The 72,089-nt window shown below is 45.3% G+C and overlaps 1 protein-coding gene across 1 annotated transcript; it reads right to left on the bottom strand.

The window, feature by feature from the left end:
• Positions 1-32,756: 32,756 nt before the first annotated feature.
• LOC105913981 (splicing factor, proline- and glutamine-rich-like) lies at positions 32,757-50,465 on the bottom strand. The gene is made up of 5 exons (XM_012844524.1): positions 50,131-50,465; positions 41,816-41,990; positions 40,808-40,820; positions 33,738-33,874; positions 32,757-33,077 (listed from the first exon to the last, which is right to left on the bottom strand). The coding sequence occupies exons 1-5, from the start codon at positions 50,463-50,465 to the stop codon at positions 32,757-32,759; spliced, it is 981 nt and encodes a 326-aa protein (XP_012699978.1).
• Positions 50,466-72,089: the final 21,624 nt, after the last annotated feature.

The following is a 72,089-nucleotide window of genomic DNA, read 5'->3' as shown; positions in this document are numbered from 1 at the left end:
ACATGTATGTGCAGCTATGACTATGATCTTGTTGCATTTGAACCCCGTTTGACTCATTTTCAAGTTTGAGTTCATGAAGTGTTTTTGAGCTCTTTGTGTCCTTCTCCAAATCCTTTGAACCTTGTGACCAAGTCTTGTTTTTTTTTGAATTGAGCCTTTGGGAATTGCTTTGGTATGTTGTTGAGAGTCTATGGTTCAAATTTCGTGATTTTTGGAGGTTGTTTGATTGACTTTCGGATTTTTCCAACCTCCTCACAAGGTTGTATTTGGACCTGCGGAATATTCTGAAGAATATTCTAGAAATTTCCGAAGGTGCGGAGTTTTTGAAGGTTTTTTTGGAAAATTCTGTAGGTGTGGAATATTTCAAAGGATTTTTTAAAAAATTCCGTAGGTGTGGATTCTATGAAGGTTTGTGCGGATTCTTTGGAAGTTGTGGAATTTTCCGAAGACTTTTCCGGAGTTTTCCGTACTTTTGTGTTGGTTTTCAAATTTATTCTTCCGACACCTGTTTAGGTTCTTTTTTGCTTCCGCTAGTCTCAAATTTGGTTCCTAGCAGCATTCCTGAGTCCATTAGCTCCTGCATAGCTAAGGGGACTTGATATTGCTACAAGGGAGGTTTGGGGATTGGTTTGGGATTTTAGCGAGGTTCATTGAGAAAATTTGAATCGGCTCCCATTCACCCCCCTCTGGTTGCCTGCCCCAGTCCTTCATAATAACATGATGAAAGTTAAAAGATGTAAAATAACTACAGTTAAAAGAATGATAAAAGAATATTCCATACCATGTCATGTTGATTAAACTGACAAAGCTAGTCAGTAGTTACAATCACATTGCTTTCTCCATCCTTGAGCTGCTTTATTCAAAAATATGACAAATCTGGCACAAAGTACCCATAATCCTTAAGCTGCTATAGGCAGGCCTCCACGATGGTCCTATCAAAAGTTACCCTACTTGGTGCTACTTGATCCAATGCGGCAATTGAAATCATCGGGATGGCCTCTCCTGGTGACATCGAGGTGAAATATGTTTCTCGAACAGGTACTTGAAAAGAGATATGTACTCTTTTAGAATAAGGTTCACCAACAACCTCGGTTTGCACTAAAGAAGAAGTACCACCTATAGATTCGACAACATCTTTGATCCATCTAATAGGGTCGATAAGCTAAATTGTATGTAAGTAAATTTAGAAATTATTCATGTGTTGTAAAAAAATCAATTACAAAAAGGAAAAAATATTACTACGTTGGGAACTGATCCTTTTGCTTCGATCGCCTTGTGGCAAGTCAAAGACGGCATTAGTGAAGTAAAATCCTGGACGACAAGACAACGGTGGCTCCTTGGGCATGCAGTGTCCCCTGCCACCTCCACGGCCACCACCACCATAGTTGCCACCTCCACGGCCGCCATCACCACGGGGAAGAGAACTTCCACTTGCCATAGTGTGGCGGATCCACTTCGGATCTACTGGGTTAAACATGATTTAGCCGCCTGATATGCGACGCTCATGCCTAAGCTGAGTAAACACGAAGTGCCGTCGGATTTTCCTCCGATTTAACCACTTTGAACAGGACCGAATTAGCAGACCCACACGAAGGTGAGCGGTTCCAGAGAGTACAACAAGTCCACCAAGTTATCAAATTTACTACTGGATTTAGTTGCAAAAAGAACATCAGAGTTTTACAAGATTTCAGAAAACAACAGAAGATAAAACACTAGCGGAAGCAATCGTCGGGGTCGGATGTCCTGGTCAGGCCAGCCGGGACATCACTGATCCCTCTCCTCGCCGTCCGAGGAGGGATCCCACTCGACCGTCCAGCCCGGCGGGAGCTGGGGCAGCCAAGCGCCAGCAAGAGAGGGGTCGGGAGCAGCAACTTCACCTGAAAAACAGGAGCCACAACAAGGCTGAGCTACTAAGCTCAACAAGACTTAACCGATAGGAGTAAAACTACTCCACGCTTCTAGACATGCAGGGCTTTCTGGCTGAGGGGTTTGCTTGCCAAAAGCACTAAGTAAAAACCCTATTTTCAAGTTTTAGCTCCGGTTCTAGGTTCATTTACCAGGTCTAGGTTTGCAACCTATTCTAAGCAATCATAGAGCCAAACAAGATGTGTAGATATATCAACAAACATGTCATCATCAGATTCCTCATATACTCAGGGTGACATAGTGATCAAGCAATCTCAAACTGTGAGAGGCAGACGAATCGATTCGAGTTCTTTAACCATGCATGGTGAACCTAACCTCACGACATCCGCGCACCCGGAGGTCGCTTCCTGTGTCGGCCTTCCCCATCAATCCCCTAACCCGTGTCGGGCCCATTTCCTTTGGTGCAAGGTTCCACAGACCCGGCCTCTGCCGTTCTGGGGCCACGCATGCCACCACGTGCGACATCTAGCAGGGGAAACTCCGTTCCAAGAACAATGGGGCGACCGCTCACGTCTAGGTTCAATCCGGTACTAGGCTTCCTTATCCCATACTAAGTATGAGGTTAGTACTTTCAAACACTTGATCACGAACACCACCACTGTCGGGCCTTAGCAAGTTTTTCATAGACAGACGGGGCAACCATCCGACCACCAAAGAGTTACCAAAACCCTGCCCCGTCCATCGTCCTTATAGTTGTAACAGAAAGGTAGACATGCAACTCCTACAACTCGCGAGTGACAGGAGATCACTCGGCTTTTACCGTCTCCTAGTTAAGCAAGGCATCTACTCGGTCCAACAGCTAGTGCTCAGATCATGGGGATAACTAAGTCATGCATCTAGGGTTTCAAACAACTCCTATACGTAAATGCACAAGCATGTTACAGAAGGCATGCGCAAGTCTGGTAAAACACGCAGGGTTTTCATGCAACCGGGGCTTGCCTTCGAGCAAAGAGGAAGGGAACTGCTCGACTTCAGGGGCGACTTCGGCTTCAGCGGGCAGGAGCTCAGCTACAGCTTCGTCTTCTAGCGTCGGGTGTAGCTCGTAGAAGCCGTCGGTGAGGTGCAGCTCTACATGAACGCAATGCAAGAGTTAGCATAGACGGTTATTTCAACAGCAACACTTGCTCGCCTGAGCCCAGAAACTTGCGACAAAGAGCAGGAGGGTGGGGAGGTTCAAGAGAGCTGGTGAAGATCGAAAGGCAAGGGTCGGAAAGGAACTTATGATCTGTTCCTTGAACTAGACGATGTGGCATACTAGGGATCCTCAGACGCAAGCGCTGAAGGGTTCCTAAGTTTTACACATACACCCTCGATTTGAAGGAAAAGATCACAGCTGAGCCCTCGGGCGAGGCGGATAAGGGTCGGCGAGACAGATAGGGTCGGGCGAGACGGAACCGGGGTCGGGCGGATAAGAGGGGTCGGCAGCTTACCTTCTTCCTGAAAGGAAGGCTTGGGGTCGGAAAGAGGCAGACTTGGGCGGAGGGACTAAAGCTTTGGACAGCGACTAAGACCGGCAATGCTCCGGCGGCGGCGATGCTTCTTGCGGATCAGAAGTAAGCCTTTACGCAGCACGGAGGAGCAAGTGGCTGGGTGTCTTGGGGAAAACTGAGGGAGCTGAGGGGGGGTTTCCTCAAGAACTTGGCGGGTGGCACTAGGAGCTTGAGCAGGGAGCAAGAGAATGGCTGAAGGCAACAATGGCGGAGGGAACTCCGGCGGGCTTGTGCATTCCTTTTTATAGTTGCTGGAACGGCAAGGGAAGCGGCGCGGGAGAGAGAGAAGGGGAGCGGCGCGAAGGCAGGGGAGAAGCAATGGAGTGCTCTGCCGGGGCGGCGATTGAGCGACAAGGGCGGTGGTGTAGGACTCGGGGATGACGCCAGCGGTCATCGGGTTCTGCCGTCAGGGCGGCGCAGGAACGGGTATGCCGGTGGTTGAGATTTGGCGGAGGCGGGTGTCGTCGTGCGGAAGATTTGATAGAAGCGACCGGTTTAACGGCGCTAGAATCGAGAGCGCACATGTGAGAAGACAGGCAGCTGCGGGCCCGCGGGCGAGCGTGGAGCAACAGATTGTCGGGCGGCTTCTAACAAGGCGGGGAAAGGAGCTGTCGCTGCCGTGGTCGAGGTTGGCGATGGAGGAATCATCGTGTAGCGGAGACCAGGCGGCGCGACTGAGATCGAAGTGACGGAAAAGACGGGCGACCTCGGGCTCTGCGGCCGGGATCTGGCGGTGTGATGATGGGCGTGGGAGGCAAGGCGCTGCAGAAAGGTTGCAGAGGGGCTTCCGCCGCCATTGGGGAAGGGGGCGCGAAAATCCATTCGGTCGCGAGCCAGAGACAAAACTGAGCGGCGGGCGTCGAAGAAGAGGAGCCACATGGCAGGGAGACTCTAAAGCGGGCATGCAACTCGAGTGCGCCGGTCGCGAAAGATCTGGGGAAAAGATCTCAAGGGTCCACTGGTCAGACAGAACGGCGTTTGCGAAGGACGTAGAAGGATCCGACGGTGGGCTGGGTTCGCCGGGGTCGGGATCGAAGCGAAGCGGGGAGGGGTCGGGACCGGGCGGGAGGCTGAGCACTCAGGCGCGGTAAAACAAGACAGATGATCAGGGCTAGGATCTAAGGTTAACCCGGAGGATTAGGGGCCGGTCATCACACATAGTTAGCCCAAACTATTCCAATAGTATTGTAATAAGATAGATTATTCAATAAACATCAACTTCAATTCACAAAATGCTCAGAATAAAAGATTGTCCAAAATAATGCAAGAAATTTACAATTGTTGGTATAGATCTCATGTACATTGTTATAACTAATCATAACATATTTATTATCATATTGCAATTGCATGGAATAGAAATGGAAAAAGGTAAAAAAAAAATTAATTCCTACAACAATCCTTATCCTATAAAAAATTTAATGTGATATGCATCAAATTTAATAATCCAATACATTTTTAAGCTTTGTCTAGTCAATGTTGTCGGTGTTTTAGACCGGCAACCTGCCTAGGGGGTACCCTAGGTGGTCTTTTATGCGGTAAGGGTCGTCGAGAATCAAGGAGTCGATGGTGACGCAGGGAACACGATTTAGACAGGTTCGGGTCGCTAGATCGTGTAATACCCTACATCCTGTGAGTTGGTTGTATTGATCTTAGATAATCTGTAGTTGATGTCTTTGAGGGGGTCCCTACCTGCCCTTATATACTTGAGAGGGTAGGGTTACAAGTCTGAATCCTATTTGGGTACAATTACAGAGTTTTACTCGGTATGGTCTGAGTAGTTTCCATATGCACACTGAACTAGTCCGAGTGGGATACGCCAATTGCTGCATAGCCCCCTTGTCTTGATCGTGTCCGAGTATGTCCCTTAGTGGGCCATTTAGGACCTACTCGTGGGCCTGGGGTCCATGCCCGACAAGCCCCCAAGTACCTTGTAGTTGTGCGTCACAGTCACGAGTACTGCGGACACCATCCGAGTAGTTTCTTCATAGTGGTTGTAGTGTCCAAAGTGCTTGAGTACTGTCGCATGGCTGGAAGGTACTCTTCTTGTTCCTTTGAGTTGCTTCTGTTCCAAGAATTTTATATGGTAGTGCGATGACAATCGCACTCCATATGGAGTAGCCCCCGAGCCTTAGTTTGAGTCGAAGAGTCAGACTTAGGGTCAATTATGTTTCTTGGCTGTCTCACTCTAGCAGTCTAAAAAAGAAAATTGTGACCATCGGCTACGGTACCCGCAGCCCTTGAGCACTTAGGCGATTTTTTTGTCGATGAAGTGGTCAAAACCTGTTGATTGGAGTAGCCATTGGGTGTTATGGAAATAAATTTGTTTTATACCTGACCGTTGCGTAACTGACGCTTGGAATCCGGAGGTGGAGGAACTATAACAGGAAGGCTTCCTTTCAGTTAGGGTTACGTTCCATTGTAACAGATCTGTTTTTCTTCTTCTCCCCGTTTTTCTGTTCCTCTTTTGCGCCGTCGCGATTTTCTAGCGCCACCGCCACCATTGCTGCTGTTCTTTGAGAGAGATCCAAGGTTGACTTCTTTTTGCCTTGCGGCGGCTGAGATCGTCTGATGCGCACCAAGAAAATGGGGAAGAAACCCGAAAAAACTCAGGAAAAAGCTCCGGCGGCGGATAAGTTGAGATCCAAATCAAAGAAGGGAAAGGAGCTGGTGTTGCCGGCACCGAAGATTGGTCCGACGAACCAGACTGCACCACCACCGCCTGGAATCACGTGGCAGAATTCCGTGATGAAGGAGGCGGCCGTTCAGGCGCTTGTTGATGCCAAGCTTCTGCAGCCGAAGGAGGTACTCGAGTGGAGGCCTGCCTTTGCTAACGCGTGGCAGTTCGAGGAGCATCCGAACGAGACTGTCATGCTCGCACACTTTGTGGAGAGGGGACTGGTAGTGCCTACATCTGACTTCTTCAGAGGTATCCTTGAGTATTAGAAGCTTCAGCTGGTTCACTTGACCCCCAATGGTGTGCTTCATATATCCATTTTTGTACACCTGTGTGAGGTTTACCTGGGCGTTCCTCCTAGCCTTGAGCTATTTAGGAAATTGTTTCATTGCAAGCCTCAGCCCAGTGCCATTAGGATAGAGGTTTTTGGAGGCGTTGGGTTCCAACTTAGGAACTCGGGCACTTATCTTGACTATAACTTGACGGATTCCCATGGTGAGTGGAAGAGGAAGTGGTTCTACATCGGAAACCATAGCCCTCGCTTGCTGGTAGTCACTGGTCATGCCCCAAAGCATGTGGAGAACTGGGTGAGCGAGCCTGAAGATTCTCCTAAGATCGACAACTTGCTGACCCAGATTGCTAAGTTGAAGACCCTGGGTTTGACTGCAATTAATGTGGCAGCCAGCTTTCTTAAGAGAAGAGTGCAGCCTTTGCAGAAACGGGCTCACTTGGGTGGGGAGTACTCGGGATTTGATGACCCGTCACGTATGTCTCCTGAGGATATATCTGGCGATGATGTGGAGGCGCTGCTGACCAAGTTCTTCAGGAACTATCAAGGAGTACCCATTATTCCTTCAGCTCTTCGTCAGTTTGATGCTTGGTATGGGTCACAAGAGGTATGTTTTTTGCTTGACTTGTATTTTTTGAGATGTTGGGACACTGTTTGAGTAACAACTTGTTTTGTAGTCCCGGGTTCTCTCCAGCTATCTGGCGCATCCAGAGGAAGAGTTGGTTCTTGAAGAATCAGAAGATGAGCCTTCTCCTCCTACGAAGAAATGCCGAGTAGTTCGCAAGAGGCCTGCTGCTAAGTCTGCCTCGACTTCGACTCCTGAGAAGTCACAGAGTACCAAGGTATGTAGTCGTGTATTTATTGGTAGTCTGGTAGACTTTATCCTGTAGTCTCTTGATGATTTTATTTGTCTGAAAAGGTTGTCGACGCGACCCTTGGTGGAGATGAGGCTACTTCTGATGAGGTAGTCACGACCGCCAAGGACGTTGATGTTGCGTATGTTGAAGAAATGCCAGCGGAGGTGCCGCCAGCGGATGCTGGAGTAGCCCTCGAGCCAACAGTCCAGACCCCGTTGGCTACCGTGTTGCCGGCCCCTGACCAGGCAATTTTGGGTTTGCCTGCTGGAGTTTCGGATGTTGCGAACCGAGGATCGCCAGTACTTGCTGCTGGCGCTTTATTATCCAATGTGATCACTAGTGGTGAGCTTTCTCTCCGAATATTTTTGTTAGTCTGAATCTATTGTAGTCTTGACACTGTTTTTGCAGGACTTAGCGAAAAAACTGCACCGTCAGCTGCTCCTGTGGTGCTAAGTACTCGGCCGCCTGTTGTCGAGAAGAAGCGTGTGCGATTGCCGCCACGATCAACTCGGTGCGTTTTTATTCTTGTAACGTATCTTTGAGCTTTCTGAAAGTCGTGTGATGACTTTGTATTTTGATGTAGGGATGCTGAGGATACTATCCCTGTGGAGGCAGGAATAGAGTCTTGTCCCTCGACTACTCTTTCTGCTCCCTTGGATGATTTGCCCGTTAATGATGTATCCGAGGTTGATACTAGTCGTCTTGGAGCCACCATGTCCATGCTTCAAGAAGTGATCCGCTCAGTGGAGGATCCTGCGGTTGCTTCAGGTTCTGGTGGTGTACCCTCGTCGACATCTACTGGAGGTGTTCTGGCTCTGGTTGATGTGGCGAAGGCCAAAGAGGCGACTGCGCCGGGTATGTACTCGAGATACTGGTATTGTATTCGTTGTTTTGTGTTGACTAATGTTTGCCATTTCAGGTACGGCTTTGGGTACAGCTCCAGCGCCTCATGTTGCAAAGAGTGATCAAGGTCCAGTACTCGGGCTTCCATTGGAGTTAGAGTTTCAGAGAGCTATGCAAAGCTTTGAGATGTGTTGTTTCTTTTGTCTGACTATTTTTTGCTGAAAACTTGATTATTCGCTTTTATCTGTAGGATCTATATGACAAAATTCAAAAGAATGCTCGGGCCCTTCAGGAACGAAATGAACAATTGGAGTAGGAGTGCGCTCGTCTTAAAGAATCCTTGAGAGTTCATGAAGATGCTGCGAAGTCCTTCGTCGTTGAGCGGGCAGAGCATGAAATTTTGCAAGAGAAACTAGAAAGCCGCTATAAGTCTTTGAATAAAAAGTATCAAGGTGAGTACTTCCTATTCTTCGAGTATGTCCGACTGTACTCAGTTTTTGAACTTGATCATTTTTGCAAAGCTCAAGAGGAAGGAGGCTGTTGTGAGTAGCCAGCTCCTTGATTGGCAGAACGCGCATGACCGAGTAGCTGATGAGGCTAATCGTCTTTGTGCTTCGCTGGCTGAAGCGCAGGCTGCTTGCGAGCATCAGCGAGATAGGAAGAACCAGAATGGAGTGATGCTTGCTATGGCCATGATAGCCTGTAGGGATCATGGCCAGACCATAGGAAGACTTCGAGGCAAGCTTCAAGAGTTGACTGATGCCGCTCAGGACTTAGTGAATGCCATTGCTCCTCTTGAAGAGGACGCAGGACCTCGTTCATTAGTCGAGCGCTTGAAGGCTGCTCTGGGTCAGGTGGCTAGCCTCTACAAGGTTGTATGTAAACAAGTCCTTGATGTGGTCAAGTCGTATTACCCGAGATTGGATTTGATGGCAGCTAGTGACGGCGTTGCTCGCAACCGTACGGAGGAAGCTTATGCGTAATACCTCGAGGAGTCTGAGCCAATTGCTTCAAAGATGTCTCAACTGTACGGAGGAAGCTTATGCGTAATACCTCGGGGAGTCTGAGCCAATTGCTTCAAAGATGTCTGAATTTGTATCTTTGGAGGAGCCTAAGGCTTTGTACTCTTGTAAGCTTCCGAGTACTTGAAATAATGTTTTATTTGAAAATGAATACTTGTCCATCCTTTGTTATTTGGAGTAGTTCCGAGTGCTGAGTTTGAGTAGTCGCGCGGTAGTCGAGTACTCAGCCTTTTTACTCTTTGATGGGGGCTGCACGGGTGTACTGTGCTCTTTTGTCTTTTGTGGCGTGAATGCTTTCACGTGAGCGGAGTCAGAGAGCATCCTGACTTATCATTCACGAGCGAATAGTAACTCCCGGGTGGTTGGTTGTTGAAGCTCTAGGCTATAAATAGACTGCCATGGAGGCCGACTGGGATCAGGCTTTGAGTAGTGATGGATTTCCTTCGGTTGTTGTTGTTCGAGTGTAGAGAGCCTTCAAAGCGTACACCGATGCTAGAAGATTCCTCGTAGGTTAGAGCCACCTTCCCTCCACATACTCTAGCACTCGTAGGGATAGCCGCGATGCTAGAAGAATCCTCGTAGAAGGTTTCATCGTGCGCCTCATCTTGCAGCTCGTGATCCAGCCGGGTACGCGCTGGAGCTCGCGGGTGATGGGTGATGAGTGCCGCGGTCTTTATCCGGATCTCTTAGAGGTGGAGGTGTGTCCCTAGTGTGGGATTGTTCGACAAGGCTAGCAAAAGAGTAGCCTTGTTTTTTCTCCCTTATGCAGCACGCTGGATTCATCGTTGTCGCTGTCGAGGTAGCGGCGATGCAGGAGTTCCTAGTGTTGTTTGGGAGGAGGACTTGGATATGGCTGCATTTTGCGTAGCTTCCTTGCGTGCGGGTCCTTCCTTTTGTAGTCGGCAGACCTGAGTGGCCTTGTGATATTATAAAAGCCTGAGGCTTAAATGCAGACCACCAGTAGGCAGTTGCCTGTAGTCTTTTTGTATTGTATTTTGAGTACCTTTACTCATATGTAGCTTTCAATTTTACTTGAGTCAGACTCGAGTAAAAAATTGCTTCACCCTTTTGAGGTTTTGTGCCAAGGCTGGAATGCCTGCTGAGTTGATAGTCGTGTCAAGAGTAGGGTATTTTGTAGTCGATAGTCGAGCTGTTGTCTCCGAGTAATGAGTTTCTGCTTGAGGCGAATGCTCGAGTACTTTTGTCTGCTATGGGTAGTAGCGACAGAGATGTTCTATATTCCAAGAATTTGGTACTTGTTCCCCTGAAAGTTCTTGTAGTCTATAAGATCCGGGTCCTGTGACCTTGGATACGACATAGGGACCTTCCCATGGTGAATTGAGTTTATGCAATCCTGATGTGTCTTGGATTCGATTGAGGACCATGTCACCTAAGTTGAAGGACCATTCTTTAACATTGCGGTCGTGGTATCATCTTAACCCATCGAGGTATTTGGCTGATTGAACTAAAGTTGCGCATCTTGTTTCTTCTAGACTGCCTAGATCCGTGCGTCTTGTTTCTTCTGCAATTTCTTCATCGTATTGCTCAACTGAAGGAGATTGCCACATGACGTCCACGGGTAGTATAGCTTCTGAGCCATATACTAGGAAATAGGGGGAGAGCCCAGTAGTCTTGCACGGTTGGGTTCGAAGTCCCCACAAAGCATTAGGTAGTTCCTTAAGCCATTTGCCTCCTTTTGTATTGCCAACGTCATGTAGTCTTTTCTTGAGAGCTTCGAGTATCATGCCGTTAGCACGCTCGACTTTTCCATTTGCTCGTGGGTGAGTGAATGAGACATAGCGGACATCAATTCCACTATTCTCGCAGTACTCCCAGAAGTCATGATTGTTGAAGTTGGATCCCAGGTCTATGATGATTCTATTTGGAAAACCGTAACGGTGTACGATTTCATCTAGGAAGTCGAGGACTCGGTCTGCCTTGGGGCAAGTGACTGGTTTGACCTTGATCCATTTGGTGAATTTGTCGTTGGCTACGTTGTTGTCGCGGATGATATGATGAAATTCCAAGTCTGAGAACTTGTTTTCCAGTTTGCGGACTTCTTTGCAGTAAGCGTCCATGTTGTCCTTGTTCCGATCCTATTCATTATTGACTTGGTTTATAATGACTAGTGAGTCTCCGTATACCAGTAGTCTTTTGATTCCGAGGGAGATTGCAAGACGAAGGTCGTGTAGCAGTGCTTCGTACTCGGCTTCATTGTTTGAGGCTTCCCAGAAGATTTGCAGTATGTACTTGAGTTGGTCTCCCTTTGGGGAGATTAGGAGTACGCCTGCGCCGGCTCCTTCAAGTTTGGTTCTTGGTTTTCAATCCATTCAGCCATGAAGTCAACCAAAGCCTGAGATTTGATAGCTGTCCTTGGTTTAAAGTCCAAGGTTAAAGCTCCGAGCTCTACTGCCCATTTTGAGATTCTACCTGTGGCGTTTCTATTGTGGATAATTTTGCCAAGCAGGAAGTCAGTAATGACTGTGATGGTGTGTTCTTGAAAATAATGTTGTAGCTTTCGTGAAGTGAGCAGAATCGCATAAAGGAGTTTTTGTATTGGTGAGTACCGAGTTTTGGAGTCCGAGAGTACTTCACTGATGAAGTATACGGGTCTTTGGACTTTGTAAACATGGCCTTGTTCAGACCGTTTGACTGCTATTGCCCTGCTGATGACGTGAGTAGTAGCTACTATGTACAGGAGCAGTCCTCGTTTGGAGATGGAGCAGTGAGGATTGGCGGTTTTGACAAAAAGTTTTTGAGTTGTGTTAATGCCTTGTCTGCCTCTTTTGTCCATTTGAACTTGTCCTGTCATTTGAAAAGCTTGAAGAAGGGTAGTCCTCGTTCTCCAAGTCTCGAGATAAACCGATTGAGGGCTGTCATGCAGCCTGTGAGTTTCTGCACATCTTTGATGCTAGCTGGGGACTGCATGTTTGTGATGGCAGATATTTTCTCCGGGTTGGCCTCAATGCCGCGATGGCTAATGATGAACCCGAGTAGTTTACCAGAAGGTACTCCAAAAACGCATTTGGTAGGATTGAGTTTCCATTGGAAAGCTCGTAAGCTTGAGAAGGTTTCCTCCAAATCAGCGATTAGGTCCTCCTGATTTCTTGTTTTGATGACTACGTCATCCACGTAAGCTTCTACATTACGATGTAATTGCTTTTCGAAGCATATCTGTATAACTCGTTGGTAAGTGGCCCCTGCATTTTTTAGTTCAAATGACATTGTTTTGTAGCAGAAAGCCCCGAATGGAGTGATGAAGGCTATTTTGGCTTGATCTTCTTCTTTGAGGCTTATCTGATGATAGCCTGAGTAACAATCGAGAAAGCATAGCAGATCGCACCAAGCAGTAGAGTCGACTACTTGGTCGATCCTGGGTAATCCAAAAGGGTCTTTTGGATAGTGTTTGTTGAGATCCGTGTAATCGACGCACATTCTCCATTCATTGTTTTTCTTGCGAACGAGTACAGGATTGGCTAGCCAGTCAGGGTGAAAGACTTCTTTGATGAACCCTGCTGCGAGTAGTTTGGCTAATTCTTTTTTGATTGCTTCTCGTCTATCTTGGGCGAATCTGCGGAGTCGCTGTTGTTTTGGAGTAGCTTTGGGATCAACATTTAGAGAGTGCTCGATCAGTTCCTTGGGCACACCGGGCATGTCGGCTGGTTTCCAAGCAAAGATATCATGGTTAGCCCGAAGGAAACTGATGAGCGTGGTTTCCTATTTAGGGTCTAGCCATGTTCCGATCAGAGCTGTTTTAGAAGAGTCGCCTGTCTGGAGATCAACTGGTTTGAAGTCTTTCTCGCTTGCTGGTTTCACCTTTGTGGATCCTGACTTGTTTTCTGGGATCTCGAGTTCTATTGGGTGAAGTTTCTTTGAAGCTGTGAAAACTTGTTGCATAGGGCTAGGTGCTTGAGAGGTTGCGGCAATCTCCATGGCTTTGGTGTTGCACTCGTAAGATCGTCGTAGGTCTCCTCGTAGCGTTAGTTCTCGCTTGGGCCCTGGCATTTTGAGTACCAAGTAAACGTAGTGTGGTGTGGCCATGAACTTAGCTAGTGCTGGCCTTCCGAGTATGGTGTGGTAAGATGTCTCGAAGTCGGCGACTTCAAATCTGATGTACTCGGTTCGGTAGTGTTCCTTAGTTCCAAAGGTAACTGGCAGGACGACTTGTCCTAGTGGAATGGCTACATTTCCTGGTACTATTCCGTAGAAGGGTGAGTCTGTTGGAGTGAGCATTTCTGTGACGTCGAGGCACATCTTCCTTAGTGTTTTGGTGAAAACGATGTTGAGTCCGCTTCCGCCATCAATGAGTACCTTTGTCAGTTTTGATCCTGTCACAACGGGATCGAGTACTAGAGGGAATCGGCCTGGCTCTAAGAATTTTATCCACTGGTCCTTTCTGCTAAAAGTTATGGGTACTTCTGACCATTTTAGCGGTGTTGGATCTGTTGGTTCGATGGCCATGATTTCCCTAAGTACGAGTTTGCTAGCCCGCTTGGACGCGGTGCCTGGGATTCTACCAAAAATGGCATTGACTGTCTTGGAGGCGGTCTGGAAATCGCCTTCTCCTTCTTCGTCGTTGTGGACTTTGTTCTTGCCCTTATCTTTTTTCTTGCTGTACTCTTCGGGAGGTGGTGGTGCAGGTAAATCTTGCATTACTCGGCGCATGCTGTAGCAGTCTATTGCCGAGTGTTTGCTAGTCAGGTGCCATGGGCACTATTTTTTGAGTAGTTCGGTGAAGGTTGTCCCTTCATCATTTTTGCGGGATCCCTTCTTCCCGGAGTTAGTCATGGAAGCAATGGTGTTGTCAGGTTTCCATTTGCAATTTTGATTACTCGAGAAGTTGTTTCGAGTATCGCTGTGTCGATTTTTGTCCTGGTCATTGTTGTTGTTGTCACATCCGCGGTTGCGATGAGAGCCGAACCATTCTCGCTCTTTGTCTTCTTCATCTGCCCACTGTTGCACCATGACTTTGAGGTCTTTGACATTGGCTTGTCGTCGTCTGCCGAAGTCTTGGTATGTTCGTCGATCATAGAGGCCATTTTGGAAGCACTTGATGACATCTGTTTCTGAAATGTCGACTATAGTAGCATTCTTTTCGAAGAATCATCGCAAGTAATCACGTAGTGTTTCGCCTTCTTTCTGTTTTACTTGACTCAGGTTGATCTTATTACCCGGTCTAATCATGGAGCCGGCATAGTTGTTGGTGAAAGCCTTTGTCAAGTCTGCCCAAGAGTCGATTGATCTAGGCTTGAGTGACTCAAGCCATGTCAGAGGTGCGGGTTCCATGCATATGGGAAAATGGATGACTTTGGTGTCGTTATTGCCCCTAGCTGCCTGGACTGCCAGTGAGTAGCATCGTAGCCATTGAATTGGGTCTTGCTTGCCGTCATATTTAGTGATTCCTGTTGATTTGAACTTTTCGGGTAATCTTGTCCTCATTACCCGATTTGTGAAAGCAGGAAAGTGGTTGTAATTGTCGACTTCTCACTCACGCCGACTGTTGATTATTTCTCATAGATCGCTGAAATTTGATACTTCATGATTTTTTCGAGTGTGGCGAGGACTTTTTGCAGAGTTGGTGCAGCTGACTTCTCCAACGTCTTTTTGTCGTACTGGAGCGTTGTGTTTACTCGGACCTTGGCTGTGTTGCCTTGGTTGGTTTACTACTTCGTTCTGGTTCCTTTGTACTTCGTTGAAGTTGTTGTTAACTGTAGCACCTCTGCTGCCCTCTTGATGAGCTGTAATGTGGGGAATGGACGGGATTGGTGATTCCTTGTCGAGTAGCTTGTAAGCTTGTTCTGCAAGTTGTGCGATTAGTTCGTTGCCTCACTGCGCGAGTTGAGCTGTGACTTCGTTGTCTTTGTCTCGAGGTATGAGCGTTGATATAAGGTTGATCGAGGCAATTGCCGCGAGTGGAGTGTTGTGTTCTTGAGCGTGTATTGCGTCAAATGCTCTTTCAAGGTTTGTGATGGGAATGTTTGTAGCCAGCATTTGTCGTCGTTCAGCCCGAGTAGTATTGCGCATCCTTCTTTGGTTCCTTTGGTCGGAAGTTTCATCTTGTGGAGCGTTAGCTGTTGACTCGTCCTCTGAGACGTTGTCGAATTGTGCTAGTCGTCGGGGGGTTCTCTGTTGGCTAGTACCTGCGTTGTTATTTTGGGTAATAACAAAGACTTGTTTGTCTGGGTAGTAGCTTCCAGAGCTTGATGTTGCAATTTCTGTGGAACTTTCCTCGCAGCTTGAGGTGAGTGGAACGCCTTCTTGGTACGGGAGATTGTCTAGGTGAGCGACGAGGCGTGACTCGTAATCGCGGGCAAGGAGGGATGGTCTCACTCCTGACCAGTGAACGAATCTGCCTTACGATGTTGAAGTTATCACCAAACCTTGGGTTGGTCCTGACAGCGGGATCTCTGGGACGTAGTCCGAGTCGGAGTCGTCATCTTCGTCTTTCCCGTGTTCGAGTTGAGTTCGAGTGAGGAAACTTTGGTAGACTTCGGCTACATTACGGAGTCCGTATGGGAACCGTTTTGGAGTCGAAGTTGAATTGGGAAGTGTCTGCGGCCGACTACTCCGAACTGGGGTTGAGTCCGATGCATAGTCGAACTCGGGGTTGTTGACTTTGAAATTTTGATTTTTCCTGGCCGAATCCTCTGATTTCTTCTCCTGGATGTTGATGATTTGGTGCTGAAATGATCCGGTGCCATCGGTGATGCGGAGCCAGGATCCAAAAACAAAGGTTGCACCCGCTTCGATGATGAAAACAGGCTTGAAAACGACAGGTGCCATCAAGCTCACGTTGAGAAACTCGACGAGCTCCCCTACTTGGTGCTCCAGCTGTCGGTGTTTTAGACCGGCAACCCGTCTAGGGGGTACCCAAGGTGGTCTTTTATGCAGTAAGGGCTGTCGAGATTCAAGGAGTCGATGGTGATGCAGGAACACGATTTAAACAGGTTCAGGCCATTAAATTGCGTAACCCTACGTCCTGTGAGTTGGTTGTATTGATCTTAGATGATCTGGAGTTGATGTCTTTGAGGGGGTCCCTGCCCACCCTTATATACTCGAGAGGGTAGGGTTACAAGTCTGAATCCTAGTCGGGTACAATTACAGAGTTCTACTCGGTATAGTCCGAGTAGTTTCCATATGCACACTGAACTAGTCCGAGTAGGATACGCCTATTGCTGCGTAGCCCCCTTGTCCTGATCATGTCCGAGTACATCCATTAATGGGCCGTTCAGGGCCTACTCGTGGGCCCGGGGTGCATGCCCAACAAATGTTTACCAATTTTCTTAAAGAATTAACTTGAAAAAAAACTGGCCGGGGAGTAGGAGACGTGGCAGGGAGGCGGTGCCCCGACGGCGCGTTGGGAGTAGGTGCCCTGGAGGCGCGTCTGGAGGATGGTGGCGCTCGGGGAGGAAGCGGCCCTGCAGGGAGGAGGAGGCACTGCAGGGAGGAGGCAGCGCTCGTGGAGCATGACGGTGGGCAGGAAGGAGGCAACGCTCGGGGAGGAGGCTCTGGTGGTGTCCTGACAGGGAGGAGGCAGCCTGGTGGCGCTATCCGGCTACGGTGGGGTCAGGCAGCTTGACGGCTTGGGGAGGATCATTTCACCAGGACTTGGAATTTTTCAGGGCCTCCCCGTGCTTTATAGTGGAGGATCAGTGCTGATGGGCTGCATTAGTGCTCGCCAGCACAAACCCTTTGTGCTGGCGGGAGGAGCACAACTCATTTGTGTTGGTGGGTGGCATTAAGCACCCGCTAGCAAAGAAACTTCATCAAATTTCAAATAATTTAAATACTTGCTAAATGAGTTCAAAAATGTTTCAAACTTATACACCTGAACATAAAAGTTTATAGAGCATGTAAAAATTATATTTTCATACATAACATAAATATTTTGACTAGTTAGTTCACATGTCACTTTAGGTTGAAACACCTTATGAGTTATAGTGTGATTATTACTTGGATATCTATTTGGGAAGGATGTATTGTTATACTTTCTCAAAATTGTGTTATTATTTTTGGTCGTTGGTGCAGTGGTAAAGTGCTTACATGCCAATTATCATGATTGTTCAACAAATTTAGATTTTATTAAAATTTAATTAAATCAAGATGGAATTTAATGCACAATCTCACCTTATAGATCCACCTTCCCCCGGGGATTTGGTGTTTTCTTGTAAAGATACATCTTATTTTTATCTCAAATCATGAAATTTTCTTAAATATGGACATCTTTAAGAGATAATCCATTTACTTTTTGATTTAACTAAATTTTAATAAAATATAATTTGGTCCAACAATCATGATATTTGGCATGTAACCACTTTACCGTGCACTAACATGGATAAAAAAATAACCTAATTTTAAGGTAGTATAATAGTACGTCCTTCCCAAGTGGATATCCAATGATAATCACCCTATAACTCATGAGGTGTTTCAACCTATAGTGACATGTGAACTAACTAGTCAAAACATTTGCATTATGTATGAAAAAATATTTTTTACATGCACTATAAAATATTTTTTAAACTCATTAAGTATTTAAATTATTTAAAATTTAGTGAAATTTCTTTGCTGGTGGGTGCTTAATACCACCCGCCAGCACAGATGAGCTGTGCTGGCGGGAGCTAGAGGAGCCCGCCATCGCAAAGGGTCCCTGCTGGTCGGCGGTATTAGCGCCCGCTAGCACAGCTCGTTGCTATTTATTGGCGCGACCAGGCCTGAAATTTTCCAAGTCCTAGCGCGACATTAGGCTGCCAAATTTTCACGTCAGAACCGCCGAGCGCCACCCTTTCCTCCCCAACACCGCCGCTGCGGCCCCCTCCTCGTGCGCTGCCACGGCCCTCTCCACTAGCACTGCCGCGGCCCCCTCCCCGACACCGCCCCTCCTCCCCATGCGCCACCACAGCCCTCCTGCCTCACCTCCTAGACGCCGCCCCCTCCTTCCCGAGCGTCGCATGACCTCTACGCCTCCCCATCCCCGACCCTTCCGTCATGCCTCCCCGACCCACTCCGCCGCACCTCCCTCGTCCACGAGCCCCGCTACGCCTCCCCCTCCTCCCCGAGTGCCACCGCAACCCTCCTGCCTCGCCTCCTCCTTCCCAAGTGCCACCATGACCTCCGCGCCTCCCCATCCCCGACCCCTACGTCATGCCTCCCTGACCCACTCCGCTGCACCTTCCTCCTCCACGAGCATCGCTATGCCTCCCCCTCCTCCCTGAGCGCCACCGTGACCTTCTCCTGGATGCCGCAGTGCCTCCCCGTACCCAAGCCGCCTCCGCACCACCCTCCTCCCCGCCACTTGCCGCCGGGACCTCCTTCCCGCCAGACACCTCCGTCCTCCCTAAGTCGCCACCGCGGCTCCCTCCTTGACGGCGCCCGAGGAAGCCGCGCCGCCTCCTCTCCCCGAGCCGCTGCGCCTCCTCCTCTCCTGAGCTGCCGATTTGTTTTCTTATTTAACTCAATTATAATTATTGTATTGAAAATTGTGGTAGGAAAATTTTATGTATAAATATTTATTGATTGCAACTTTCAGGTATAATAAGTTTGTATAAATTGTGATAGAAAAATAGTTGGATACAGTATACAAATTGTTGAAAAATTAATTTTTATGTATATAGGATTTAAATTGTGATTGGAAACAATTTGCATATAGGATACAAATTATGATAGGAAAATTTGGTGTATAAATATTTATTGATTGCAATTTTTAGGAATAATAAATTTGTATAAATTGTGATAGAAAAATATTTGGATTTAGTATACAAATTGTTGTAGAAATAATTTTTATGTATATAGGATACAAATTGTGATAGGAATAGTTTTTATGTATATAGATTACAAATTGTGATTGGAAACAATTTGGATACAGGATACAAATTGTGATAGAAATTTTTTTATGTATATAGGATACCAATTGTGTTAGAAATAATATTGATGTATACAAATTGCGATATAAATACTTTTTAATTGCAAGTATTATAATTTTGCATATTAAAAGTCATGAACAACAATGAGAACTACAGGACCAACAATGAGAACAATATAACGGAACCAGATGCCACCAAATTAGTCAACCCTCCATTGCAAGATGGGGGAGAACAACAGCCCGGACCGGATGTTGAATCCTCGAAGGAGGAGGACGATGATTGTTGATCGTATTCTACTCCACCTGAGTATGAACCAAACCCACCAAGACCTCACAGGCGTCTAGAAGAAGATGACCCTAAATACAATCCAACTGTGGATCATCAGGTATATATCACATGCACATACATATACATGTGATACATATGTTGGTATCTAAACTCCAACTATTGTTTTCTCTATAGAACGATGACCAATCCCCGATACATTCCCCACCGCAACGTCGTAGAACATCTACTCTCTATGAAGAGGAGGTAGCTGCCTCTACACCACAACCTTCGGCTACTACTGCTTCCAGTAGTAATCCAAAAAGGAAACGTGAGGAACGAAGCCGAAACCAGATCCCTGATAACGGCACTCTCGTAATATAAGAGCTTGGCGCCAAAGGAGAGCCCATATTACTTGAGGGAATATCTGCTAGGTTTCAAAACATATGTGGAGCTATTGTTAGGGATAAATTGTAATATTCCAAAATTTTGTAATATTTTTTTGAGTGAAATTTTTAGAAATTTAAAACTCTTTGTTTGAATTGCATGCTTGTTTAAAAATAAAAGTCAAATTCTCTTCTCATCCTAATTCCATTTGAAAAATTGTGTGCAATGATTTGGATCTTCTTGGATTTTATTTGAATCTCATGTTCGAGTGTGTGTTTGAATTTTAAATCTAATTCAAAATTCAAATTAAATCTAAATGTAAATCTGAACCTAAATCTAAATAAAAGCAAAAACCCACCTAGCCTATCTAACTACCAGGCCGGCCGCAACCCACCAGCCTGGCCCGATAGCGCAAACCCCTCGCCCGCCTTCCGCTCTAGCCCAGCCAGCCGACCTAGCCCACCCGCCGTCACCTCACCCGCACAATCCAGCCACCAGACCGGCTAGCCAGCCCAGCAGGCCGCATCGCTAGCCCAGCCTGCACGCCACCCGCGCCACACTCTCCCTCTCTTTCTCTCTCGCCAACACGCGGGACCCGCCCATCAGCCGTCTTGTGGTTCTTCCTCCTCTGGCTGTACCACGCACGCATGGCGGGCGAGCATGCCGGAGGGGCGCCCACGCCTCGCCGTCGACGCTAGCACCCACTCTAGCGCCCGTGCGCGCACCCGTGACCTCACCCGCGCCCTTGCTTTTTGTGTTGGTGGCCTTGGATAGCCGCCACGCCGCCCGCATCGCGCCGCCACCACATCCTGGCCGTCCACGCCACCGGCACCGCCCCGTAAACCCTAGCACGCCACCATACCCCCCCTCCAAAACCCTAGCCACCCTCGCCGCTATAAATAGTGCCGCTAGGAGCACTTCCTCGCCGTTCTAGCCACCGGGGCTCCTCCCCATCGCCGTCGCCCAAGAGAGAAGAGGGAAGGCAAAGAGGAGAAGGAAAGAGGGAAGGAGGAGAAGGGAAGAAGAAGAAGAAGGTGAAGGAAGAGAAGGAGAGGAAGGTGAAGCCGTGCCGGAGGGAGCTGAGCCCGAGGGAAGGCCGCCACCGTTGACCATCGCCCGACACCGTCCACCTTCGCCATCCCCCACCGTGAGCTCCGCCATATCCTATCTTTCCTCTTGCTTATTTACCGTATGCCTGGCCCTCGATCCGATGTAGGAGCCGCCGCCGCTCACCTCGCCGCCGGCCGCCGCGAGCCCGGAGCACCGGGACCCCGCACGCCGCCGCGACCATGCCGCGGCCGGGGGCGACCCTGTGACTGCGTGCACGCCCGTGTGCACCGCACCGTGCCACATGCACGTTGCTTGGCCACCGCGTGCTGGCCGAGCAGCGTCGCGACATCGTGGGCGCCGTCACCGCTGCGCTGCAGCCACGTGCCACGTGGCTGCCACGTAGGTAAAGTGCACCACGCAGCGCTGATGTGTCCAAGGCCTGGGCCCACTGGTGGGGCCCACTAACTTTCTAATGGGCCCACTAACCCGTGGGGCCCACCACTAACTGGTGGGACCAAGTTGACCGTTGATAGGGTCAACGCTGACGTCAGCAAACACGTGGCACACTCTCATGCTGCCACGTGTCACAACCAGGCGCTGACATGTGTCACCTTTAATAAATGTTTTCTGTATTTATTTTAAATAATTAAATAAATCTTTTAATCTTTAAAAATTCATAACCAATTCATTTTAACTCTGAAAAATATGAAACCAGTTGCAATAAATTTGTAAAATCGAGCCTGTGCTGTTTGTAGCTAGTTTGGTGTTATTTGGATCTTATAAATTTTCTTTTCTTGCAGTTTTTTGCCTAGATGTAATGCTATTTAATTTACTTTACATCATATCTTGTTCTGTTCAGACCCGAGCTACGACCGAGAAGACCCTCAAGACCCCGACTATGCCGAGAAGATCCAAACGACTACGGACAAGGTGTCATATCACTCACAATAATATAGATCCTATGCATGCTTAGTTGCTAGCACTTTATTTATGATGCCTAATAATGATGGATTGCATAGCCAATGTTTTTAGCCATGCCTTGATAATTGTTTATCATGTTTTTCTTGTTACTTACTTTTGTGGACTAGCTACAGACCCCTAGCTAGTCCACCTCTCATACATCCATATACATGTTTTTGAGTTATGGATGGGCATATACCATGGTTTTGGTGATGGGATTCCTTGAACACTCTCGCGTGTGTTTTGGGTGAGTATGACTCCTTGATGTGTTTTGGCAAGAGCGAGCCATGGTTGGTACTGAGGAGTGCCTTGCCAGGAGAGAGCATTCTAGACTCTCTCTATACCCCGTACCTATGGCTGGTACCTTATTTGTTACTGAGGAGCAGGTGGCGTACTTGTACGTTGCCAGTGCTTTGGCACATACTTGTGGAGTAGAGTGCTCGCTCTCAGCCGCTTAAGGACCAAGTCAGTTTACCACCAGTCACAGCATCTATTTTCATATATACCACTCGCTTATGTTATGGGCGGGGTTTGGTCTAAGACTAGTGGTGGGTAGTGCTCTGCCTGTAGGCGGATTGGAGGATCATGTAAGGAGTTCGAGGCATTGGCCTACTCTGACCATACTGCACCTCGGCTGGGGTAGATTTCACAGCTTCGAGGACCTCACTGGTGACGACGTGCCCTACAGCTGAGGATGGTTCCAGACTCGAGGAAATTAGAGAGAGATATCCACCTACTAGGGCTCCGGCTGTTAGGTGGGGTTTGGACGGATCGCTACCATTTAGGTTCCATCCTTGCGGGTACAGTTGTACAACCTCTGTAGAGTATATAAAGTTATTGCTATAGTTTATGTCCACTGGTTATGGATAGTGCTGTTGACTACCGCTACTTCTGACTAGACTTTGCTTACTCTTCTACCTCCCCTTTTTGAGATAGGCCGACATTTGCCTTTGAGGTGTGAGGGAAGGGAGGTCTCACATCATCTAGTGTGTTTGGGTGCTAGACCCTTGGGTGAAGGATCTAGTGATTTGTGCCAACTTCCTTGTTTGAGGTGTTGACCTCAGAGATGGTGTTGCTTTGTTGCTTCCTTGATTATTGTTGCTACTGCAGCATAAACCTCTACAGCCATATAAAGGTTTATCCATGCATATAGTATAATTCCCCCATCTCCTTAGCTTGCTACTTTTCGGAGTTGACATGACCTACTCGCTTCTCTAGTAGATGGTGGCTTTTCAGGGTCTGAGCCCGATTACGACTTCGACAACGATGGATGGGAAGACTAGGGATGGTCCTTCGCTCGAGTCGCCTCTGGAGATGTAGTTCGCCATAGCTTATGTTTCCGCCGTGTAGATATTTTACCTTTCTTGATTCAGTCCTGATAGACTTGTACCGGCATGTGCCAAAGAGATGTACTTGATATTTATACTTAGTTACTACTCTATATTTCTGTGTTGGTATGGATTTGTACTGTCTGAGATAGGGATTCCCATGTGATAGCCTTCTTGGGACTATCAAGGAGGTGCGTAGGCTTGAATTCTCCAAAATGGGAATTCGGGTCCGTTTCATAAATTGCAGAACATGATCATGACTAGTACTTGGAAGAAGGTGCCTAAGACTACAAAGGATGTATATTGGGCCACAGTGAAAGAAAGGATCACTTTTCCTAAAGGTCAAGAGAATTCGCAAGACACTTTGCTGAGGGCCTCCTAGGGAGATGTTTCAAGAATTGGAGGTCTACTCTTAATAAAGAGTATGTCTAGAAAGGCAAGAATGCTAGGGATGAATTTGGTAAGATTCATGCACACATGTGGGAAGAGTTTAAACAATAGAAGAACACACCGGAAGCAAAAGCCCTGAGTGAAGAAAATACCATGAAGGCTATGAAAGCCACCGAGAACCCCATCACTTAGGTGCGGGTGGGCACTCTGCAAAGATCATTAAATGGAGGAGAGAGGAAGAAGAACGGAGGAGAGCTGGTTTACTGGATATGTTTGCAGGCTTGGATGAGCGTAGCAGGAATTGGGTACTAGCTCGAACTCCGACTGTAACATCCGACGGCAAGGTTACATTGAAGAAACCCTCAACAGAGCTAATTTACAAGAGGTTGGCACAGCTCTCCAACACACAAAAGAAGGGTCTTTTCAGTCCCGACAGGGAGAAAGAACAGCTAACCGCCATGATCATAACTGCTGAACACTCTGGGCGTGCGCAAGGGATGTCATTAACATTGCCCTGGGGTAAAGCATTCTCCAACGACCAAGCAAGGTACAGGAAGTGCCACTGTTATAAGAAAAACCTTGAAGACGAGATGAGAGAAATCGCGAAGCAGGAGTTCTTAGAGTTCTTGGCCAACCAGCACATAGCAACAATGGCTAACCCAATAGTATCCGATGGTCAATGATCAGCAGAACCAACCATGCTACTTGCCCAGACAGGATTCATTGCTCCAAGTAGTGCCAACTCCAATGCAAACGTGAGGTATCCTGTTGATGACATACAAGTGGATACACCATGTAGGTTGGTTATACCTTATGGAAGAAAAAAAAGTTTCAAGTGGTCGCAATCGGCCTGGCAATAATCGGTCATGTGTTCCCAAAGGAACCCCGCTGGAATACGCCTAGGTGCAAGTTGTTACGGTGTTGGATGAGTCGTGCGAGATAGACATCCCTACTGATAAGGGGATTGAGGTTCTCGATGATGTGATGAACCAGGACATACCATAGCATCTTCAAGATATCATTCTGAATGCATCACCAGAAATCTCACGGCCGAGCCAAGAACTACCCCTTCCATATTCAAATGTTGACATAGAGCAGCCAACTCTATCACATGTGCAGGGAGCTAATAATGAGGACAAGCGGCCAATGCTATCACATGTCCTAGAAGCTCTCAATGAGGATGATGGGATGGCAGCACTAGAAGGCCATGAACGGGTAGATGATTTAGAAGTTAATGGCCCAACATCACCTTCGCAGGCATCTCCACCTCCCAAGAGGCTAGCGGTACCTCGTATGGTCAGTAGATATGATCAAAAGGCTCCATCAACAGACATTGACAAGTTTTTAAACGTATTCAAGAAGAAGGCTTCATCTTCCGGTGAAAAATCTGTAACTCCTAGCGCCTCTCAGCAAAAGGAAAAGGATCCAAACCTCAATTTCTTTGCATCAGATGAGGTCCCAATGGAATATGAGCATGGCAAACCATTCTTGTATCGGTGGGAATTAAATAAGCTACATGGATGAATCATGAATGCAATGAAGCAAGGCATTTGAGCAATCACCACGCACCTCTCAACTAAGGTTTTCCTTGGTGTTCTCCCATACCACATTGTGACCAATTTTGAGGATTTGCACAGACTTTACCGTCGACAACATCTTGACTTGAATCTCATTTCCGTATGGTGCTTGTAAGTCCACATGTACCACATACACGAGTTTTAAATACATACCTATTTTATATCAAGTACCTAAGCGACCTATTCTGTAGGATGCAATGGAGGAAGAATTGATGCAAGGCAGGTTCAAGGTAGCGTACCTTGACCCAGCACGAATAAGCGAACTAGAGCACAACCTCAAAGTGATGGAAATGATCAAAGCACAATTAGATGCAGCAGAGACACAAGCGGAGAAAGGGCTATCAAAAATCAAGCTCACGGAGAAGAAAGGCACAAAGTGTATGTATACATTGCTCGTATGATGCGGAAAAGTCCTGACAAGGATTATATGATGGCTCCTTACGGTTTTGAGTAAGCTATATATATATATAAATATATACACACACTAGGTGCTATTTAATATCATCTTTCATATAAATTATTTTAATATAATGCAAAGACCATTGGATTTGCATCATGATTTTATCCAAGCTAGGAGAAGTAGTGGTCATCGACTCAACCAGCTATGATAGAGGTAGGTATGAGGAATTTATATGTATTATACAAAAGCAAGATATTCCTTGGCAGTACTTATGTGCATGTTGACATCCTATGCACCTAAGTTGTATTACTCACTCTTGTTTTTATATCCTCAAAGTGTGTGCAAGCTTAACATACTAAAAAGCGGGCCCCACAATCCAAAAAGGACGAAAGCTATGAAAATAATATATCATAAATACGTAAGAATATTAAAACTTGCTTTTTTCATATATGTAGACTTGTTATTAACAACAACACATCATTTTTATATTTGTTTGCAGTGCCACAAGCAACCTTCCGGCTCTATGCTATACGCATATTACGTGTGCGAGTTTATCAGAAATAATGGGAGATACTGGATGAACCGTGAAGACGTAAGTCTCTTAGGTCATGTTTGGAACCTTTTCCCAATCTTGCCTCGCTCTGCTGAGCAAGGGTATATGTTTGGCAGTGCATCTAAAACCTTACTTTGCTAGGCAAGCTAGCCTGCTAGAGAAGGAAATCCTGTACAAGGGTATATGTTTGGCAGTGCATCTAAAACCTTACTCAGCGAGCCAATTCGGTAGTAACGAGGACAGCAGTGTGTGGCGCAAGGACACCCGCATGCACAGCCAAGTTGTAAAGTTCTCTTACTGATGTGTGGATCCTATTCCTTGTTAGGCTATCCACACAGCGGAGTCCCTAAAATGACCTCTACAGGGAGTAGGGCCTACATGTCGGATCAGTTATACCGATCCGATTTTTCTTCTGTCCGCCGCCGCCTGACCGCTATCGGCGTCTCCAAAGCACCCGCCTCTCTCTCCTTCCTCCCCTCCTCCGCACCCCCATGTCGCTCCCTCCCTCCTTCTTCCTGGCGGCGGGGTCGCGGCCTCCTCCCTTCCTCCGGCGTGCCGGCGGGGCCGCGGCCTGCTCTCCCGACACGGCTCCTCCTCCCTCCCCTCCAACCGCGGCTCCTCCTCTCCCGGCGCAGGGGCGCGGCCTCCCAGCGCCCCTCTCCTCCCTCTCACCGGCATCTCCTTCCCCACCAGCAGCCGCTGTTCCTCCCTGACGCGAGAGGAGCACAGCGCGGGGGCCCAGCCTCCACGGCATGGCGTGGGGGCGCAGCCTCCCTCCCCTGCTTCTCAGCCAGCGGCGGGATCTGGTCCGGTCGTCGGGGCTCGCCATTTCTGCGCCTCAATCCTCCTCCTCGCCGGAGTCGCCGCCGTCGCCGCCGTGGTCGGGGGAGCGGAGGAGCGTGACGCCGACCTCCTCCCTGCACCTCAGCCTCATCCCCGCCAAAGGGCCGTGGCCTCCTGCCGCCGGCGCTAGTGCCTCCTCCCCGCTGGCAGCCACAGTTCCCTCCTCCCCGCCTCCGGCGCACGGATCTGGCCGCGACGGTTGCTTCGCGTCGCAATGGTTGAGGATAGCGTTCCTCTCTCCACCTCTGAGTTTGGAGGTTTGCTGTAGCAAACGGAACTGTGGAGGGTGCGATAGAGGGTTGTAGTGCGGGGGTCTCACCTCCAAATTTACAGTTGCATTTCCTTTGCAGTCTAGCGGTGCGGATAGCCTTAGCTTGTTTACTTTATTCAATTTACAGTCATGCATGCAGGGGTAGAAATAGTCCAAGTGCCAATATCACCCAGTGGCTTTATTTAATAAGCAATCTTGTCCAGCGAGCATAGGAACCGAACAGCATGCTACATGCACCAGCAAAATTTCCAAACGACCCAACACTCTCTTGCCTTGCCTCGCCGAGTCAAGATAGGCGAACCTTGCTTAGCTTGCCTAGCAATCAAATGTGCCCTTATACACTGCCATGTGCTAACTTTCTATTTGTAATAGATTATAATCTTCATTTACCATTTACCTACAGCTATACCAAGATCGAAGACAAACAAATCGAGAACATTTGTACGGACTTGGCGAGGTTCATCCTATGCGAGATTAGTCATGAGGATGGAGCATTCTTCGATAAAGCTGGTGCGTTGATGACGGACGAGTGCACACATCTACGTAGATGGGCGTAGTAGTTTTAATATTAACGTGGCAAAGAACAGCTCTATTCCAAATGTTGGATTTTTAATTATGTAAATTATATATTATGTATGATGCACTTTTTAATAATGCGAATTATTTATTATTCAAGTTTGTTGTTACGTGATTGGAGACACATATTTCAATTTGGCGGCTAAAAACTGGCGGGAAATAGAAATAATAAATAATTCATGGGAAATAATATATAGAATGGGAGAATACATTTTCTTGGCCGGCGGCATAAGCACCCACTAGCATAGAAACCATCTGTGCTGGCGGGTGATGTAACCACACCGCCAGCATAGAAAGCGTCTGTGCTAGCCGATGGCTAACGTCACTCACCAGCAGAGAGCAGTCTCTGCTGGCTCAAGGTTGTTGGCGGGTGCGATACCCGCCAGCACAAACCTGTTCTAGCCGCCAGCACAAAGTTTTTTCTAGCGTAGTGAGAGTGCCTTCTGAGTTCTTCTATAAAAAAGACTTTGCCCCATGTACCAGGAGCATCGCAGATTTCCAGCTTACGATGCATTCTTTCTGCTATACTCCCTCCATTTTTATTTATAAGGTGCACAGATACGCATATCAAGGTTCAACCTTTGTAATCTTTGACCAATAATTTTACTATTAATTTTTTTTATTTATAAGGTGCACAGATACGCATATCAAGGTTCAACCTTTGTAATCTTTGACCAATAATTTTACTATTAATTTTTTATTTTTATAATGTAAATTTTATATGGTTCGATTTGTAATCGAATATACTTTACAATGATTATAAGTTTGTAACCATAAACAATATAAGATAAAAGAATGGTCAAAAGTGTTATTCAGAAGACCGTGCCAAGTCATACCATGCCTTATAAAGATAGATGGAGGGAGTAGTTGTTACAGGCCATGTTCCTAGCCAGGGGAATATAAGATGGTGCTGTTGGAATAATTGGCTTATTTTGGAATAACTTAATCCAAGGATAAATCATGAATGTAAACCGATAGTAAGCTTGATTGACTAGCAGGATTATATAACACGTACGACCATAATCTAGACATTCATATGACAGCGCTATATGTGAAAGGATCTACCATACTTGGTAACAGATGTAGTAGATGATTAAACACGAGCAATTAATCAAGGCATCTACCCTACTAAAGAAGAGATTTTTGGGGCCAGTTAAAACAGCATTTACAGGAGCGGGCGAGCAGCCCGTGTTCATGCTAGAAACAACATTGTACCTGTCCTAAGCGGTAGCACCGCACCCGAGTGTTGATGAAGACAAGTTGTACTAACGGCCATAAGCAGTTGCGCGGAGCGTTATCAAAAACAGCACTCGCCCTTTTCTGTGTAGGAACGTAAGGCAATGGGTCGGAGAACAGCTCTCCTGCTCTCTCATTCATGAATGCACGCTAACACAAACAGGTTGAGTAGAATACAATCGCTACTCATTAAGAGGACGATGAAGCGGAAAATTGTTAGTGACTTCCACTACACAACTTGTGCAGGTAGAACGAAGCATGGTCGCCCAAAACCGGTGGGGGCTGATCAGCCACCTCCGAAACTCCCGAAATACGACAAGTTTTTCCAAGGTGATGTACTGATGTACCTACATCTTCTAATCCTAAGAGTTATGGTGGCGGAGGTGTGTGAATAGATGTGGAACTTTTACCACCTCCTCCTCGTATAACATCACTCGTGAACTCTGAACACTTGTGGCCCATTAACGGCTCCAAAACTCTCTAAGGGCATGTACAACGGACAGCCGATACTCGTCTGTATAGTGCCAGCACAACAATTCTATCCGACATGGACCATCATATCATCAATGAAGAGAGAGACGCCAGTCGTCCTTTGGTGAAGCGACGGCAGACACGCGTGCTCCCAGCTGAAATAGCCTGCGATGGCACCTTTGTACGAGTCTTCGTCCTCTGCCGATGGTTCCCCGGATCCGCATGTGGCTCATGCGAAGATGGCGCGCAAAATTCCAGCCCAGCCACACCCAAAATACCTTCCCCTTCACCATCTCTTCGCTTCCCTACGTTTTCATTTCTTCCCCTCCCTCCGTAGATGCAGATGCAAAACGAGCGGACGGGAGCGGCGACGCCGATGGAGCACAAGGACGCGACGCCGGCAGCTCCTTGTCCGGTGGACGCCGCAAGCTGGAGAGCAGGGCGGTGGCTTGCTTGATGGATGGATTTTGCGCTACCAGGCCACCAACACTACTTTTGATTGCTTTCTTGAACTAAAGGGTTGTCAAAGATTTTTTTTTTTTTGAGAGGAGGTTGTCAAAGGATTTTGGATAGAAGGGCTGGCTTATCAATCCTCCCTTTTTCCCTTTTATTGGTGCTTCTTCCTCTGGCTCAGATAAAAAATCAGATAGTAGACGTAGAAAGCAAAAATTACAGTCTTTCTAGTTTTGATGTGTGTACTTGTTCCTACAAATCTTTACTTGTTGTGCGTTAGTGGAGACGTCACTGAAGACGTCATGGGCTCGCTGCTTCCTATCAAGAGTGACAATTCATCACTCATGGCTCTTTTTCTATTTTGTATTTCTTATGGATATGAAACTGATTTTTTCTTCGCTAGTGTCATTCTGTGAAGTTTAGTAAACATTGTGAACATGGTGTATCAAAGAAGCAACAAAATGATATACTAGGATCTTATTCATGTTTGATCATGCATATATATTTACATTAAACAATTTGCAGATAGGTAAATCATTATATAAGTTGTCCGCATTGTCGTCTATGTATGACATGGCAAGTCAAATAGACAGCAGCTGTTTAAACTGTTGATCGTGCCCTAATGGCTCAAGTTTTATAGAATCCATTAGCAAACTGTATTAATGGGCCTCTGATATTTTCTTGAAACTATTAATGAGTCGAACCCATATAATTCAACAAGGACTACTGCATTCTTTAGGATATATCACGTTCCCCATAGTGGTTTGTGGATATAAAAAGCGATAGGGTGGTCTTGCGTCCTTGATCTCCGACACCTTTTTGAACCTATATGTTAATCATCACAAGGCATGGTAGAAGAAAGGATATCCTAAAAGGGTCTTATAAAAATAAGAAACATTCATAGTCGATCCGGTAGTCATCGACAATAATAGACACATCTGCCATTATAAAAATACTCTAAACTAACTCCTTAAATGTATACAAATTACACGAATTGGAATGTTCCTTGTGGTGGAATCTGCACACCTGAGTTCGAGTCCTCGACTCAGCACGAGGGCTCACATTTTCCTAAGTTTATTCCGGAATTTAATCGGCGCTATTCTTTCAGTGGTAGATGACGTGCTCATCAATAGCGAGACGCCGGTGGTGACTTCGTCACTCTCGAGGATTTATTGGCTTAGTCTTTCAGATATGCTCATATGAGTAGGGTTGCGTGCGTATGTTCGTAGGAGCTGAATGTGCGTGCATGTATGTGAGTGTCTTTGCATAAAAAACTTTTACAAACAACCACCTCTTCCGCAAATATGAATAATAACATGAAGTAACCAAAAATCTTCATCTAAATTAACTTCCTATGATATTATAAAAAATAATCAAAATAAACCTTCTAAATTTGCATTACTAAAAATAACCTAAAGTAATGCCCAACCCATGCCATTAACTGGTCCCATGCTCGTGCTAAGATCTAGACATTGATTGCCACCATGTCGCTCCTCTCATAGGCGATATGGGCGGAGCTCATGCCTGATGCCACTAGGCCTTCGTATTGATCCTTCATGATGTAGCGTTGGTCCGATCTTCCGAAAGGTAGTGATAAATTCCATTGGTGGAGACTCAACATTGATGATCTGGACTTCTAATCAGACACGATTCGAATCCCTGCAACCGCTACACCGCTACTCCGTTGGTTATCAACCAAGCACAACATGATTGACCTCGTCGAGAAGGCTTTCCCTGCAAACGAATCGAAGAACAAAGCAAGTATAAACATGCAATCCGATATTGCAAATATGAATGAAGTAAAGAAGGGTTCAAGCTCTCAATTCGAAAGGACTAATCGACACAGTCAAGGAGAACAACAACAGGGGCCTTGGATCACTGTAAAAGGACTTGTCGCCACAGTTACAATGAATCAATCTCAGTTTCTCAAAGGAAAACTAGAACTAAACAAAACTCGAGTTTCTAAGGTGGCGGCTACTGAGTTTATAACAAAAGGGGCGAACTAGGGTTGGGGGCGACCAGGAAGGGGGCGCCCACAACTTGGGCTTAAGGCCCGACACGATACAAGGCCAAGTTGGCCCAAAACTGGTGACGCAGCACCTTGTCGTGGTCACACAGAATGATCCACGAACCTTCTGGAACTAGGACCAGAACCAAAGAACGCGACGATCGAGTTGGTGATGAATTGTAACTTAGGAAAGACCATGACTCGTGCGTGTCCAGCATGGCGATGTCCTCATCATACTCCCCTTCTTGAATTGGAGTCGTCCTCGACTCCATCCCATCATCAATCTCCTACAAAAGGTTAGGCACAGCAAGATGCAAAGTACGAGACATAGAACTATCAGTAACACAAACATCTCAACAAAGCATAGTATAGCAAGGTGCATCATGATTATCACATAAGGTAGCAGTAGCAGCAGTGGTGGCAAGATAAACATCCTCTTTTAACTTAAGCCCATTATGTGTAGCATGAGATGGAACTAATGCATGATCATTGTTATCAATTTCAGCAAGCTCGTTATGATGTTTCCTAATATCCGCAGGAGATAAAGGAAGGAAAGTAATATTCCTATTTTGATGCATAAAAGTATATTTATTAGTTCTGCCATGGTGTAAAGCATCAACATCAAATTCCCATGGACGACCTAACAAAAGAGAGCAAGCTTGCATAGGTACAACATCAAAATCAGCGTAGTCATTATATGAACCAATGGAAAAATGCACGTGCGCTGATCTAGTTACCTTTGTCTTACCACTATTGTTGAACCATTGTAAGTGGTACGGATGCGGGTGCGCACATGTGGTCAAATCAAGTTTCTCGATCAGATCTAAACTCATCAAGTTGTGGCAACTCCCACTATCAATAATGGTGAGAACACGGCAATCCTTGATGATGAGAAACATGTGGAACAAATTGCAGCATTGGAGCTTCTCTTCCTCATGTCCTAGTTGGGAAGTCAACACCCGCTGCACAAGAAGGCTCTTATAATCCGCCGAGGCAGCCAGAGAATCAATGGCAACCTCCTCCTCATTTTACACTTCAGCTGCAACAATGTTAGTAGCAAAAACCAATTCATCTTCAACATCACTAGCACTTACATATCCTGTTCCATTAGCAGTGGCTATGTAAGCACGACGATTTGGGTAGTCCTTCATGACATGTCCAATGCCCTTGCAGCGGTGGCACACAATTTTGTTGGAGTTGTTCAATGACGCACCAGGGGCTATAGCTTTCTTCTGCAATTGGGACTGCACAGGAGACAAATTGCTTACCTCGGCAGCATGTGTAGTAGCAGACGGTGTCGCTGGCAGCTGGGCAACAGAAGCCTTAGGCTTGTCGACATCGGGACGCTTCTGCAGAAAAGATCTTCCAGGGTTGAACCTGAAAGTGTGTTGTTGACAACGTCCCTGTACTTATCTTTCAGCTTTAAGAGCAAGATGATATAATTGGTTGAACCTGTTCCAATCTTTGTAATCAAGAATATCATGTATATCATGATTCAAACCACCAAAGAATCTAGCACAAGTATCTTCATCATCCTCATGTATATCACAACGTGCTAGACGAATGAGCAATTCCTGATAATATTCTTCTACTCCTTTTTCACCTTATTTTAAAGTTTGCAGTTTCATATGCAAATCACGTTGGTAATAAGGAGGAACAAAATGAGATTCCATACGTTGTTTTAAAACATTCCAAGTCTGAGGTACAACATTGGCATTATTATTATTGCAAAGATCATTTCACCAAAAGAGAGCAAAACCAATAAACTCACTAGTAGCAAGCCTAACTCTATGCTCAACAGGAACTAAATGAGAATTAAATTTTTATTCAACAGCAAGTTCCCAATCTAAATAAGCCTCAGGATCAGCATTACCAGCAAAAGGAATCATGGTAAATTAATTTTAGCAAAAGGATATCATCATCATCATCCTCCAGACCACCATCATGAGGGGAGGTTGGCGTGGCAACACTGGGGTAGGTCGTTACTCAACATGTTCAATCCGGGTAACCAGAATATTAATGTTGCGCATCAAGTCATCAAACTTCCCATCGATGTAGGTGCGCTGGTCAACAAGAAGCTTCGTAAACTCATCCTTGGACACACACTCATTGAAGTCCGAAGGGGACTCCACTCCTTTCCCTTTCCCTAACATGGTTAGAAGATAGCAAAAGACAACACAAAAGTATTATCCCTATCAACTAGCAACTAATGGGTGGTGGTGAGAGTGGAAAGCAATATCTCAAATGATTTACTACCGTCTTGCAAGTGTTCTTACCAAAGCCAACACGATGGTACAATCTGTTGTCAAGCTTGGGTGTAATAGTTGCAAGGTGAACCTGTACTGACAGAAGTATATGTGGAGCTTTGGGCAGGCACAATATGGTAGCAAGGAAAAACAATAGCCGAAGCAGATTAGCAAAGTTCAATAAGTATCCAAAGTACAAGTCACAGTTGTTGGCTAAGACGTGTCCCTCGACGTACCACAACAAGATGGAATGAGCGATGGTGGATAGAACTCAAAGAACAAGCAACCAGCAACTCATGCAATTGTTTTAATTATTTTCCCTAATTTTCCCTCCAGGACAAGTAGGAAGCCACTTTTTTATTTTTCTCAACTATTTTTTTTATATTTTTCTTTGAATAGAAATCACACAAGATGGAACCACCAAAATTTGCACCTTAAACAAAGGTGTGATGTGGTCTACAAAAAACAGGCACGTTTGCTGAAAATTGTGCAACAACTTAGAGGCTTGAAAACTCCCACTTCGTATATGTAACTTTTCGTTCTGAAAATTTGAAAAAAAAATTCACCTCAATCGGAGTTCCGAGTGAAAAGTTATGAATGTTTAAGGAAGGTCGCCCGAATTAGGGTTTCGGAAAGGCACAACGCGGCTGATAAGGCAGCGGCGGCTGGGGCAAAGCATCCCTATCTGTCCAACGCTGATCATGGTTGAGCAAAACTTTTCAGAAAGCAATATTGGGGCACCAACGTCCCTGGTATGTAGCAATTAGGTATTTGCCAGATGAATCAAGAAGGGCTAGCTGCGATGCAAAGGCGACAAAATGTGGCTTGCAACCTATCTAGGGATTGCGCGGCGAGAGTTCACACAAGGCAGCTAGCGGGGCAAGTCAAGTAATGTGGGGGCTCGACTTGTTGTTTGGGTGAAGGTGGATGGGATAGTGGTGGAAACAATCAAACAGCAACGGGCGGTTGAAACTACGACCACGAACACACTAAACCAGCAACAAGACTCGACTACGGACACAAACTCAACAAAGCGAATCTGAAATGAAAATTGCAAAGGCTAAAAAGGCGATAGGACAGTGGAAAGTGTAAATATTTTTGGGCTTTTTGTGGACTATAGGTGTTGGACACGAACTGAATCTAAAGGGGAAACACGATAGTATACCTCACGGGTAACTTGGAATCCTGATACCACTTGATGTAGCACTGGCCCGATCTTCCGAAAGGTAGTGATAAATTGGATTGGTAGAGACTCGACGTTGACGATCCAGGCTTCTAATCAGACACAATTCGAATTCCTACAACCGCTACACCGCTGCTCTGTTGGTTATCAACCAAACACAACTTGATTGACCTCGCCGAGAAGGCTTTCCCAGCAAGCGAATCGAAGAACACAAGCAAGAAAATATAAACACGCAATCCGATATTGTAAATATGAATGAAGTAAAGAAGGGTTCAAGCTCTCAATTCAAAAGGACTAATCAATACAGTCGATGAGAACAAGAACAGAGGCCCTGGATCACTGTAAAAGGACTTGTCGTCATAGTTACAATGAATCAATCTCAGTTTCTCAAAGGAAAACTAGAACTATACAACACCTGAGTTTCATAGGTGGTGGCTACTGAGTTTATAACAAAAGGGGCGAACTAGGGTTGGGGGTGACCAGGTTGGGGGTGACCAGGATGGGGGCGCCCACAACTTGGGCTTAAGGCCCGGCACGATACAAGACCAAGTTGGCCCAAAACTAGTGATGCAGCATCTTGTTGTGGTCACATATAATGATCCATGAACCTTCTGGAGCTAGGACTAGAACCAAAATAACGACATCGTCGTTCCCATTCCAACGCATTGAAGAACGTCTTGTTTCGATGTCGTATGAGGGAGATATGGCCGAAACTGTGCAGGAGTGTTGGTTGAATCCGAAACGAACGCGACGATCGAGTTGGTGACGAATTGTAACTTGGGAAAGACCATGACTCGTGTGTGTCCAGCATGATGATGTCCTCATCACTTCACCTCTTCACCACCGCTCAAGCATGTGGCTGGAAGCCCGCACTAGTGTGAGGAAGGCCTCAACGGGGCTTCTTTCCAAACTTTCCCCTCATTTTTCTTCTTGTGAGATCTACGCTGCTTTGGGGGCTAGGTCTGACAAGCCCGTAGAGGGATCTAGCATGCCCTTGAGCGCTTCTATTGTGGCTGAGCATGGCATTGCGTTGGCGGCGGTGGCTATGGGTGTGGGTGGTGTCATGGCTAGGGTGGCTTGGGGCTGGCTTGTGCCCGTCTAGCTCTAATTGGCATGGGTTTCTTGTGGTCTCAGAGTAGGACTACAGCGGTGATGACTCTCAGGAAGCACACGACCCCAGGGTGGTGCGGTGATGGCACCACCTTGCGGTAGGCGCCGGCCCCTACGTTGATGGTAGCCGCTCAGAGGACATTCACGCGTCGGCATACCTTGCGACCCTAGCGGCATGAGGGGCGATGGAAACCTGGTGTGAGTGCCCACGGCTCTTCCTAGCTCCTTGCTAACGTGCATTGTGGGGATGCTTGTGTCACATATGGTGCCGTCTCGTGGTAGCGGGGACACCCATGTTCATCACCAGCGTCCAGCATCAATGGAGGTGGCGTGTTCTATGGCTCAGCGTGGGACAGCTTGGCCAGAGCTGAGCATAGGGATTAGGAGTAGTGGGGAATGCCTTGTCTGTGTTACAAACCGATGACGGCGATGCGTGCGGGCGTTGTTTACTTCCTTGGAAGCGTCCATTGATCTACCCCTTCTTCCCTTGCACATTCTTCAGGGTGTTTATCCTAACAATCTGGTCAGGCGACAACAACGCCAGTGGTGTCGCATCCCTTCCTAGTGTTGCTCTAAATGCTCACACCATGCCTTGCCTCACCAACTGCCAGCAAGGTGTCATTTTGGAAAAGGAAAAAACAAAAAAAACAAGAGGAATTCAGGTGGTGCCAGTGATGTTGTGTTGGTGGTGTGCTGATGCATTGGTGGTGTAAGGCCGTTGATAGTAGAGTACGGAGTCACCAGGCGGTAGCATAGTTGGTGGTGTGGTGAGGTTGTTTGTACTATTGAAGCTTCTATCATTGGCCCCATTTATTTGAGCTTATCTGAGAATCGAATGTCTGAGAATCTGGATTTTCTGAGAATCTGCTGGCAGAACAAGATGGAAGTTTGGCAATCGTGATTATTTGTAGTTGATTATCTATTTTGATTGTAAAATGACTTGTATGTTCCTGTGACTGATGATAGCAAATTTAATTCATAAGTACGAGCTGAAGATGATTTTGTCAATGTTCTTGAAGTTTAGAAAACACAAATTTTAATAAAATAATTATTTATGATCTCACATGGCATCTCTCTATTTTTTTCTTTTTCTTTGTTTTTTTATAACTCGAGGCTTATCTTCTCCCTCGTGTGGTTTCTTCCCGGTGTTGCTCTTTTCTGACCTCAAAGCTACCGTCCACCCTTGGGCAAAATTCATTATCTCCATTGAATCCCCAGTCAATTACTCGCAATTAAAGCTTCGTTCAGTTGTGAACTCATTTTACAAATAATCCGCATCCACGAAGGTAGTTGCTGAATGAGGAGGGGAAGTTCTGCAGGCCTCCGCTCAGGCATGCACCGGCCATCTCCCTGCTGCTCTGCGCCACGCCTGCTACCTGCTGGCTGTCGTCTCAGCCACTGCTCTCTACTTTGCTCTGCTGCTGCTGCCTGCGCCACGCCCCCCAGCCGCCGCCCGCCGTGCCACGCCTCCCTCCCTCCCTGCCTGCTGCCCGCTGCTCAAGCACTGGAGTTGAAGAAGCTGGAGCCTGGGAGGTGGTGGCGGCGTGACCTCCGGCCACCGGCACTGGCTTTCAAGCGTGCGAGAGGAAGGGGAATGAGACGGCACTGGTGAAAACTGCGTCGATTAATCGTGTACCGCGGGGGGCGAGGCGCGTTTCGACGCTAGGCATCTTAAGGTGGGCGACGGGCCTTCACGGTACGGTACCGCGCGGTGGCCGTGGCCCGTTCGGCGGGATTAGCCGCGGCCCCTCGCCACACCGTGCGGTCACCACGGTCCCAAATGGGGCATCGGTGTGCTTCGATGCGGATTTGAGCTGAGGTTTGAGTTGAATATAGCAACAACGCTGTGCAGCTCATGTCAAATTCCAAATCCAACTAACCAGAGTTAATTTTTAGATGAGTTGAGTTTGGCATGCATCGGTCCCAATCCAACAATTCGGCATTATCTATTGTCTTTGAGTAGTATGTTTGACGTTGTGCATAGCGTGCTAATATCCCAATCCAACCCATTGGTGTTGTTGTTTTCATTGGTTCTTTTGTCCGGATTAGACTTTAACTTCTTTTTAATATAATCGGCAACTCTCCCATCCGGTTCTTTTAAGAAAAGACATGCCATTATAAAAAATAATCTCAAGTAACCTAAATTACCCACATCCACCATTATTAAAAGCAAGGAAAGCTATAACACCTAATTAAATCTGAATTTAAATTTCATCATTGTTAAAAAAATATTCCAAGTACTTCTCTATATATGCTTATAATTGTCATTATAACTGAAAAAACGAACTCGAGGTATACACACATGATATATGTCACTATCACTGGTAGAGAAATGATCTTTATCCTCCACAAAAATCTCGGAACGAATTGGATCCGAAAAGGATTTAGTCCCGGGTCTAAATTTCGTATTCCGTGGAGACCCCTTTAGTCCCGGTTTGTAACACAAACCTGGACCAAAGATGAGGCTTTAGTCCCGGTTTGTGTTACAAACCCGGACTAAAACCTCTCACCCCTTTAGTCCCGGTTTGTAACACAAACCGCGACTAAAGTCTCACCTTTAGTCCCAGTTTGTGTTACAAACTAGGATTAAAAGGGTCTCCATAGATTACTTCAAAAGGAAAGCATATCTTACTCATCACATGTGCTGTGTAGGTGAAATGGTAAGAAAGGATCACGCAAGGCTTGAGTTCGTGGGCTCGAATCCCACGCACCGCGCACACGCATATTTCGCGTGAAAAATCACGTAACTTGTGAAAGATCGCGTAAAAATCGCATAAATTGCATGAGCTTCCCGGGAATTTCTAATATTTTTTTGACGCAAAACCTTTTAGTCCCAGTTGGTAATACAAACTGGGGACTAAAGGTGAGGCTTAGTCCCAGGATGGTTATCATTAGTCCTAGGTAAAAGAACCGAGACTAAAGATGGGGACTTAGTCCCGATTTGTTAGTCCCATTTCAGGGGTGGATGAAATGTCATCCACCCCTATTAATTGAGGGTGGCTACTGTAGCAATTGCCCCCTGCCTCTGGAAATGCACTACCAGGGGCGGACGGCATATTCATTTCCAAAAATGGGTAGGTGCATGAGCCGCTCCTAGAAATGGTCATTTCTAGGGTTGGACCATAGAGTCACCTGTTCTATTTCCAGGAATGGGTGACCCTATGGTTCGACTCTGGAAACCTATGTGCAGCAATGGACTACCTAAACGCCCACCCCTGGAGATAAAGCCCACCCAATCCATCCAAAAATTTTGCTCCAACCCACATGCATGCACACTCCCCTCTACCTTTATCTGTTCTCCCGCACCCCTCCGCCTTATCTTCTTCCATCCTTTCCTCTTTTCACCCCCTCTCCCTCCTTCCCTCGCTTGGTCTCCTTATCCTTTCACAGAGGCGAGTGGGATGGTGGCCTTCGGGGTGCGGCGGCAGGCGGCTAGGGGCCAGGCCGGCCTGGAGGCGGCTTGTGACATGAGCCCAGTCTGGACCTCGGCGCGGGCAGAGGTGGCTGCTCCGCTGAGTCCTCGACACGGCAGGCCCCATGGGGGAATAGCGGCGGCTCCCCGGTTGGCTCTCAGCGGTGCCCCAACAGCGCCCGACGGTGCGGTGGGCCCCATGGGGGAGAGGCGGCGCCTCCCCCAGCTAGCCCAAGCGGCGCCCCAGCAGCGCCCCGCGGCGCGGCCGAGGCCCTTGCGCGACGGGCCTCCCAGGGGAGCGGCGACCCTAGCCCCACTTGGATTTTTCTTTTTTAATCAGTTTTCAGGGCGGGTCACCCCCACACCCGCCCCTAGAAATGTGATTTGCAGAGCCGGGTCGACGCCCGCCTTGCAAACAACTATTTCTAGCTGCGAAAAGTTGGGGCGGGCGCCGCACCCGATCCTGCAAATGCCATTTCGTCCGTCTCTGGAAATTCGAGATCTTTGCGTGTTTTCAACCGGGACTAAAGCCCATTTATTTACTAGTGTATGCACACCATGATCAAGAAGTGACAATCATATCTATTCCACATCAAACATATAGTTCAAGCTGTTTCAACTTAAATACATGTCAAGTGCATATGGCTGAGATATGCAAAGAGGAAAACCACGAATGGGGATTGAAGGATTGAAAAGTATATCGAGTAATTGGTGAAGTCTATCCCAACCGGATCAACGTAAGCAAGTCGCTATGTTAGAATATAAATAAATTAAAGAAAATGAAGACAAGTAATTTTGATTTGTTGTAGGCTTTAAATTTATTCACGAAATTTTTTTAACGCTTACTAGATCGTACAAAAGCATGTGTTGACGTACTTGTACTGTCAAATGGAGAAGGATCCTGCCCACGACCGCTACACTAAGTCACTAACACCCTTGACTTCATTTGATAGGTACACCTGGTTAAAACCAACAATCTCTTCATCAGATTGGAGAGGGATGGCTCCGATGAAGACACGGAGAGAACGCCAGGTAGGTATCTACATAGAGGCACTTATGCTGTCATGCTTTTTTTTTTATTACAGTACGAATGTACTCCCTCCATTCTTTTTTTTATCTGTCGCTTACCATTGAACAGGAACTGCACCATGGGAAATTATTAATAGCGCATCAGATTCTTAATCTTATTTTGCACCTGATTTTGGAGGGATGAAAAAACAGTGAGACATGTAATATAGAATATAACACTGTGTCATAAACAGCTAGCTATTTGTCTAAAGGGTGCATGAACTGAAACTACAGATATATAGGAGTATCATCTAAATTTTGCACTGCTCTTAATTTTTGCTCTGTTCTTTTTTCGAAAAATGGCATAGGTTCTCTGAGGACATATATTTTTCCTTTTTGCAGGAAATTATTCACAGGCTCTTTTCTTTGAGAATGGGATAGATGGTCAAAGGCCCTTTCCACTTGATTATACGTACGCATCACAATTTCCAAAAGAGAAGACACAGTACGACGGTTCACGGGCATCGAACAGTTTTTTCGCAACTTGGCAGAATCTAATAAGGAAAACGAACCAAAAGAAGACGGGATCTCGTGAAATCGATGCCGCGCCCTTTCCTGCAAACGACTAAAACTTTTTTTTTTGAAACTCAAACGACTAACACTTGTGTAATTACAAGTTGCTTACCGATAGGCTAATGTTTGTCGTACTAGAAAGACACCGGTCAAACATTATTTTTCTAAACACGGTGAAGGCGCCAAAATACATGCACGCATCTCAACCCATATTAAGAGGGTGTTTGGGAGGGGTGCTAATTTTTAGCCTCCCCATTTTAACTAGATTTTAGCCCTTCTCATCCAAACACCTAGGCTAAAATGGAGGGGCTAAATTTTAGCCCCCCATAATTCATTAGCCCCTCAAGGGGTGCTAAAATGAACTAAAGGGGCTAAAAGTGGTCCCCATTATCCAAAATTCCTCTCCTTGCCCCTCTCTCTCCTCCCTCTCACTCCTCTCCGTCGGATCCCGCCGCACGGCACCCCACCACCGCCGCCTCACTCACCGGTCCCACCATCTCCCGCCAGTCCCGCCACCTCCTCCCCTCACTCTCTCTCTCTCCCCGCAAGGTAAACCTTGCCATCGAAGCAGACCTTGCCGTCGCGGGTGGCGAGGCTGAACTGGTCCTCCCCAGCCTTGCAGTAGATCCTGTACGTCTGCTGCCTCACTGGCGGCACCCCCCGCCGCGCGTGGTCCGGGCGGGTCTCGTGGTGGCCGTACTCAGACCCTCTACCCCCGTACCCGCTGCCACTGTTGGGATACGAGGTAGGCTACACTAGCGCAATTCAAAAATTCTACCGCGTATAACCAGGAAAAACTGCCGTATAAGGATCACGAGATTACCACTCGACGCACTACTGGTGCGGAAGATGTAGATATGCGTCGATGCAGTGAAGACGATCATGTAGTCGTACGTAGTCGATCAACGTAGTCGTACGTAGTCGATCACGTCCAGCAGCTCCTCAGCAGCTCGTCCACGTGCAGCAAGATCGCCTCCGGTGCCGCGGCTCGTCGTCGGCTCGTCGTGGCTCGTCGGCGGCTCATCCAAGTGCTGCAGGCGCAACACCTCCAAGGTATCCACACGTGCAGGGAGGAAGCGTCGCAAGCCGGACTGCTAGATCCGCGAGTTGCAACAGGCGAGGGCGTGGGAGGCGCGGCAGGTGTGTTTCGCCAAAAAGGTGTAAACCCTAGGGCGCCCCCACCCCTCTATTTATAGAGGTTCCTGACGGGCCTCTGGATCCGAGGCCCATTAGTACTTCTAAACCTAATCCAACTCGGATCTGATTCGAATTGGGCTTCCAGCCCCTTAAGTGTGTGACCCTATGGGTTCGGATACGTATAGACATGGCCCGAGTACTCCTACTCGGCCCAATAGTCGGTAGCGGCCTCTAGCAAGACGTGCCAACTCCTATACGCACACGAAGATCATATCAGACGAACCATCACAACATAATATACATGCTATTCCCTTTGCCTCACGATATTTGGTCTAGCTTCAAGCCGACCGCTCTTTCTCGATCCTGTGATTCGAAATCCCTTTGTAGGTTAACTCTTAACCGTACGTAGAATGGCCATGCATTTTTGGATCCGATCACTCGAGGGGCCCAGAGATATCACTCTCAATCAGAGAGGGGCAAATTCCATCTTGATTGACCATGTCTCATAGCATGCTTCTTGACAAACTCGAAAGCTACCTTTATAACTACCTTGTTACGGCGTAGCGTTTGATAGCCCCTAAGTAGGTCGATCCACATCTAGAATACATGCGACAATCTCAGGTCTAAGGACAAAGCGTATATAATGTTTAAAGAGAGAACCACTTCTCGTGTTGGGTCAGTCCTAGCACATGTCTCCACATGTGTCCACATTATTAGTTCAACATCTCCATGTCCATGACTTGTGAAACATAGTCATCAACTAATACATGTGCTAGTCTAATATTCATGTGTGTCCTCACATGAACTCCGACTAGGGACAACTTTAGAATAACCATACAAGTAAAGAGTTTCACATACAATTCACATAATTGCAAATCAATTCAAGTAGCCTTCAATGGATATTCCATGAACACAATATACAAATCATGGATACAAATGGAATATCATCATCTCTATGATTGCCTCTAGGGCATACCTCCAACAGTCTCCCACTTGCACTAGAGTCAATCTAGAAGGTACCTAATACCCATAGCTCTTACATGCGCATCATGCTTAGCCTGCGGGAGTGGTTTTGTCAACGGATCAGAAATGTTCAGATCTGTGTGTATTTTGCATATCTTGATCTCACCCCGGTTAACGAAGTCTCGAATGAGATGATATCGCCGCATTATGTGTTTGTTCTTCTGGTGGTTCCTTGGCTCCTTTGCTTGCGCAATTGCCCCATTGTTATCACAGTAGAGATTCAATGGGCTGGACGCATTCGGGAATACACCAAGCTCAATGAGGAAATTCCTTATCCAAACACCTTCCTTCGCGGCTTCCGAAGCCGCGATGTACTCAGCTTCTGTCGTAGAATCAGCCACCGTCTCCTGCTTGGAACTCTTCCAACTAACAGCACCACCATTTAGCGTGAACACAAATCCTGATTGTGACTTTGAATCATCTCTGTCGGTTTGGAAACTAGCATCGGTGTAACCTGTTACAACGAGCTCCTCCTCACCTCCATAGACGAGGAACATATCTTTAGTCCTTCTCAAGTACTTAAGAATGTTTTTCACCGCTGTCCACTGACTCTCACCTGGATCAGATTGGTGTCTGCTTGTCATACTTAGCGCATATGAAACATCTGGGCGAGTACTTATCATTGCATACATGATAGATCCAATAGCCGAGGCATATGGCACTCTACTCATGCGATCCCGCTCATCAGCAGTCGAAGGACACTGAGTCTTGCTGAGATGTATGCCATGTGACATAGGCAAGAACCCTTTCTTTGCCTCTTCCATGCTGAACCGCTTCAACACTTTGTCAATGTAAGTATCTTGGCTTAATCCTATAAGCCTTCTCGATCTATCTCTATAGATCTTAATGCCCAGAATATATGCCGCTTCCCCTAAGTCCTTCATCGAAAAACTATTTTTCAGTGAAGTCTTTACGGACTCAAGCATAGGAATGTTATTTCCAATCAGTAATATGTCATCCACATATAAGATTAGAAATACTACAGAGCTCCCACTAACCTTCTTGTAAACACAAGACTCTTCTTCGTTCTTGGTGAAGTCAAACCCTTTGACCACTTCATCAAAACGAATGTTCCAACTCCTAGATGCTTGCTTCAACCCATCAATGGATCTCTGAAGCTTGCATACCTTTCCAGCATTTTTCGGATCGACAAAACCCTCGGGCTGTATCATATACACGTCCTCAGCTAGGTTTCCATTCAGGAAAGCTGTCTTGACATCCATCTGCCATATCTCATAATCGAAATATGCAGCTATAGCTAGAATAATCCGAATGGACTTAAGCATCACTACGGGCGAGAAGGTCTCATTGTAGTCAACTCCTTGAACTTGTCGAAAACCTTTTGCGACAAGTCGTGCTTTATAGATGTGAATATTTCCATCCATGTCCTTTTTCTTCTTATAGATCCACTTGCACTCTATGGCTTTAACACCATCAGGCGGGTCAACCAAGTTCCAAACTTGATTGTCTCCCATGGACTCTATTTCGGATTGCATGGCACTCTGCCATTTTTCGGAGTCTGGGTCCATCATTGCTTCTGCATATGTCGCAAGCTCATCATTGTCCAACAATAATATTTCCCGCATTTCGCGGAGCCTTGCCGACCTTCGTGGTTGTGGCAGTGCTTCTCTTGCCATGGGTATCTCAACTTGTTCTGCTACGTTAGCATCACTCGTTGATTCTTGCCCAATCGGCTCATCTTGAACTTCTTCAAGATGCACTGTCTTTCCACTCTTTTCTCCTTTGAGAAACTCTTTCTCTAGGAAAAGCCCATTCCGAGCGACAAACACTTTGCCCTCTGTTCAGTTGTAGAAATAATATCCCAAAGTTTCCTTTGGATATCCCACGAAAATGCACTTATTCGACTTGGATGTGATCTTGTCCGACTGAAGTCGCTTGACAAACACTTCACATCCCCAAATCTTTAGAAAAGACAAACTAGGAACCTTTCCAGTCCATATCTCATATGGTGTCTTAACTACGGATTTAGATGGTACCCTATTAAGTGTGAAAGCTGTTGTTTCTAGAGCGTATCCCCAAAATGACAACGGTAGGTCCGACTGGCTCATCATTGATCGAACCATGTCTAACAAAGTTCGATTACGTCGCTCGGACACACCGTTTCTCTGAGGTGTTCCAGGCGGCGTAAGTTGTGGAACAATTCCGCAACTCTTTAGATGATTGCTAAACTCATGGCTCAAATACTCGCCTCCACGATCAGATCGTAAGGCCTTAATTTTCTTGCCACGCTGATTTTCAACTTCATTCTGAAATTCCTTGAACTTTTCAAAGGTTTCAGACTTGTGCCTCATCAAGTAGACATAGCTATATCTACTAAAATCATCAGTGAAAGTTATGAAGTATTGGAATCCTCCTCTAGCCGTCGTGCTCATTGGTCCGCATACATCACTATGTACGAGTTCCAACAAGTCTACTGCTCTCTCAGGAAATCCTGTGAAAGGCGTCTTGGTCATCTTGCCTAGCAAGCAAGCCTCACATGTCTCGTATGATTCAAAATCAAACGAAGTTAGAAGTCCATCAGAATGGAGCTTCTTCATGCGTTTTTCACTTATATGACCCAAACGACAATGCCACAAGTAGGTAGGACTCAAATCATTAGGCCGAGGCCTTTTAGCACTTACATTACAGACAGGTGAACCATCAAGATTTAAAATAAATAATCCATTCACAATGGGTGCAAAAGCCATCAACATATTATTCTTAGAGATCACACAACCATTGTTTTCACTCGCAAATGAATAACCATCCTTCATCAAGCATGAAGGAGACAAAATATTTCGACTTAAATTAGGAACAAAATAACAATTATTCAACTCCATAATAAATCCTGACGGGAGGTGGAGTTGCATCGTCCCAACGGTCAACACAACAACTCTTGCATTATTGCCCACGCGGAAATCAACTTCTCCTCTTTCCACGCTTCTACTTCTTATCATTCCCTGCATCGAATTGCAAATATGAGCAACCGATCCGATATCAAATACCCAAGAATTAATAATTGTATCAGCGAGAAATATGTTCTCTATAACATTAATAACAAGCGTACCTGAGGTAGAAGTACTCTTACTTCCGCCATTCTTCAACGAAGCTAGGTACTGCTTGCAGTTTCTCTTCCAGTGACCAAGTTCATGACAGTAAAAGCACTCTTTGTCTGGAGCAGGTCCAGGTCCAGCTTTAACCTTGGGCGCTGGGTTTGGCTTGGACGTTCCAGCCTTGCCCTTCTTCTTCCAAGAATTGCCCTTCTTCTTAAAACTAGGCTTGTTCTGTATAGCTATCACATGGCTAGTACTAGCGCTTTTCTTGATGTCTACCTCTGTTGTCTTGAGCATACCACACAGTTCATTCAAACCCTTCTCTGTCCCATGCATATGGTAGTTCGAGATGAAGTTCCCATAGCTAGGCGGAAGAGATGAAAGAATGAAGTCAGTGGCCAACTCTTTGCCCATTGGGAAGCCCAGCTTCTCCAATCGCTGAGTGTAACCAACCATCTTGATTACATGTGGTCCTACTGCTGCGCCTTCTGCTAACTTGCACTCCAGAAAGGCTTTGGACACATTGAACCTTTCGGTCCTAGCCTGTGTCTGGAACATGTCCTTGAGCGCCACGATCATATCGTGTGCCTCATGATTTGTTTCGAACTGCATCTGCAGCTCGGGTTCCATGCAAGCAAGCATAAGGCAACTTACCTCAAGATTAGCATCAAATGCCTTCTTGTAAGCAGCCTTAACGGCAGCAGATGCATCATCAGCAGGTACTGGTGGTAGTGGGGTGTCTAGAACATCTTCCTTTTTATCGGCCCCGAGAACAATTCTCAGGTTACGGATCCAATCCGAGTAGTTTGTTCCATTCAACTTGTCCTTCTCAAGGACCAAACGCAAAGCAAACGATGTGGTGGTGTTGCTAGGTGCCATTTAATCTACAACAAAAGTAATGCAAAATATACTAAGACAAACGTATCCATGATAGAGCAAATTACATTAAACTATTTTAACAGAATCTACTCCCACTAAAATCAATATCCCTCTATTGAAACTTAGTGATTCAAGATCCACAACTAACAAGTCTACTAGTGAGCTTTAGCATCACCGCTAGCAAATGAGGTAGATCGGTAAGCAACTTTTGCTAATCATATCACATATGACTCCTGTTGTTGGGTGACATCTCTATGTCTCGGCGCCCAACCTTTATGCCCCAAAGTCCTTAACCGTTAAGATAACCTTGTTAAGCAAACCAACCCTTATGCGTGTAAGTGTCCGACACAAACCCGTCTAGTCAAGGAAAACTAGTGGCACCCTAATTTCATAGACCCACCACTAATTGTACAAGACATGGGACGGTGCAAGTTTTAGTTGGGAGGGCATACTAACTTAAACATTGTGAGGGATCGTTCTACTTCTAACATCACAGCATGCAGAAAGTAAAACATAAACAGAATAGCATTCACACAGTTGTGACACAGTATGGCCCGTTTTCATATGGTGATCTCCATCTCCATAGAACCTGTTCACCATGGTGATCTCCATCTCCATGTTCCATGTGCGCCATCCTCCTGGTGATGAGTCCTCCAAGAACTAGAACATGCTATTACACCTAATAGCTAGTAAAGAATCTAGTAATGAAGATTACATAGTTGCTTGGATCATCACAGATTGGTACGTAGACCATTAAATATAATAAAGTGACAACACATATGGCTCTTGCCGTGTTGCCGTACGCGCGACACGCAGGTCACGAATGAGTTACACACATGCATCACATACACAAGGGGGCCATACTGATCACAAGATACATACATACATCCTGCAAAACAGAGTTAGGCGCCCTAACGTTCCAAACTTCGGAGGCCCGAAACTCCATCTTCCAAGCCGAATTTGGGAAATATAATTTCGCCGAAAACGGCGAAGCGGTTGAATTTTATGTGTAACTTTTTCTGTAGATCAATTTTCATATAAAATTCGCCCCGATCCGAGATCGTACCGAAAAGTTACGGCTGATTTACCGAAGCATACGCATACGGCAAAAATCCCGACCCCGGTAGTAGATCCCATCTACTATTGCACATCTAATGCGCCTGGCGTATGACCCTGGATTTCGATTCGACTAATCATATTGATCTTCGCTCACTGCAACTGGATTTACGTGTATCACTTAACTCCGATGGCGGAAACCGACCGGTAGGAGTATGTCGTTACACTACCATTGCAGCAAGGGCACGAAACCAGGACATAGATCAAATGGAAAACTCGCATATCTCCATATGCACACATCCCAAATCCAAAACTAAGCAGCTACGGCTCTTGATACCACTGTTGGGATACGAGGTAGGCTACACTAGCGCAATTCAAAAATTCTACCGCGTATAACCAGGAAGAACTGCCGTATAAGGATCACGGGATTACCACTCGACGCACTACTGGTGCGGAAGATGTAGATATGCGTCGATGCAGTGAAGACGATCATGTAGTCGTACGTAGTCGATCAACGTAGTCGTACGTAGTCGATCACGTCCAGCAGCTCCTCAGCAGCTCGTCCACGTGCAGCAAGATCGCCTCCGGTGCCGCGGCTCGTCGTCGGCTCGTCGTGGCTCGTCGGCGGCTCGTCCAAGTGCTGCAGGCGCAACACCTCCAAGGTATCCACACGTGCAGGGAGGAAGCGTCGCAAGCCGGACTGCTAGATCCGCGAGTTGCAACAGGCGAGGGCGTGGGAGGCGCGGCAGGTGTGTTTCGCCAAAAAGGTGTAAACCCTAGGGTGCCCCTACCCCTCTATTTATAGAGGTTCCTGACGGGCCTCTGGATCCGAGGCCCATTAGTACTTCTAAACCTAATCCAACTCGGATCTGATCCGAATTGGGCTTCCAGCCCCTTAAGTTTGTGACCCTATGGGTTTGGATACGTATAGACATGGCCCGAGTACTCCTACTCGGCCCAATAGTCGGTAGCGGCCTCTAGCAAGACGTGCCAACTCCTATACGCACACGAAGATCATATCAGACGAACCATCACAACATAATATACATGCTATTCCCTTTGCCTCACGATATTTGGTCTAGCTTCAAGCCGACCGCTCTTTCTCGATCCTGTGATTCGGAATCCCTTTGTAGGTTAACTCTTAACCGTACGTAGCATGGCCATGCATTTTTGGATCCGATCACTCGAGGGGCCCAGAGATATCACTCTCAATCAGAGAGGGGCAAATTCCATCTTGATTGACCATGTCTCATAGCATGCTTCTTGACAAACCCGAAAGCTACCTTTATAACTACCTTGTTACGGCGTAGCGTTTGATAGCCCCTAAGTAGGTCGATCCACATCTAGAATACATGCGACAATCTCAGGTCTAAGGACAAAGCGTATATGTTGTTTAAAGAGAGAACCACTTCTCGTGTTGGGTCAGTCCTAGCACATGTCTCCACATGTGTCCACATTATTAGTTCAACATCTCCATGTCCATGACTTGTGAAACATAGTCATCAACTAATACATGTGCTAGTCTAATATTCATGTGTGTCCTCACATGAACTCCGACTAGGGACAACTTTAGAATAACCATACAAGTAAAGAGTTTCACATACAATTCACATAATTGCAAATCAATTCAAGTAGCCTTCAATGGATATTCAATGAACACAATATACAAATCATGGATACAAATGGAATATCATCATCTCTATGATTGCCTCTAGGGCATACCTCCAACAGCCACCACCGCCGTAGTGCGGGTGGCCCTCGTGGCTGTACTCCGCCACGCCACCCCCGTACCCGCCGCCGCCACCACCGTAGTGCGGCCGCCTCTCGTCACCGCCCTCGTGCCCGACATGGACGACGTTGCCGTACCCGCCGCCGCCGCCGGTGCCGTAGCCCCCACCCGTGCCGTACGCGGAGGGGGGCGGGGGGTGACCGTAGGGGTCGGCGGCGGGCGGTCGGCCGTAGGGGTCCGGAGGCGGTGGCGGAACCTCCTCGCCGGCCGACCCCGCGGTGCACGGGCCGCCGGCCGACCCCGCCTTGGACTCGGCCTCCTCCACCATCCTCTGCTGCCTGCTAGAACTGAGAGGAGGATGTGGCTGCCGTGCTTGATCGATTGGAGTTGAGCAGGAAGATGAGGAGGGGTAAAGGAGAGGAGGCAAATGAGGGTAAAAGAGTCTTTTAGCAACAAAAGTGCTAAAATTTAGCCCCCCACCCAAACACCTTACAGTGCTACAGTTTAGCACTCTATTTGAGGGGCTAAAGTTTAGTCCTGGGCTAAAGTTTAGCCCCTTCCTCCCAAACAGAGCCTAACACATGCGCATCCTACCTAATAGATTGCATTTTTATCTTCATAAAATAGATTCAAAAAATTACGAACAACCCTGCCAAGTCTAGAACTTATTCCCTCCATTCTCTTTTGATGAGCCTATTTCCAAAAAATCAGATTTTCACTTGATAGTCCTACTCCCTCTCTCTCTCTCCTAAAATACACGGCATCCTGAGTTCAGCAAAAGTCAAACTGTGTAAAGTTTGATCAAATTTATGAAAAAATAAAAATAATAATCACAACATTCAGTTTACACCATTAGATTCATTATGAAATATATTTTGATATTTTACTTATTTGATAAGCTCTATAAACTTGGTCAAACTTTACATAGTTTGACTTTAACCAAACTCAGGATGTCTTTATGTTAGGACAGAGGGAGTATTTGCCATCGGCACCTGTTGCATTTTGGGTCCAACACGAGAGGACCTTTTAGTTCGCATGCACGTTAAAAAAAATGGGCGTTAACACATATCATCACCTAGGAGTCTCGCCTTAAAATCATTTTGAGTAACGAGGAATAAATCATGACATGGCTTTGGATGATAATTAGGATCCTTCTCCTTAGTCATTGTACTAACAACAGTTACTCTATTAATATGTCATTTTCTTATACGAAATTTTAGTCATAAGCACAAACTTTGAATACAAATATAGCAAAAATTTTGTATCACATCGTTATACACTAATAGAGTAATTGTTTCTCAAATGCTTGTCCTAATGAAACAAAATACAGCTTATTTAATCTTAGACATAGGAAGTCGCATATACTGAATCCTTTCTTCGCGAAATGCATAAACTTTTGAAGAAACAACGCCCAAAAAAAACTTTTGAAGAAGCAAAATGCATATACTGAATCCCTAGTTTACGTTCCAATAACTTCCGATCCCGACGATGACTTGGTGTGCATTAGGCATTTAGGCTTGTGGGTTGGAAGAAATTCGGCTTGGTTTCGAATGTATGCCAAAGCTAGTTATCTTACTTGCTATCTCGAAAAAATCAATCAATTTTTTTTAACACACAGAAAAACTGTGTACTAATATATTAAGAAGAGAAAGAGAGTCAAGGAAAAAGACTCGTACACACACCTTTACACCTGTATGCCCGAGGCCAGTACTAATCACATGAGAGCTCTCCACACGGACCAACAAACAAAATCAACCAATTCGAGGAGTGCGGCTGCCGTTGCAATTGCTATTTGCTATTTGCAATGCCACATGATGTCATCATGTTACTGAGGTATTAGTGGCAAATTCTTTCTACTTAAGCAAGGGCATACTCAAATTCTTTCTTTGCCTTTTTTTTTTTTTGAGATCTCTTTCTTTGCTGTGTTGGCGGGTGGCCCTTGCTTAAGTAGGCCCATGGTAGGTTCTAACTTCAAAAGGGCCGGCTCGAGTTGCTTTGTTTGATGGGCCATTCGAGAATCGGGCGTGGTCTCACCTACGGCCCATCACACTAGGAACAGAGAAATTGGCCTGTATGCAAAGGAGCTCTCATTCATTCATGGTTAAATTGCATAAACCCACCCATAAGCAGCTTCAAGTTTGACATTGCCCCCCATAAACCATTTTATTGCAAATATCCATCCGCTTACCCAATTTTGGTGAAAAAACACCCGATGCACGCAAATTTAACCGAATCAACCCGTTTTGCCAAGGTAAAGCTACTGCAGGCTAAGGTAGTATAGTCAAACTTGTCCTAGTGTTTACATTAGGTTCATTTACCATTTTGCATTAAATTTTTTGTATAAATAGTTAAATTTGATGTGACAGTTTAATCTCTTATTAGCTATTTTTTGCGGAATCTCCAAAAATATATTGAGATTATACTGCTAAAAGTACCTAATTTTGGTAGAGATCACATTAGCAACTCGCTATTTTTGAAAATGTGTTCAATGGGTTGAGTTTGTGCACAATGGGTGGGTATTTGCAATAAAATCAAATAAGTGGGTGGGTATTGCAACAAAATGACTTATGGGGAAGTAAGTGACACAAAACTCAATAACCCAAAAGCTTTCGCAACGCTTGGGTCATGACGCCCCCGCTCCCTCTCCCTAGCGACTGTGGCGGTAGCGCTCCACTCCATCTCCGGCTCTGATCTCATCGATGACGCCCCTCTTCGGTTCTCCCAGCCCCTAAACAGGTTCGCCATCTTCCCCTCCCCTCCTTCCGAGGTCGATGGACATCCCAATGGATCTTGTCAACTATCTGGATTTCTCCCCTGCAAAAGGTTTCAACAGGAAGTTTTGGATCTCTTTGGGGCTTCAGTTCATCACCCCTCCTCTGTTGTGGATGGTTCTTTCTTCTTGCTGGCCACTTTCCGTCGATATACTTTTCAGTTAATAGAATCATCAATTAGTTTTGCTCTAGCTTCCTGCTTAGGTGGCTCTCCTGCTAGTTTTCATGTGCAGTTCCTTAGTGATCGGTATTTTTAGTTCTCGGTTTCGTGCAGCAACATAATGAAAGAAAGTTCTCCAGCCTTCCTAGGAAAAAGGTTCACTTTGCCAAGAAATTAGTCAAAGATTCACCTTTCAGCAAACATCAACCTCGCTCGAGTTTCATGGTTGGTAATATCTCAGTTCCTCTTGTAGCTTCTCATCATTTCAACAAGATAAGTTTCGGACGCCTTTGTTTTGGTAATTCTCTTGATCTGGTGTCAAAGGACGTCCCCATTGCTGATGTTTCTGAAAGATTACAGAAAGATCTATTTTCTCCCTCAACGGTTCGTCACACTTTTCTCCAGGTTCTTCGATCGAGACTGGATCCTTTAATTGCGGCGAGGGTTTTCCGGAGTTTTAGAATTCAAAAGTTACTTTTGGGCCTAAGAAACCGTGCTCGAGATGCTTGGCTATTGGGCACTAGGCCATGATGTGCTCCTCCCCAATCCGTTGTAGACCCTGTTTCAAGTAGGGCATAAAGCCTGGAGTTGCTTTACAAGGTCCAAGGCCAAAATCTCCTGGGCCCCCAAGAAGCTGAAAGGTCTTGCCAAGGACAATGCTGGGAAAGTGCAAGATCTTAACCCCCTGCTCCTTGATTCTCGTGCATCATGCTTGGTCTCTCCAACTTCCGAACAAGAGCAAACATCTCCCCCTCCGCTACCTCCCCAACACTGTTCGCCCCAATCACCCACCACGTCGGCAGAGCCCTCATTTGAGGAGATGGTGAATTTCCCTCGCAATGCGATGCTTTTCGTTCCACCTGGCCTCCATGTGGAACACGGTTGGCTTCGTCCGGCTCGTTCACGTGTTGCTCTCAGTGGGGAGCCTCTTCGTCGACATGAACAATATGCTATCCTTTCTCTGGATCCTCCGTCGTTACAAGAGCAAGTTCTTGACCTTCTAGAGGATGTGTCTTAGGCCCTGGAGCAACAATTTGTGGCGGAACCTGTGGCGGAACCGTCCAAGTTAACCTGACTAAAATGCACTTAAGTCGCCTGACACGCGATCATGCACTTTAAGCAAGTCAACTTGGTCGACTGTCGGATTTCATTCGATAAACCACTTACACAGGATCGAGAAGCATTGCTCACACGAAGGTAGTGGGCACAGAGATTACAACATTCCCATCACAATAACATAGTTCCATATTTTATTACATCAAAGTTTTCGAAATTCAGACCGAATTGGCAAGGTTGTAAGCAACAAGAAGTAAATCAAGCAGAAGCTAAATGTCGATACACGATATCATGACGAAGCCGATCATGACATCAATGACCCCTGTCCTCGCCGACCGAGGATGGATCCCAAACAAGACAACACCAGCAACCACACTTGAAAAAAAAGCCTTGCATGTCTAGGAGTCGGTGGAGTAGTTACCACCTGACGGGTAAGCCTTGTTGAGTATTAGTATACTCAAGCAAGACATCCCGAGTAATTAAAAACCTAAACCAAATAATCAACAGGGTGATTAAGAAGCAAATCAAAGCTAACTCCATATTGCTGAGAGTTAAGGGCCAAAAATACCTCAGTTTTCGAACCAAGTGTTAAAAACTCCCTCCTGTTGAGAATAACTTGTGAAGCAAATAAAAACAATTTTTAAAGAAGAACTTAATTTTTGGCTAATATAAAAGTGGTAAAACTTTTCAAGTTGAACACCTTCTACTCACAACACTTCTTCTAATTTTGAGCAGAGGATGTTCCAAAATCGAGTAGACGATCGGTCAAGTTTCAGATCCAATTCCAAAATAGCTTTGACCAACCTTCCACCAAAGGTCCTACCATCCTATCTCCAACTTCGTCGAGCTTTCCTTGTTGATCTTTATAAAAGTCATAGCACATACCTTGTTCCCGAACTTTCACTTTTGGAAGTTAAACCACGTAGTTCGAACTTGGTGTGAGAATACGCGTTAAACCCGACACCTTCTTTACGACACGCATCGCCATGCATAATTAAGCATCATGAACATCTTTTTGTGCATAGTTGACCATCATGAGCATCATTTGTGCATAAATGAATGTTTTGGCCATGAGTTGTTGAGTGCCCAGAAATTCATCTTTTATTGGTGAAAAGTCAAATTTGTGAAGGAATCTCAATTTCTTCCATACAACTGTGCCTCCAATTATGTTATTCAAATACTATACATCATTTAGTGATTTTACAATATTTTTACCAAATTTTTCAGAGATGTTTTCTTGGGTCAAAAATTCATTTAAAGTTCAATTTTAGTTGTTTTGTTTTGACGGTTGTGTTCAAACCATAAAACCTTTTTAGTTGATTCTTGTTGCTTGGATTCTTGGTGATTTTATCTTTCCAACGAGTATTTCTGGAGAATTTTTGGACACCGACAGCTAGGTCGTTTAAGGGGTCAAAGTTGGCACATTTTTTTTATCGCGGGCCCACCTGTCAGCTTCATCTCCTAACTCTCCCCCACCTATTCAGCACTGGTTGGGGGACCCAGGGCCCGAGGATGGCCGTTGGCCAGCCTCCCCCATGCCAGCAGGGCCCTCTCTGCCCATAGGCCACCCGAGCCTCGCCCACGTGAAGCTCCTTCCCTCCCACGCCACGTCTAGCGCCCGATTGGGTAGAGCTCCACCCGCACGGCATGGGCGCCACACGAACAGAAGTGCCGCCACCAGGCCGCCATGCACAGCAGCTCACCATTGCCGCCAATGGGCAAGCAACAACGCCGTGGCAACCTTATCACCTCACCCGTGCTTATCCTCTCCGCTCCCCTCCTATATAAAGCCCTCAACCCTCCCCTTCCACCATTGCCAGTAACCAAGCTCCTTTGTTCCCCAATCTTGTCCGGCCAAATTCGTCGCCGTGGTGCATGTTGGGATACAAGGTAGGCTACACTAGCGCAAATCAAAAATTTCTACCGCGTAAACAAGGAAAACTGCCGTATAAGGATCACGGGATTACCACTCGACGCACGGGTGCGGAAGATGTAGATTCACGTCGATGCAGCGAAGTCGATCAGCGTAGTCGTACGTAGTCGATCACGTCGATGTCCAGCAGCTCCTCAGCAGCTCGCCCTCGTGCCGCGGCTCGTCGTCGGCTCGTCGTGACTCGTCGGCGGCTCGTCGTGGCTCATCGGCGGCTCGTCCAAGTGCTGCAGGCGCAACACCTCCAAGGTATCCACATGTGCAGGGAGGATGCGTCGCAAGCCGGACTGCTAGATCCGTGAGTTGCAACAGGAGAGGGCATGGGAGGCGCGGCAGATGTGTTTCGCCAAAAAGGTGTAAACCCTAGGGCGCCCCCACCCCTCTATTTATAGAGGTTCCAACGGGCCTCTGGGTCCGAGGCCCATTAGTACTTCTAAATCGAATCCAACTCGGATCACATCCGAATTGGGCTTCCAGCCCCTTAAGTGTATGACCCTATGGGTTCGGAGACGTATAGACATGGCCCGAGTACTCCTACTCGGCCCAACAGTCGGTAGCGACCTCTAGCCAGATGTGCCAACTCCTATATGCACACGAAGATCATATCAGACGAACCATCACAACATTATATACATGCTATTCCCTTTGCCTCACGATATTTGGTCTAGCTTCAAGCCGACCGCTCTTTCTCGATCCTGTGATTCGGAATCCCTTTGTAGGTTAACTCTTAACCGCACGTAGCATGGCCATGCATTTTTGGATCCGATCACTCGAGGGCCCCAGAGATATCACTCTCAATCAGAGAGGGGCGAATCCCATCTTGATTGACCATGTCTCATAGCATGCTTCTTGACAAACCTGAAAGCTACCTTTATAACTACCCTGTTACGGCGTAGCGTTTGATAGCCCCTAAGTAGGTCGATCCACATCTTGAATACTTGCGACAATCTCAGATCTAAGGACAAAGCGTATATGTTGGTTAAAGAGAGAACTACATCTTGTGTTGGGTCAGTCCTAGCACATGTCTCCACATGTGCCCACATTATTAGTTCAACATCTCCATGACTTGTGAAACATAGTCATCAACTAATACATGTGCTAGTCTAATATTCATGTGTGTCCTCACAAGAACTCCGACTAGGGACAACTTTAGAATAACCATACAAGTAAAGAGTTTCACACACAATTCACATAATTGCAAATCAATTCAAGTGCCCTTTAATGGATATTCAAGGAACACAATATAAATCATGAATACAAATGGAATATCATCATCTCTATGATTGCCTATAGGGCATACCTCCAACAGTCTCCCACTTGCACTAGAGTCAATCTAGAAGGTACCTAATACCCATAGCTCTTACATGCGCATCATGCTTAGCCTGCGGGAGTGGTTTTGTCAATGGATCAGAAATATTCAGATCCGTGTGTATTTTGCATATCTTGATCTCACCCCGGTTAACGAAGTCTCGAATGAGATGAAATCTCCGCATTACGTGTTTGTTCTTCTGGTGGTTCCTTAGCTCCTTTGCTTGTGCAATTTCCCCATTGTTATAACAGTAGAGATTCAATGGGCTGGACGCATTCGGGAACACACCAAGCTCAATGAAGAAATTCCTTATCCAAACACCCTCCTTCGTGGCTTCCGAAGCCGCGATGTACTCGGCTTCTGTCGTAGAATCGGCCACCATCTCCTGCTTGGAACTCTTCCAACTAACAGCACCACCATTTAGCGTGAACAAAAATCCTGATTGTGACTTTGAATCATCTCTATCGGTTTGGAAACTAGCATCGGTGTAACCTGTTACAACGAGCTCCTCCTCACCTCCATAGACGAGGAACATATCTTTGGTCCTTCTCAACTACTTAAGAATGTTTTTCACCGTTGTCCAGTGACTCTCACCTGGATCAGACTGGTGTCTGCTTGTCATACTTAGCGCATATGAAACATCTGGGCGAGTACTTATCATTGCATACATGATAGATCCAATAGCCGAGGCATATGGCACTCTACTCATGCGATCCCGCTCATCAGCAGTCGAAGGACACTGAGTCTTGCTGAGATGTATGCCATGTGACATAGGCAAGAACCCTTTCTTTGCCTCTTCCATGCTGAACCGCTTCAACACTTTGTCAATGTAAGTATCTTGGCTTAATCCTATAAGCCTTCTCGATCTATCTCTATAGATCTTAATGCCCAGAATATATGCCGCTTCCCCTAAGTCCTTCATCGAAAAACTATTTTTCAATGAAGTCTTTACAGACTCAAGCATAGGAATGTTATTTCCAATCAGCAATATGTCATCTACATATAAGATTAGAAATACTACAGAGCTCCCACTAACCTTCTTGTAAACACAAGACTCTTTTTCGTTCTTGGTGAAGTCAAACCCTTTGACCACTTCATCAAAACGAATGTTCCAACTCCTAGATGCTTGCTTCAATCCATAAATGGATCTTTGAAGCTTGCATACCTTTCCAGCATTTTTCGGATCGACAAAACCCTCAGGTTGTATCATAGACACATCCTCAGCTAGGTTTTCATTCAGAAAAGCTGTCTTGACATCCATCTGCCATATCTCATAATCGAAATATGCAGCTATAGCTAGAATAATCCGAATGGACTTAAGCATCACTACGGGCGAGAAAGTCTCGTCGTAGTCAACTCCTTGAACTTGTCGAAAACCTTTTGCGACAAGTCGTGAGTTATAGATGTGAACATTTCCATCCATGTCCTTTTTCTTCTTATAGATCCACTTGCACTCTATGGCTTTAACACCATCAGGCGGGTCAACCAAGTTCCAAACTTGATTGTCTCCCATGGACTCTATTTCGGATTGCATGGCACTCTGCCATTTTTCGGAGTCTGGGTCCATCATTGCTTCTGCATATGTCGCAGGCTCATCATTGTCCAACAATAATATTTCCCGCATTTCGCGGAGCCTTGCCGACCTTCGTGGTTGTGGCGGTGCTTCTCTTGCCATGGGTATCTCAACTTGTTCTGCTACGTTAGCATCACTCGTTGATTCTTGCCCAATCGGCTCATCTTGAACTTCTTCAAGATGCTCTGTCTTTCCACTCTTTTCTCCTTTGAGAAACTCTTTCTCTAGGAAAAGCCCATTTCGAGCGACAAACACTTTGCCCTCTGTTCAGTTGTAGAAATAATATCCCAAAGTTTCCTTTGGATATCCCACGAAAATGCACTTATTCGACTTGAATGTGATCTTGTCCGACTGAAGTCGCTTGACAAACACTTCACATCCCCAAATCTTTAGAAAAGATAAACTGGGAACCTTTCCAGTCCACATCTCATATGGTGTCTTAACTATGGATTTAGATGGTACCCTATTAAGTGTGAAAGCTGCTGTTTCTAGAGCGTATCCCCAAAATAACAACGGTAGGTCCAACTAGCTCATCATTGATCGAACCATGTCTAACAAAGTTCGATTACGTCGCTCGGATACACCGTTTCTCTAAGGTGTTCCAGGCGGCGTAAGTTGTGGAACAATTCCGCAACTCTTTAGATGATTACTAAACTCGTGGCTCAAATACTCGCCTCCACGATCAGATCGTAAGGCCTTAATTTTCTTGCCACGCTGATTTTCAACTTCATTCTGAAATTCCTTGAACTTTTCAAAGGTTTCAGACTTGTGCCTCATCAAGTAGACATAGCCATATCTACTAAAATCATCAGTGAAAATTATGAAGTATCGGAATCCTCCTCTAGCCGTCGTGCTCATTGGTCCGCATACATCGCTATGTACGAGTTCCAACAAGTCTACTGCTCTCTCAGGAAATCCTGTGAAAGGCGTCTTGGTCATCTTGCCTAGCAAGCAAGCCTCACATGTCTCGTATGATTCAAGATCAAACGAAGTTAGAAGTCCATCAGAATGGAGCTTCTTCATGCGCTTTTCACTTATATGACCCAAACAACGATGCCACAAGTAGGTAGGACTCAAATCATTAGGCCGAGGCCTTTTAGCACTTACGTTACAGATAGGTGAACCATCAAGATTTAAAACAAATAATCCATTCACAATGGGTGCAAAAGCCATAAACATATCATTCTTAGAGATCACACAACCATTGTTTTCACTCGCAAATGAATAACCATCCTTCATCAAGCATGAAGGAGACAAAATGTTTCGACTTAAACTAGGAACAAAATAACAATTATTCAACTCCATAATAAATCCTGACGGGAGGTGGAGTTGCATTGTCCCGACGGTCAATGCGGCAACTCTTGCATTATTGCCCATGCGGAAATCAACTTCTCCTCTTTCCACGCTTCTACTTCTTATCATTCCCTGCATCGAATTGCAAATATTAGCAACCGATCCGGTATCAAATACCCAAGAATTAATAATTGTATCAGCGAGAAATATGTTGTCTATAACATTAATAACAAGCGTACCTGAGGTGGAAGTACTCTTACTTCCGCCATTCTTCAACGAAGCTAGGTACTGCTTGCAATTTCTTTTCTAGTGACCAAGTTCATGATAGTAAAAGCACTCTTTGTCTGGAGCAGGTCCAGGTCCAGCTTTAACCTTGGGCACTGGGTTTGGCTTGGACGTTCCAGCCTTACCCTTCTTCCTCCAAGAATTGCCCTTCTTCTTAAAGCTAGGCTTGTTCTGTATAGTCATCACATGGCTGCTACTAGCGCTTTTCTTGATGTCAGCCTGTACTGTTTTAAGCATGCCACACAGCTCATTCAGACCCTTCTCCGTCCCATGCATATGGTAGTTCGAGATGAAGTTCCCATAGCTAGGCGGAAGAGATGAAAGAATGAAATCAGTGGCCAACTCTTGGCCCAGTGGGAAGCCCAGCTTCTCCAACCGTTGAGTGTAACCAACCATCTTGATTACGTGTGGTCCTACTGCTGCGCCTTCTGCTAGCTTGCTCTCCACGAAGGCCTTAGACACATTGAACCTTTCAGTCTTGGCCTATGTTTGGAACATGTCTCTAAGCGCCACGATCATATCGTGCGCCTCATGGTTTGTTTCGAACTGCATCTGTAGCTCGGGTTTCATGCAAGCAAGCATAAGGCAGCTTACTTCGAGGTTAGCATCACATGCTTTCTTGTAAGCATTCTTAGCAGCAGCAGGTACATCATCAGCAGGTTCTTGTGGTAGTGGGTTGTCTAGAACATCTTCCTTTTTCTTAGCCCTGAGAACAATTCTCAGGTTACGGATCCAATCTGAGTAATTTGTTCCATTCAACTTGTCCTTCTCAAGGACCGAATGCAAAGCAAACGGTGTAGTGCTGCTAGGTGCCATTTAATCTACAACAAAAGTAATGCAAAATACACTAAGACAAACGTATCTATGATAGAGCAAATCACATTAAACTATTTTAACAGAATCTACTCCCACTAAAATCAATATCCCTCTATTAATACTTAGTGATTCAGGATCCACAACTAACAAGTCTACTAGTGAGCTTTAGCATCACCGCTAGTAAACAAGGTAGATCGGTAAGCAACTTTTGCTAATCATATCACATATGACTCCTGTTGTTGGGTGACATCTCCATGTCTCGGCGCCCAACCTTTATGCCCCAAAGTCCTTAACCGTTAAGTTAACCTTGTTAAGCAAACAAACCCTTATGCGTGTAAGTGTCCGACACAAACCCGTCTAATCAAGGAAAACTAGTGGCACCCTAATTTCATAGACCCACCACTAATTGTACAAGACATGGGACGGTGCAAGTTTTAGTTGGGAGGGCATACTAACTTAAACTTTGTGAGGGATCGTTCTACTTCTAACATTACAGCATGCAGAAAGTAAAACATAAACAGAATAGCATTCACACAGTTGTGACACAGTATGACCCGTTTTCTTATGGTGATATCCATCTCCATAGAACCTGTTCACCATGGTGATCTCCATCTCCATGTTCCATGTGCACCATCCTCCTGGTGATGAGTCCTCCAAGAACTAGAACATGCTATTACGCCTAATAGCTAGTAAAAAGCTAGTAATGAAGATTACATAGTTGCTTGGATCATCACAGATTGGTACGCAGACCATTAAATACATTAAAGTGACAACACATATGGCTCATGCCGTGTTGCTGTACGCGCGATACGCAGGTCACGAATGAGTTACAGACATGCATCACATACACAAGGGGGCCATACTGATCACAAGATACATACATCCTGCAAAACAGAGTTAAGCGTCCTAACGTTCCAAACTTCGGAGACCCGAAACTCTATCTTCCAAGCCGAATTTGGGAAATCTAATTTCGCTGAAAATGGCAAGGCCATTGAATTTCATGTGTAACTTTTTCTATAGATCAATTTTCATATAAAATTCGCCCCGATCCGAGATCGTACCGAAAAGTTACGGCTGATTTACCGAAGCATACGCACACGGCAAAATCCCAACCCTAGTAGTAGATCCCATCTACTATTGCACATCTCATGCGCCTGGCGTATGAACCTGGATTTCGATTCGACCAATCACATTGATCTTCGCTCACTGCAACAGGAATTACGTGTATCACTTAACTCCGATGGCGGAAACCCGACTGGTAGGAGTATGTCGTTACACTACCATTGCAGTAAGAATATGAAACCAGGACATAGATCAAACTGAAAACTCGCATATCTCCATATGCACACATCCTGAATCTAAAACTAAACAGCTACAGCTCTGATACCACTGTAGGAATACGAGGTAGGCTACACTAGCGCAAATAAAAAATTTCTACCGCGTAAACCAGGAAAACTGCCGTATAAGGATCACGGGATTACCACTCGACGCACTGGTGCGGAAGATGTAGATTCGCTACGATGCAGCGAAGTTGATCAGCGTAGTCGTACGTAGTCGATCACGTCGACGTCCAGCAGCTCCTCAGCAGCTCGCCCTCGTCCCGCGGCTCGTCGTCGGCTCGTCGTGACTCGTCGGCGGCTCATCGTGGCTCGTCAGCGGCTCGTCCAAGTGCTGCAGGCGCAACACCTCCAAGGTATCCACACGTGCAGGTAGGAAGCGTCGCAAGCCGGACTGCTAGATCTGTGAGTTGCAACAGGTGAGGGCATGGGAGGCGCGGCAGATGTGTTTCGCCAAAAAAGTGTAAACCCTAGGGCGCCCCCACCCCTCTATTTATAGAGGTTCCTAACGGGCCTCTGGGTCCAAGGCCCATTAGTACTTCTAAACCTAATCCAACTTGGATCACATCTGAATTGGGCTTCCAGCCCCTTAAGTGTGTGACCCTATGGGTTCGGATACGTATAGACATGGCCCGAGTACTCCTACTCGGCCCAATAGTCGGTAGCGGCCTCTAACAAGACGTGCCAACTCCTATATGCACACGAAGATCATATCAGACGAACCATCACAACATTATATACATACTATTCCCTTTGCCTCACGATATTTGGTCTAGCTTCAAGCCGACCGCTCTTTCTCGATCCTGTGATTCGGAATCCCTTTGTAGGTTAACTCTTAATCGTACATAGCATGGCCATGCATTTTCGGATCCGATCACTCGAGGGACCCAGAGATATCACTCTCAATCAGAGAGGGGCAAATCCTATCATGATTGATCATGTCTCATAGCATGCTTCTTGACAAACCCGAAAGATACCTTTATAACTACCCTGTTATGGCGTAGCGTTTGATAGCCCCTAAGTAGGTCGATCCACATCTTGAATACATGCAACAATCTCAAGTCTAAGGACAAAGCGTATATGTTGTTTAAAGAGAGAACTACTTCTCGTGTTGGGTCAGTCCTAGCACATGTCTCCACATGTGCCCACATTATTAGTTCAACATCTCCATGTCCATAACTTGTGAAACATAGTCATCAACTAATACATGTGCTAGTCTAATATTCATGTGTGTCCTCACATGAACTCCGACTAGGGACAACTTTAGAATAACCATACAAGTAAAGAGTTTCACATACAATTCACATAATTGCAAATCAATTCAAGTACCTTTAATGGATATTCAAGGAACACAATATAAATCATGGATACAAATGGAATATCATCATCTCTATGATTGCCTCTAGGGCATACCTCCAACAGTGCACTCCCGGCCCGATTCCTCGCAGCCACGGTGCCTACTCGTCGTCCCGCATCCTTTTTGCTACTTCCCGGGCTCCCTCCCTCACCGGATGATGCCCTCCATGGGAGCTTCTTCTTGTGCCGTCCTCCCTGTGCGCCGCCCCTCCTCCAAATGCCTCCTCCTCTGTTGGTGAGTCGCCTGGCCCAAGGTGCCACCCCTCTCCCTCCCCAAGCCGTGCCCCTACCTTTCCCCCTGATTCTGGCCGGCCTAAGTGCCATGCGCCTTGCCTGTGAACCGTGCGTGCCTCTGTCTGTGCATGAGGGAGTTGAGTGGAGAAGAAAGAGGAAAGGTAGGGGGTTATGGGGAAGTTTCAGGGACGTTTGCACAATTAACCCGTAGACCCAGGGGGTAGATCGTAAGATCGTCTCGGTTTTGTTTATTTTCTAGATATAAAAAGGCTGAAACTTTAAAAATTCGTGGTAAATTGTAGAAAAATAATAAAATAGCAAATGAAGATGTTTTCGAATCCTTGTGAGAAGAATTACACAGTAGATTCATAATATGATATGTTTTAGTATAAAGTTTCTGATGTTTTTATTTATTCTTTCAAAGTGCTTTTAGAAATCCTTTTAAGTTGTTAGATGCATATATTGAGTTATAGAAGTCCAAAAGTTGTGATTCCAGTTGTTTTAGTCTTTTGATGACACTCTCTAGCTAAAAAAAATATTGAACATGCTAGTTGTGTATTGTTTTTATCATGTTTTTATTTTTTGATAAATAGGCAATTTTTAGCGTGTTTGCTTGTCTATTTCATATCTAAAGTTGTGTTGCTCCAATTGCTGTGAAATTTTTATGGTAGGCTATAAATGATGCTCTTAAGCTATGGTAAAAAGTTTATATTTATTGGTGCAATTATGACTGAGTTATTGTTTTAACTTGTTTATTGCTTCATAAATGGTTCTAAATAAGTTATAACTTTCATGTAGTTGTAAAAATGGGAAATGTGGTTCCACTACCTTTTTATGATGTTTTTCTACCATAATAACATATTATATGGCTATGTGTTTATAGGAAATAATGATCTTTAGATTTATCTTACTTTTACATGCTTTCTTGCAAGAGCATTTTGTCTTTTTCATAGCAACTAAATTATACCACTTGAGAATGTGAGATTTATACAGTAGCCATGTTTTGATAACATCTATCATCCATAAAAATCTCAGCTCCCAATGAGATGTTTGCCACATCACCTATAATTAATATATATGCTTACTATATAATTGGATGATGAAAGTTTGCTAGCAGATGCATATACTTAGGTCATGTGAAGCTTTTAATCATTGTTTTTGAGGAGTACATATGATGCTAAGTTATGATAAGTAGTGGTTAAGCTTTGAATATGACTCATATGTATGCTCTCATGTTAATATAACAACTACTTATATAACTTCTTCACCTTTGCTTTGATTCTTGCTTAAGGTATTTAGGGTGTTCCATGTTACCTAAAGCTAACGCTATTTAACTATGTTCATAGTATTTATGAGCTATGTATTTAACTTATGCATATGTTACATTGTTAAAAAAATAAATGAAGAACCTTGTTGCATATGTGCTGAAATGGCTGCTAGAGTAGTTTCTGTTGTGGCAATATTTTTGTAATGCAAAAGATGTTTTATGTAAATATGGTGAATATAAAAGTTGTGGGTAACTTCATAATATACCTTGTGTTAAATTTTCATGACCATAATCCTGATGGTTTAGGAACTATAGATTTTACAAGTTCATCATCAGGTTTCGCGTGCTTCATGTATAGGTCTGAACGATTGTGTTGTTTGACTTAGCTAAGATTTGAATCATATCTTGGAGATAATATAATAAATTTAGGTTTTTCATGAGCCTTTCAAATTGTTAAAGATCACCCCTTTTTGGTGGTTTAAATCTCCAGTTATGAGGTTGTGAAGTGGAATGGCAAAATCTGTCCTAATCTGGACAGAGATGTCTTCTTTGTGATGTTTGACCTGGTTAACTTTGGTTTTAGCTTGTGGTGTTTAAAAAAAAGTTGTGCATGGTTTGTTAAGCTTTCTAAAGAGTCTAGAACCACCTTTCTGTGAAAGCTAGAACTCAACTTATGGCTGTCTAAGGTTTAATGTCAGCATCTTTCGAAGTTTGGACAGATTTGCTTCTTTGTGTTGTGTAGTCTTGTTAACTGTTGAATCATCTTTAGATGACAATAATAAAGTTATAGATAACTTACTAAGGTTTCTACCAAGTTAATAATCATGGTTGTTGGAGGTCTAGATCTGCTCTTTGGTGTGTCTTCACCTTGTTATTTGTTTAATCAGATTTTGGTGTGAGTAACAATGTTTTAGATAATTTCCTTAACTTTACAGAAAGTCTAGGATCACCCTTTTTGGATGCTTATATCTCTAGTTATGGTTAAAACAAGTGACTACTGTGTTGCTGTCCAGATTCTGTCTATGTGCTTAAGTTATTAGCTTTAACTTGATGTTGCCTTGTGTGCTGGCTAGTTAGCTCATATCACTATTAGAGTTAAATTTATCTACCTGAGAATCTTATAAATGTGTTATATAATGTTGATCAAGCACTTAACTAATAAATGTTCCTGTGTGCATGTTGCTACAAAATAACCTTGCTGCATAGCTTGCTAGAACGTTAGTGATGTTGGTATGTGACTTGCTTGTGTATGAATTATTTAAAAATAAATGTAATATACTTTGATCACCTTCAACTTGCTGGTCGTGTGATGCACTTATGTATGCCACGTTGATAAGCACCATCACCCTAGTTCTTGTTTGATGCTAGGCTTAAGTAGCTCTTGATTGTTAAATGCTTGCAATAGCTTGACTTGAGTTAACTAGTGTGCTGTGCTTGTTAGGTTTGCTATCTCTATGGAGACTTGAGTGATAGTTAGTTAAATAACTTGCTCTTTAAGTGCTTATATCTTGTGGTGTAACCTTGTGCGTGTCCCGAATGCTTTTGTGTGATGCATCTCTTTTTACTGCTCTTCGTATTCATGCTGTTGCACCTTGCATCTCATCTAGATACGCTAGATAAACCACGTGAAGGACATGATGATGGAACCGAACCCAAAGATGGTGTATGGTGGAGCTATCCCTAAGATGGAAGGACTAAGCATGTGCCGAGGTGGGAGATGCTCACCAAGCGAGTGTCGTCTAACAAACACTAACCTAGTGTGGTTTCCAGGCAAGCCTCCGAGCATATCCCAGTTTTCTAAAACTTCTGCAATGATTTTATGTTGATTATGATTGTGTATTTAAGTTACTAGGCATTGTCTAAAATCTTAGATGCATGAACTTAGTATCCTTTTGATCTGAACACTAGCATGATAAGTCGCGTAGATGCAATGCTTAATAGGAACACGGTAAAAGTCGAGTGATTTCCTGTCACTTGCGAGTTATAGGAGTTGTTTGTTTACTTATGTTACAACTATAAGGACGATGGGCGAGGCAGGGCCTTGTGAACTATTTTGGTGGTCGGTATATTGCCCCGTCTGTCTAAATGAAATTGGACTAAGGTCGAAACGTGTCGGCGTTCGTGATCAAGTTTTTGAAAGTACTAATCTCATACCTAGTATGGGATGGGGAAGCCTAGTACCTGATTGAACTGGGGCGTGGCATACTCCCCCGGCTGTCCTTGGAACGTTGTTCCCATGGTGCATCATGTGGGTGCAAGTGCGGTCATAGTACGGCAGTGGTCGGGATTATGGAGCATTGCATGCCAAAGGCAGTTGGCCCTGACACGTGCCTAAGGGATCGATGGGGACGGCTGACAAATGAAGCGACCCTTCATGGTGCGCGGATGTCGTGAGATTAGGTTCGCCATGCATGGTTAATAAATTCGAATCGATCCGTCTGCCTCTCACAGTTTGGGACTACTTGATCGCTATTCTGCACTGAGTAAAGATGGAACATGATAATGATATTAATCTTGATGCTTGTTCTTTAATTGTTTGGAAACTATGGTTGCTTAGTATAAGTTGCTAATCTAGACTGGTTAATGAACTTAGAACTTGAGCTAAAATATTTAAAGTAAGGACCAACTTTAGTCGCTTTTGGCAAAAACAAACCCATCACCAAAAAAAGCCTTGCATGTCTAGGAGTCGGTGGAGTAGTTACCACCTCACGGGTAAGCCTTGTTGAGTATTAGTATACTCAGCCTTGCTTGTGGCTTCTTTTTTTAGGTGTGGTTGCTGGTGTTGTCTTGTTTGGGACCCATCCTCGGTCGGCGAGGACAGGGGTCATTGATGTCATGATCGGCTTCGTCATGATATCGTGTATCGACGTTTAGCTTCCGCTTGATTTACTTCTTGTTGCTTACAACCTTGCAAATTCGGTCTGAATTTCGAAAACTTTGATGTAATAAAATATTGAACTATGTTATTGTGATGGGAATGTAGTAATCTCTGTGCCTACTCACCTTCGTGTGAGCAATGCTTCTCGATCCTGTGTAAGTGGTTTATCGGATGAAATCTGACGGTCGACCAAGTTGACTTGCTTAAAGTGCATGATCGCGTGTCAGGCGACTTAAGTGCATTTTAGTCAGGTTAATTTGGGCGGTTCCGCCACAGAACCGTCCAACATAAACTGGCTTAAGTGCGCCTAATCACTATCAGAACAGCAATTATTCATAACCCACTTAAAATAGTTTAAATCTGGCAGTCCGTCGAGTGTCCCCGGGACAACCTTAATCATCCACATATGACTTGAATCTTAGCCATACATCAGGATCGCTTTCACGAAGGGAAAGCATCAACAAACATTACCTTTTTACAAAAATACTGAAGAAGCAAATTATTACAAACCGTAGGTTGAAACAAACTTAAGTGCAAGTTAAACCATTTTAAGAGTTTCAAACTAAAACAAGCCGGGGAAGTAAAGTAATTACACAACTAAGTCCAACACTAGGGCATTATGAGACTTGTAAATTAGCCTAGTTCTTCGGGCCTTCCTCTTCGGCAGACTGCTGCTGCATGTCTAAAAACAACAAAAGAGGATCCCCTAAGTACGAAGGTACTCAGCAAGACTGACCCATTTAACCAGTATAGATAAACTAAAATAAAATAAAAATTTCAAGGAGTATGATAGCTTTCTAGTGGACTAGCTGACTCAACATTTTGCGAAAAGGCTTACTATTAGTGAAACCTTAGTTTTGTGATTTTATAGACCATTCGTGTTTACCTAAACAATCTAGGTTTATAAATCATTTGCAGAGACAAGTTGTTTAGAACATCATACAACAATATTAATTCAAAGAAAACATCATATTGAACTTGTTTACTCTACGATGTTTAAGCGATGATCAAGTGCATTCATAATCGAGAATTACAGCGATCCGGACTGATTTATATCCTGCAGGAGAGAACTAATCACCAGCCATGCACAACTGCGTGGGTTGTGGGTTTGTTGGACGAGGAGCATTATATGGGTTCCTTACAACCCATGGCTGCTGTGGTTGCTGTTGCTGGGGCCTGTAAGCTGGTCAAGGAAGTCCTCGGTAAACAACACTTAGCCTCTGAGGAGCGCTCCCAGATGCCCTAAAAGAAATGTCCTTCTTCTTCAAGGACTCCTCCTTTTTAAGGGATTCATCCAAATCTCTCATCTTCTCTTCTGCTGTGATTGCCATGCTCACAGCAGAACTGAAATCAGCAAAGGTGCATGTGGACAAGTTTTCTTGCATCTTCTCATTAAGTCCTCGAAGATAGCAGTCCCTCTTCTTAGACTCAGTGCTCACGTGCTCAGGAGCATACTGGGCCAGATGGTCGAATTCATTTGTATACTCTAGAACACTCTTGTTCCCCTACTGAAGCTTCAGAAATTGCTCCAGCTTCATCCTCATAATGCCCTCTGGCACAAACTGGGCATGAAAAGCTGTCTTGAAATCATCCCAAGTTATCTCCCTTCCGACGGGTTGCCTAGCCAGATAGCTAGTCCACCATGTGCCTGCAGGACCTTGGAGTTGAAGTCCCGCAAACTCGGTCTTCTGAGTTTCCAGGCATCGAAGAATCATGTGTAACTTCTGCTCCATGGTTTGAAGCCATTCATTTGCCTCAATAGGATGTTCTGCTTTCAAAAATATAGGGGAACCGGTGTCCAAAAAGTTGGTATAGTTTGCGAAAAGGCTTACTATTAGTGAAACCTTAGTTTTGTGAATTTATAAACCATTTGTGTTTGCCTAACCAATCTAGGTTTATAAATCATTTGTGTAGATAAGTTGTTTAGAACATCATACAACAATATTAATTCAAGAAAAACATCAGATTGAACTTTTTTACTCTAAGATGTTTAAGCAATGATCAAGTGCATTTGTAATCGAGAATTGTGGCGATCCGGACCGATTTACATCCTGCAGGAGATACCTAATCACCAGCCATGCACAATTGCGCGGGTTGCACGTAACGACCTTTCGATTAGTCGTACCCAAAGACTAGAAGCATAATTACCCAAACCCAGGTTCACACCCCCACATGGGACCCCACATCTAGCTTGATCTTCATGTGAGTTTCAGGCTATGCTCCTACCTTTCTCCCGCACACCAAGCACGAACTAACCTATTGGGCTTGTTGGATCACAATGGCAGTAAGCAACTAGGTAATATCACTTGATCAACGATTAAAACAACAAATGGGCCTTAACCAATTTAACAGAGAAGATGGAACTACAGAACTCAAGACTCCTTTCTTGATTCCATCCAAGCTTCCGTCCACCACTTTCAAAACAAGTCATTTCCTTGATATAAATATGTATGAATAATATTACCTTAGGTTGCTGAGTGCCAAAGGTACTCAGAAAGGATATGGATATCATAACTATGCTTTGCTAAGCATGGGACATTACTAATTATTTTGAATAGGTGGCAAAGATGTCCTACGATAAGGTTTGATTGTGCATAAAAGTAAGGTTTCAATCAACTCCTAGACTTAATGCATAAATGGAGAAATAACCAATACTTTGGACATGTGAATATAAATCTTTGAAAATAATAGGTCTAGATGCTTCGGGGCTTGCTTGGGGTCACAAAAATGTTAGTTCCTTCAGGAGATCCTTCAACAAAAGGAACACCTTCAACAATCTCCTCGAATCCCTAAGTTTCTTCAGATAATTCCAGGAAATCCACTTCAGGAGCTTCAGGCTCCACAATATGATGCAAGTCACAGTTAGAATATGCAAAACCTTTTGAAACTGACTATACAACTTATCTTCATGATAAATTTCAAGCCAACACTAACTTACCCAAAAAGTTTAGCCCTCGAATTATTTTCTTAACTAACCTAACTTAAGTCTTTTCTTTTATTTGGAAAAGTATTATAAATAATTCCTAGTCTTAAAACCTAATCCCTATGGATTAATAAGCATTTGTGAATAATAAACATTTTTCAAAATTTTATATATTTTATAAAGCTTAAGTATTTATTTAAGTACCTTAAATAAAGGCACTAAATAAATACCTAATTTTTATTATCTTTTCCTAGTGTTTAAGAATTTTAATGCATAAGGGAAAATAAAAACACACCTAATAAAATTGGTTTCACTAATTTTGGACATTTCTACAAAATAAAATGAATTAAATATGAAAATAGAATTTAAATCTAATTTCTAAAACCCCTAAAACCATTTTTACCCGAAACCCGCTGGAAACACTTTTCTCACTCACCCCCGCCCTACCCATAGACACAGACACGCGGGCCCCATAGTCAATCACCGCTGCCTACCAAAGACCGTGGGTCTACCGGCGGGTAGAGCCGATAGCTTGCCGCCGGTGAGATCTCTCGTAATGGGGACTTGCCGTCTAGGTTCCCTAGGTGCTATCGCATTGGCTGGTGGTGTTGTTGCTCAAAAAGGTGGACTGTGCAGGGGTGCTTGACAGCGGTGGCATAAGCAGGCCTGGTTCGGCCGGCGTGGTTGATGATGGCGGCGATACTCTGGCCAAGGGCTTGCTCTACAGCTTCTACAAGATCAAGACAAGTGTCCCAGACCCAAAG

This window comes from Setaria italica, chromosome III (assembly GCF_000263155.2).
Source record: "Setaria italica strain Yugu1 chromosome III, Setaria_italica_v2.0, whole genome shotgun sequence".
NCBI lineage: Eukaryota > Viridiplantae > Streptophyta > Magnoliopsida > Poales > Poaceae > Setaria > Setaria italica.
This window is presented reverse-complemented; position numbering and strand designations above follow the sequence as displayed.

Bases quoted from the DNA above. Each gene is read 5' to 3' on its own strand.
- LOC105913981 (XM_012844524.1), bottom strand. From the start codon at position 50,465: ATGGTGGAGGAGGCCGAGTCCAAGGCGGGGTCGGCCGGCGGCCCGTGC. The intron at 41,991-50,130 runs GTATGCCCTAGA...GTATCCCAACAG, and splicing joins GGCGGTGGTGGCTGTTGGAG to TGGCAGCGGGTACGGGGGTA. The intron at 33,078-33,737 runs GTTACCCGGATT...TCTTTTCTGCAG, and splicing joins TGCGCAACATTAATATTCTG to AAGCGTCCCGATGTCGACAA.